Raw genomic sequence first — 72,089 nt, forward strand, 5'->3', positions numbered from 1 at the left:
ACACGCTTCTAGTATCCCGTCATGCTAATTATGATCAAGCCGTGGCCGAACTACAGGTTGACTCTGTAAATGTTATGAGTTGTTATTGTAAGAACTCCATTTTTATCAATCAAAATAAAACTCCTATGTTTCCACAATCCCCTGAAACGTATTCCTGTCCATCATTCCCTTGTTTCTTCATTCTATTGAGTGTAATAATTGCGCCTGTTTTCATATTCCATACCTTTCAAGTGTCAATTATGTGGGTGTTCATTTTAATTCCAGCATGCCTTGGGATAGTCATTTGGCTAACTCTACAGCAATCAGCAGCAATCAGCAGCAGCCAGCAGCAGCCAGAAGCAGCCAGCAGCAGCCAGGAGAAGCCACCTGCAGCCAGCAGCAGCCAGCAGCAGCCGCCGCTCTGCTCCACTGTTACCTCGTCCTTTAAGTTCACCTGGTAAAACGGCCTTTAAGCTCCCGCTTGTAATTTATGAGCTCTTGAAACATTCATTAGCAATATGCGAGCGGAGAGACTGCCTCCACCAGTGCAAGATGACCATCAGCACACTTCAGTGATTCCTCCATGCACTCACTTGCTGCGACCAGCAGCAGTAGGTTACTGTAATCTCAAGAGCAACTACTTCTTTACGATGCACACAACGTAATACCCGTCGGATGTATTATGTATAGCTGGTAGCGGCCGCCGAAACACGTGTATTGACGTCACCCTTTCCATAACACAGAATTTTAGATTAGGGGACGCAAGTGGTTTGCGTCCCCTAATCTAAATTTAAATATTCGCACAGTACAACGTCGACAGCCAGCAGAACTTGCGGCTCTTCAAGGTGCACTCAAGTACGTGCTCCAGCAGCCACCAAATGGTTGCACCATTTATTTACGATTCCAAAGCAGCCCTGCAAACTCTGCAGTTTGCCCTACGTCATGGGTTACACGAGCGGCTTGTGTACGAAATGAGGCACGCTCATAATCACGCGGTCGAGAAAGGCCACGACACTGTATTTCATTGGTTTCCAAGCCGTTGCGTAATTGTCGGCAACGACAGTGCAGATGAAGCTGCGCGTTCGGCTCACCAAAAACATCAGCGGATTTCGATGCAACTTTCAAGAACTGATGCTGCGCGACAACTTCACTCACTCGCACGCCACACCACGCGTCTAAAATAGAATTAACCGAGTTTCACCAACTCACGCTTGCACTCTCTTGAACCTAACTTGCGACTTCGCCTGCAACCTGGACTCTCACGTCGCGAAACAGCTTACTGTATCTCATGTGCTTGTGTGTCACATTTACAAATTCCTGTCCATTCCTGATGAGAATGGCCAGCAGTGCAGCGTGTAATTTGTGCAGGCGCGATTACACTATAGAGCACCTTCTGTGTCATTGCCCATCCTTTGACACTCAGCGACGTGCTTCACAAGCGAAACTAACCTGCCAGACAATAGAGCGCTCCCAGAAGAAACGATCCTTGGACCATGGCCCATGTGTTCTTGCATACAAAAGGCCACAGAACGTTTGTGACAGTAGAGATGTCTCTGCGACTTACTGTCAGTCACTAATTAATATTTTTCTTTTCTCTCCTTATCTGTTCTTCCCTTTTCCCCTTCCCCCAGTGTAGGGTAGCCGAACGGGCGCGTCCTTGGTTAACCTCCCTACCTTTCCTTCCTCGTTTCTCTCTCTCTCTAAGCTAAAACTCCCCAATGTCTGTAGCGCACGAAAGCCAGCCAAAATTACGAAGCGCCATGACGCCGGAGGTAACGCGGTCCAGGGGATACTGTCGCAGTTGCGTGAGTGCTGTGCCCTGTGGTCGTGGGGTTAGGTGAGGTTTAGTTTTTGTGCGCCCTGCACCGAAGGTGAAGCTGAGAAAGTGCCTTTACTGCGACGACGAACTGAAGATGAAGACGACGGACAGCGTAACGGAAAAGAGGGGCCAGTCACAGCAAACTCAGTTCCTAGACTTTGACTGCTGTCGCAGTGAATTGTGCGCAATAACTGAGAGCGTGTATTTCGCGTTCTTTCAGCGTTGAGTCAGTAGGGTGCCGGTGGTTACTGTCTAACCCTAGATCATATTTCGACGATCACAGGCTGTGTTCGCCGTTGTAGTAGCAGTAGTAGTAGTAGTAGTAGTAGTAGTAGTAGTAGTAGAAAGTTTAATTAAGCAACATTTTCTGCGTGGTTAAATCCCGCAGAGAATATTGTATCAATTATATTGTTGGGCTTTAAGTGCCATTTGTTATTCTCTGACGTTCCAGCGCACTTCAACGATTAACTGCCTGAAGCGGCGTTCGCAAGTAGCCAAAAAAAAAACCTGTACGCATGAAAAAAAAAAAAGTTTCGTCTGCCGTCTTCTTGTACTCTAAACCTGTAGCTAATACCAACTATAACGAATTGCCCAACACTCGGAAGGATGGTGCTTCGTGAATGTAGAAATTAAAACATCTTTAGCCGGGCTTCTTTAACGACTTCGTCGCAACATCGGCCCGTACAGAGACGTCCCGAGTTCGACGAGGCCCATTTTTTTTTTTTTTGCTGTCTCTCCTTCCTCGATAAATGTGGCGTTTCTCCTTACTTAAGAAGTACGGAGAAACCCGCAGTAAACGCTAGGCGTGTCGTAATTAGAACGTGTGCAGTACTGGTAATATTGGTACACGTGCGTCCACATTCAAAGCCGGAGCAAACTCTCGACTCCACGGAGACGACGACGACGACAAAAAAAAAAAAAAAAGCCCTCGTGCGAGCTATCAAGCTACAGATCAGTTGTAATCCGTAATTGTACACCTTGTAAACGTACTCTTCTGGGTAAGTTATTTCTTCATTCGCGAAACAATGTTTCGAAAGCGGTAGCGAGAATTCGCGCTGCGTTAGATGTGTGCAGCGGACAGTTGCGCTCGGACATTTTTTTTTTTTTTTTTCGCGCGGAGATAAGCTTACCGTGTTTGGTCCTGTAAACTTGAAGTGCGGGACCTTCTATAGGTGTGTCGCAAGCGATGCCGGTGAACTCCGAGGTGCGCGTCTATCGATGTGCACGCGGAGAAGGCGACGCATAAATGAAGAAGAGCTTGCCGCCGCTTTATGGACACCGTCGCCAACCCTACGTGTGGGCCACTTTACATATTGTGCGCCGAAAAGAAAATCCCCGCCGCGGCTCCCGGAACAGCTCCACGTGGCAGAACAGGGTAATGTATCTGCAATAAACGACTAACTTCGACTAACTGCGACGCTTTGTCGACCAACCGTATGGCTACACGCCTCTGTCGTACTGGGCAGAAATCGCGTTGCCCGAAGTGCTGGCATGGAATGCCTATCCACTGCACAGCTAGTCTAGGCGCCTGCAAAATGAATCTGCATGTCTAATAATTTTTTTACAAGTATTTGTAGAGCTCAGCGTGTTAAACGACAAAAAATAGAAAAAAAGAGAAAGTATACGGTGGATTTGTTTTGTGTTTTGTTGTGTTCAACTGAAGTCGGCAGTCGAGGGAAGCAGAGAACAGCAAAATAGGTTGCGTCAATTATTAGACATGCTGCAAAGCACTCAAAATATCGCTAATATATTATGCTACAGTGCATAAAAGAGGACAGTTACCTGGCAGTTTAGAATATTAGGAACCAATTTCACTTATTGTTTCATCACGTCCCGATGGACTTCATGAGCCACGGATTGATTGATTCATTCATTCATCAGAGTACAAAAATACTCAACAAGGGCTTGTATGCGCACAAATAGTTTACATACGTGGTGATTGGTTTCATTCTATTGTAATTTCGCGAAAAGACGAATAAAGTTCTGCGAGACGTTAAGGATTTCCTACAAGACATACGGAATTTAAACCAAGAGTCTGATCTGCGAAATATGGGGCTGTACCCGCCGCGGTTGCTTAGCGCCTATGGTGTTGCTCTCCTAAGCACGAGGTCGTGGGATCGAAGCCCTGCCGAGGCGGAGGCGTTTCGATGGGGTCGAAGTGCGAAACCGCCCGTGTCCCGTCCATTGGGGTCACGTTAAAGATTCCCTGGTGGTCAATATGAATCTGGAGTACACCACTACGGCGGGGCTCACAATCAAATCGGGGTTTTGGCGCGTTAATTCAACTGTGGGGTGTATTTTATAAAGCCTTATTTGCCTTCGATTTCATTTATTTCTCGTCATCCGTATCGCCGAGTGGCCCATCGCTGCAACAGCGGAAGCGCTGCTTCGTGCGAGCCAACGCCGAAAAAAATTGACAAAAAATAAAACGAGTTGCAAAACCACATCAACGTATTACAAGGCGTCTCGCTAGCTTACAGTGTTCCAATGATTAACGAGCGCCTAGGTTACGTTCCATTGAAACTTTCATTAACCTAGATGCTGCAGAGCTTCTCAAGCGTAATTTCGCGGAATAAGTGCAATCATGCTACCAGATCACATTTTTTCAATGCAGTCCGGCGAGAAACTTGTCATTGTCATCGGCTGCCACTTTAGGTCGTGTAAGCGGCGCTACCAGTCCATGTGACCCTCACGAACGGCGTACATGACAGAACTCACATGAATGAATGAATGAATGAATGAATGAATGAATGAATGAATGTTGCACGCAATTCTAACATGCCTACTCCAGCACAATCGGGCTGGACATTTTGCAAGAACCATGCAAATTAATCTAGCTTTGTTGTTATATAGACGTAATGTTTCGAACAGTGTGAATGGAGAAAAAGAATGCCCTAGCCGACCTACGCGATTTTACAGAACGATTATTCAAGGACCAGCATAACTGTCACAGTCTCCTGTCAAAGTCGCTGGCGTCACTGTATCGCACTGCGCTCGGCTAGTCAACACTTAAATATATAACTTAAATTCTGGGGCATTATATACGGGTAAAAACCACGACCTGATTATGAGACGCGCTGTTGTGAGAAGACTCCGGATTAATTTTGACCACAAGGGGTTATTTAAGGTGCACCAAATGCACGTTACGCGGGCGTTTTATTGCATTTCGCCCCCATGGAAACGTGGCCCGCCGCTGCCGGGATTCGACCCCGCGACCTTGTGCTTAGCAGCGCGACTCCAAAGCCATGAAGCAACGACGGCGGGTGAGCCAACGTTTCAGATATTGTACAGCAATTTTCTTCCCCACGGCCGACTCGGACAAGAATTCGGCTACACTTACGCAAAGTTTGAGCTCCTAGCGTTTATTAGTCTGCCTTATTGCCGACAGCTTTCAATGTTGCTTTCAACACTTTTCAAGGCGTTTTGGAGGCCGTCTGTATTGCTTTTTGTTATCGTCTGCCACTCGTAACTTACCTGTGCACCTGAAGATGTTTCGCTTTTTGTTCGTGGGTGCTGTACAATGACTCCCGCATTTCCGCAAAATTTTATTCATATTTGACGTGACATTTTTTTAATAGTGTTATTGTTTCAGTCCTTCGCGATTTGTGCGGTGCGACCCTACTACTAAACTAAACTACTAAACTACTAAACTACTAAACTACTTTCTCGTGCAACCAAAAATAAAGGGATCTGCCCACTTAAAAGAAACGATCACCTTACAGGGTGCAACCTCGCCATAGAAAAGTAATCTTCATAAATCGTCTCTGTGTTATCTCTCTCTTGCTGCTACGCGGCCTACGCGTTCCTGTCGGGAACGTAGTGTGAGCCTCAGCGTCACATAGGGTTCAGTAGAGGAAAATGGCGGCGCGCAGAACTGAATCATGCAGACGGAGACATGATTGCTGTTTCGTGCCATGAGTGCACCCAAAGTGGTATGTAATTTTCCAGCTTAGATATACCTCGTGACCACGCCGCGTTATTCCTAGTGCACATGTAACACTTACATAGTGATTTCCCCGGAGAAAAAAGAAAAGGAAAATAGGAATAAAAAGAAAAAAAGAAAAGAGCGAGGAGTGAAACGATAACAGGGTACTCTTAGCGTGAGTACAGCAAGGTTCACAAAAACTAACCAGTCTTTGTCGAATGGCCCTGGAAAAAAAGAAGAAAGACGAAGCTGCTAAGGCTCCAAGTGTAAAAGAATAAGTCGCACGAGATGAAAGTAAATAAATGTGGAGAAAAAGGAAAGTTGAATTTCTTCATAACGTAAACAAGGGTTTTCCTTTCGTGAATCGCCCTCGACCTTGCGGCCTTTCGCAGAACCAATTTGCGAAAACAACCTGACCGACAAACCCATTGAAAGCATTTCGGCCTTTTCCCCTCTTTTCCGCCGACTCTGTCTCCAAGGCTCAGCCATGTACAGTTGCAAACGTTTCGAGCGATTGGTCACGTTAGGCAAAACCGCCATTTGCATTTTTTTCGTTGAGCTCCCCGCTTGCAGCGGGCACGCGAGCAGGAGTCGGATGAAAAAAAGAAAAAGAAAAACAACATGACATCACACTGGACGCGTCAATTCTGCGGCGGTGATTCCAACTTGAAGTGCACAGCGCACTATGACGATCGAGCATATCAGGTTTTTTTCCTTTGCGTGCTAGTAGTGAGAGGGCACAGGGTTAAGGTGATGTAACGCAGCAATTCATTTCGCTCGTTTCGGTTGCTCTGCTGTCGAACACGATTTTCTCATAGACAGATCACGCGGTGCACAGCATCGGGGAGTCTCTCGGATACATTCGCGAAGCGTGCAAAGGCGGGGACTTGGAATAACCCGTCGCGGTGCGTCAGCGGCCGTGACGCTTGTCTCCTGCCGAGCGCAAGGCCGCAGGAGAGGAGCAGCATTCTGATAGAATGGAATGCAATAACACTCCCGTGCTTGGACTTACACGTGCACGTCAAACAATGTCCGTCTCGTAATTCTGACCGCTGTCGAGTACGCCATCTTGTCAGTCCTAATTGGGTGTGTGGGTTGATTAGAGCGCTCTGATAAACTAAATTAAAAATCCAACACGGCGGAATTTGACAGTGTCCCGAACGGGCGCCTGCTCTCGAAGAGCGAGGGTGCAGCTAGTGTGCTATAGCGATGGCGAGTTATCATGGCCGTCTTAAGACGCATTGTCTGAGGCTCAATAAACGCTCGCTCGGATATGCCCACACACAAAGACACACACAAACACACAGGCACGCCAGAAGCACATGAACCGGTATGACGACGTAGTGAACAGAGGCGTCAGATGATGCATGCCAATGGATTCGTGGCTTTCGAACGAAGTGTACTTTTCCTCGTGTTGTAGATAAAACGAGTCGGTCCCTTAGTGAATACTTAAAGGGACGCTAACGAGGAAAATGATATCTTCTGCATCAGTAAGTTACCTTTTTACGACACCAAAAACACCACTCTTACCAGGATAAGACGCTTGGTAAGTCAGAAAAAGCGCAAGAACGAAAGACGGGTGGTGACGCCTCCTTGAAGTTCCCCGCACCTGGTCGCTGTGACGTTATGGATTCTGATAGCATTTTATAGGGCCTACTTAAGTATGTAGCGCTACAGATTGACTACATTGTGTTCTAAAGGAACCAAATATTAAACATGGGAAGTTTCGGGACCCTTTTCTTAGCCAGTGCGGCCCAAATGCGGAAAAATACTTTGGAATCCCTGACGTCACACTGACGTACCGGCGTCGGGGTTCAATGCGACATTTTTTAAAAAATTGTGGGGTTTTACGTGCCAAAACCACTTTCTGATTATGAGGCACGCCGTAGTCGAGGGCTCCGGAAATTTCGACCACCTGGGGTTCTTTAACGTGCACCTAAATCTAAGTACACGGGTGTTGTCGCATTTCGCCGCCATCGAAATGCGGCCGCGGTGGCAGGGATTCGATCCTGCAACCTCATGCTCAGCAGCCTAACACCATAGCCACTGGGCAACCACGGCGGGTACGCGAAGTTCAAATACTGGTACTTCGACCTTCATTTTCTCATCTAATAATCAAACTATTATTTTGAAATGACTGCCTGCAGAGTTCTCAAACAATGCTTTATTAGTCTAAACTGAATCATTGTTTCGCTTTAGTGTCCCCTTAAATGAGCACATCTATCCGTTGAGAGCCCTTAGGGTACACAAACTAAATAAATAAATAAGTAAGTAAATAAATAAATAAATAAATAAATAAATAAATAAATAAATAAATAAACTGCAGACGCTTGTGTTATGAGGATCAGCTGATGTGTCTTATTGGAATGCGCGGTATTACTTTACTGATTCCAGAATATAGACTAGTCTGGCGGGAGTAGCGTATGGTAGACGCGCACCCCAACTTCTTGAAAAAACGAAGTCAGGTACTTCCGCTAAATAAGACGGGGCTCATTTAAACATGGCACCTTAGGTAGCTAAGGTTGCAGTCGCTTTCGCTACGGCGACGTTCGTCGTATTCTTTGCTTCCGGCTGTGGCGAGTTTCCCTTGCGTGTACGCGCCGTGCATTGAGGACACTAAACACAAGAAAGTCCATAATCATTTCGGTAGTGTAAACGCGTGCGATCAGGCCCACTGACAAGCACGTGTGCGGCGGTCGCGATTACGCGAGGGGACACGCGCAACAACGCGGTGTAAGCTTTTGTTTTCTTTCTTTCTTTCTTTCTTTCTTTCTTTCTTTCTTTCTTTCTTTCTTTCTTTCTTTCTTTCTTTCTTTCTTTCTTTCTTTCTTTCTTTCTTTCTTTCTCTCTTTCTTTCTCTCTTTCTTTCTTTGTACTTTCTTTTTCCCTCTTTCTCCTTTCTGTCGTTCTTTTTCTCTTCCTTTCTGTTGTTTATTCTTTCTTTCTCCTTTATTTTTTCCCCTTTCATAATTTCACCTATATATACGAGCAGGCGGATGACTTCGATTAAACACTCGAAACGAACTCGCCTGCGGCAGCTTTCGTAACTGGGGAACGGGATGTACATACATCGTAGGGACACACGCATAACGACTGATGGCAGACTGATGGACATTAGAATCCCTGTGGTAGATGGGTGTGTGCGTCTCGGTAACAAGACTGCCAGAATCGATGAGACGCTAACGGGAAGGAGGCCGCGTCGCACCGCCCGTTATCGGGGAGTGCGCGCTTAATCGAGGACACGGCAAACGACTTGGACACGCCTCCCAGAGGGCGTCAACCTCGCCGTACGTTACGAGAGGCAACCTCAGTATACGCGAGTGCTACTCGCGTGTAGGCTTACCCCGTTTGGCTGCTCGCATGTTCAGATGGTGTAATCGAGGTAGTCGGTACAGCGCAACAAATACGAGGGCGATAAAAGGGCAGGCAACCTTACACCCGCCATCACTTGTACGTGGGTTCGACCATATAAAGACAATGTAAAATGTGTGAAGAGCTCCGCTCGTGCGTCTGAAGCGGGTGCCAGCCATCTACTTTGGACGTGCCCTGAGACGAAGACAGATTCGAATGTGTACGCAGGGGTGCGAAGTTGAGAAGTGACCAACCTGAAGACTATGAGTGACGGCTCAGTGTCACTGTTTCAGTATCTGCAGGAAACGAGCCTCCCCCAGCCCACAGTTACGTGAAGCTTTAATTTTCAGTTCTCAATATTTCAATGCTTATTTTGCGACATACATACGCATGTTGGAGACCACCTTGGCGAGAAAGCTATGTGAAACAGATTCGAATGGCCGAGGAGCCTCTGGCAGGCGATAAAACACAAGGAATAACAAGATCTTGTGGGGACAATGTACAATGATATAAAACTTGATTGAACTATCGCAATAAAATTCATCCATGCAACAGCATTTCTTTACTATAATGTGACAATCAAATAGAATGTAGAAACATTTGATCATTTGGAAACTTGTTCATATAGAAGTTAGACAAAGTAAATACAGTGAATAGAAGAAATATTTTTCACAAGGCGTATGCGTAGAAGTTAAGTAAACACTTCTGACTTTTCCTTCTGACATTATGTCTTGTGGAAACACAACCGAGTAGTAATAATCAAAAACAAACAAAACGAAAGACAGCATGAGCGGTGCTCTCTTGTGGTCCTTGTGCTTCCTAGTTTGCACGCATTCATTACGGGGAATACATACCACCTTGCCAAACTTTCCATCTTTGCTTAGGCTTTCCATCATAGGTTTGGCACCTTACTTAGACACACTTAACAATTAGAGACGCAGCTTATAAGTGGGTAAAATGCAAATATATTTTGGTGAGTGTTTCCTTCAACGTTAAAGCTAATGACACCTTGGTGCGGGGGCTGCGCAAACTTGCACAGCCTATTCTTAATCCTGATCACATCCCTATGCAAGCACTGTGTAGTATGCATAAGCGACAACTGAACCTATGATCGCCAAAGAGAGAGAGAGAGAGAGAGAGAGAGTACGTGTTGTCACACGGTGCGTTCGTAGCACGCCGTTCTACTTGTAATGATACGCTGGCGAAAAGCCAAATGCAATGAGGCTGGCGAAGGTGCCCTCTCGAAGCGCAACCGCTTCCCGCAGTGGCGGCACGATAACGTGGGTCAATCGAATACACGCAATGGGACGAAACAAAGTCCAAGCAAAACCTTCTCGGGTGCGGCTCATGACCTTCGAGACCAGAATGCCCCGTACTATGCATATATAGAAGGTTTACATTAAGAGGAAGCTCTGCCTCAAAATATCCTACCTGAATGCATGCGAACGGAGAAATCTGTTTTCTCAGCTTTCTTTCGCTCTGTCTGTCCGCCTGTCTTTCTTCAGCTCGTTCTTCCTTTTTTTTGTTGACATGATTGAAGGACATGTCGGAGCCCAAATAAGGCGCCGGTTACCTGCCGGTTACCTGCCGGTTACCTGCCGGTTGCTGCACAGATAGTACATGCAGGTTGTAGTCACGTCATTACACACAAATAAAAATAGACCTGCTAGCATCACGAAGAAACTTTCAAAGCTATAATGCGAACAATGTCAGATAATACAGCGACGTCAGAAGGAAACTCTCAAGCAACAAGACGAATCACAAAAACAGCACAAATATATTATACAGTGACAGTGTAAATATATGCCCGAAATGTTTTTTTTACATACCTTCACTGTACCGAATTTGATGACGTTTGTTGCATTTAGAATGCAAAAAAAGCATAAAATATATTACCGCCTGCCAGGAGTAGCTTTCTGATTCTTGCAAATAATTTGTTTAAAAAAATCATATTCGGAAAAACTTCCACGTTTAGAAAAAAAAAAACGAAGTATGAAGTTTACAACTCGGCAATAACAAATGACATCACAATCATGTAAACTTGAGCCCATTGAGGTAACTAAAACAGACAAAATTGATGTATATTGCCCCGCTCTGAAATGCAACACAACTCTGTCTGTGTAGGGACTCGCGCACAAGTGCCGTAAGTGTTGTAACCACTTTGCGTAAGCTCTGTAGGATGCCTCAGCTAACTGAATCAAATGGAACGTTTCCAACACGTGCTGACGGTCGAGGTTCGCCTCGTCGCGGTAGAGCCCAAATGATTAAGCTACGGGCTGGCTGTGTGAGCTTGTGTGAACGTTGATACCGACAAGGACGTTAGCACAGTCTATCGCGTAGGTATTTCAATTGCAGCGAGACATTGTAGCACCCGATATTGGAGTGTGCCGCTTTCACTGGACAGCTCACATCGCTGGTGAGGGACTGTCACGTCCTTTGGCCTGCGGTGTACGACGCTCCACGAACGTCTGTACGGCAGTGGTTTCGCGTATCGACGCGACCAAGCTCATCACGCAGAAGTGACTGTAACTGTAGAAGTAACTGACTGAGGTTGAAGTTTGTAGCTTAATATTTTTCTTTCCGAATGACACGACCTGAGACACTATTTTTTCTATTTTTAACATTCTTTTAGTAGCGTGACCTGCAGTGACTGGCCCTATACTGTGCGTGGCCCGTTATGTGTGTCTTCGGCTTTATTCTCTGAGAGTTGTGATCTTACCCTCTGTTATTCCTATTTCTTTCCTGTCTTCCTAGCTTCCGTTTCTATGTTTCTGTCTGCTCCTTCTTTCTGAAGAATAGGCAGGTGTTGTGCCTCTTCCGGTGGCAGATGCCAGCCTGCTTCTCGTTTTCTCTTTTCTGGCAAGTGTAAACATTTTTTCAAAACCAGGAAGAAGAAATGCAACATATGTCATTGAACTTGGTCAGGTGGTCGCCCTTTTTCTTGTTGCGCTTTGCATTGCAGTGATTCACCAGTTAAACTGGCTTGTCGCGTTTGCGCGCCTACCGTGTAATATTTTCTAGTATCTGCCTGTGCGTGCTTTTAACGCGATAGCGTTAAGGAGCTCGTGTCGCAGAAAAGCCGGTGTCGTCGGCGTCGGGTGTCGGCGTCGGCGTTTGCGGCGTTGACCGTGAGCGATAAATCACGGCAGGCGCTTCATAAATAAAAAGCAACTTCCAAGATTGGCCCGGTGGGAATCGAACCAGGGTCTCCGGAGTGTGAGACAGAGACGCTACCACTCAGCCACGAGTTCGATGCTTCCAAGCGGTGCAAACGCGCCTCTAGTGAATGCGGTGTTGCCTTCGAAACGAGCCGTGGAAAGTTATACTGCGGTGTATATCGGTAATTATGAACATGTAACGTACAGAAGTCACAATTACACGAGTTGCGAAGTGCGTTTTTCCTATGTTTACTTTTCATTGCAATTGAATTTCTGTATTGAATGTCCCGATGCGTGCTCTTGCATTGACGTTTGCTGCGCTGTTGGATTTTCTTTCTTGCTTTCCGAAAAAAAAATATATTCTGGGTAACTACGTGCCATAACCACGATTTGATTGTAAGATATGGTCGTAGTGGGGGACTCCGAAATAATTTAGACCACCTGGGGTTTTTTAATGTGCACCGAATGCACGGTACACGGTATTGCATTATTGAATAACACTTGATTGACAATCATGTTACCATAGTTTCTTTCTTAGCCAGTAGACCTGTCAGGTATAAATAAATAAATAAATAAATAAATAAATAAATAAATAAATAAATAAATGAAAGGACATTTCTATGTTTCACATGTATTTTAACAGAAAAATCGAAGGGACACCAAAGACAAGTGTTTTTTAAGCAGTTTGAGTAAAGTACCTTTCCACAAGGCCAAAATTTCCCCCTATTGTCGCTTTAATACCGGTGTTGCCATTTTTACGATATTCACGTTATATTTAGCGACTTTCATGATTGCTGAGCGACCAATTTTTCTATGTAGTGTTGGACGACTTTCTTTTAGTGAAGTGACATAACAACTGGCGACATTTTCGAGACTTAGAAGTTAGGAGATGCGCTTCGCAAATAACTTTCTGGATGTGCACTTTATTATTCAAGACATACATATGTCGAGAAATTTTGGACATTGACCCTTCGTTATTCTGTGGAGCTTCACAGCAATGCAGTAGAGAATATGAATGGGCAAAATTTTAACGAAAACGTATTTCAACACATGGGCCGAAATTCAAGGAAGTTGAAGCTAACAGCGCCGGGAGGGTGCTCCCTTTTAACAACACAAGCATTTACGGCATTTGGTCGCCAACATTCCTCCTGCGTTGAAGTAGCGCTGTGGCCAGGGGTGAGCCGTGAAGTCACACTACAGGAGCAAATAGTTTTGCAACTGCCCGGAAGGGGGCCATTGACTGGGAGGCGCCAAATTTAAACCGCAAAGCCATTTGTTACTGCTGGCGTTGGATGGCGTTCATGGCAGAGCGAGTGTCGTTCGGTCTGTTTGCACCCGCAGGCATTTTGGAGGCAGCAGGGAGGAGGAGAATTGCGATCGTGCGTGTGCGCGTCTTTAGCGGGCGTGCGTGAGCGCTTGCGCGAGCGTGTTCCAGTGCGCGTGCGCGTGTCCGCGCACTTGAATATGCGTGCGCGTGAGTGAATGCATGTGTGCGTTTGTGAGCCGGCGCGAGCGTCTATGCCGGCATTTAAGCGTGCATCCGTGTGTGTGCGCCTGCGTTTGTACGCGCTTGTTAGTATCTGTGCGCGTGTGAACGCTCGTGTGTGTAAACGTGCGGGTTCGTGTTTGAGCGCGTACGTGTATCTGCATGCGTATCTGTGAGTTCGTCCAGTGTGTGTGTGTGCGTGGGAGCATCTACTTGTTTATACACCTGCTCTCGGAGACAAATCCTTTAGTTAAGAAACCCATATATAAATCCACGAGACAACAACGAACGACACTGCATTTATAGCACTATACCTTTGTGAAAGCAAAATTGAAGCGAAGGAAAAAAGCGCCTGACGATGGCACCGTCACCATCGGCACGACCCCGCTAGGAGCTGCCTAGAGGTTCACCTTCATTGTCTTCCTTCCTTCGGCGGTAGCGCCATATATGTGTGTATATATATACATCACGAAAACAAACAAGCACACAAAGTACGCGCGCACATGTTCACACGTAGGTATGCTCAAATACGAACACAGGCGTGCACATGCTCAGACATGCGTGCGCACACACGCGCACGCAAGCACGTGCGCATGCACACAAAAGAATGCGCACGCACACTTGAAAAGTGCACTCTGTCTCCTTCCATGCCGCCTCCTAGGAATCTGCGCGTTATCATGAATTGCTTCTTTCCTGATTTCGTTTTTTACCCCTCTTAGGTAGTTACTCATAGCTGGTTTCGTTTTCCATTGCCGCCACCCATGACATTGTCTCAGCCTCTCTGACTTTACGATTGACATTCTTTGTTGCCGTGTTACTCGCTATACCTGTCGCAAACTTGCTGGTGAGATTCCCAGTTCTATTCTTCCACTGTGAATCAATGTTTTTCTCGTACCACTATCTGAACACTCTCGCAACCCATTTACTTCCATATTCATCAGTCGTTCTTCAAAATCAATTGTATTCTGAGCTTCCCACCTTTATAAACTTGTCCAGTCCATAACGCCCTGCACTTCAATTGTAGTTCTTCCCGTGAGCGCGCAATCTTCAAGTAGATGGTCCTCCGCTGGGAGGCTAAAAAATGATTTGCTCCTGTCGTGTGACTTCGCCGCTCATCCTTGACCAAAACACTGTTATGACGCAGCACGGATGTTACGACTAAGTTCCTTATATGCAGATGTTCTTAGAAGGTCGTATACCTGTCAGGGCTGGTAACTGAAACTTTTCCTAGGCAAAATAGGCAAAATTTCCTAAAAATTCTGCCTATTCAGCTAAGCGGGTGCATGGTCGTGAAGTACGAGATAATGCTGAAGGGGCAATGTCCAAAATGACTGGGTGTGATATGAGCGGCCGAAATTGGCTCTATGAGACGTGGACTTTGTGACCATGATGAAGCCATGGTTGACTAACAAGATTCACAGTGCGCTCACGAAATGAATGTTTCTTTTTTATTCTTACGAAAGCGACTTGGATGGGCCTTAACGCTCCTGATTCTGCATTTTCACTAAATGCGTTTCACAATTTTCAAAATTGCGCCGTGATGTGAATTTTCGACGAGGTTTGCTTGAGCCCAGTTAACTATTAATTGGTTAAAATGAGCTTCAGTGTTTTCTGATAGAGCCAGAGCTCGTACTTAGCAAGATTTAATAACTTCTTTTAGGCCGCATAATCCCATATCCGAAAAAAAGAATGCTTCGAACTCCGTGACGTCACAATTACACGTATCGGCATTGCAATTTTTGCATGATAAAAAAAAGAAATATAACTTTGATTATTAACTTGTGCTTTAATTAACATATCACCGCTAAATAAATGAAAACAGATTATCAAGAACGGTTTATCGGTCGAAGCTGATTTTTAGTGATTCTATTTATTGTTCCTATAAAGGTCAGGGTGGCAGGTTCCCAAGGAGGTTTGTTGTTTGCTGTTGAAAAGCGCCGGCAAGGTTGATGGGATCAAGGACGAAAAAAGAACAGCAAGAAAACGATAAATCCGGTTGTTTGCTTTCTTCTAGCGTACGTGTATCGAAACCTGTCTCAGTATTTATTCAAAGCGACCGTTTCAGCAGCTAACTTCCCCTTATCGCACGTTTTGGCAGCCCCCGCCCACTAATGGGTATTCCCGAGTGCTCGCACTGGGCGAGAAACAGGTATCGGCGCACTAGCTGCTGTTATACGCAGACAGGCAGAAAAACGTCGCTATTTTTTAATCATCTGCTCTGCGTATAGGGACGCGTGTGACGTCTATGGTAATTGGCAGGGGGGTGGCCTTTCGGATGCTGGTCACGATTACGAAATAAAAATACAGACACACACCGCAACTCACCATTAGGCATGGGATCCAAACGGGGCCCCGGGTTTCTTATAGTGGCTAATATTAACCCCCTACATCGCTGCCGTAACTTACTCTTCGGGCTTCACAGACTTTCAAAACATACCGCACAACTCACCTCGCTATGACTGTAGTGCGATTAGTGTTGTAATAATTTCTTGTTCGCCAGCCTTCAAGCAGCACCTAAGCAGACGATGTGTGCAAATTTCTCGGCTTATGTCCGCATGACCGACAAGGTAGAGCTAGCGAGCCCACCTCTGTTCTGTATGATAATGTAATAAATACAGCATCAAACCTATACCTAAAATGCCAGCTCGTAGGTATCCCTAGAGTGCAGAGACCTCTAAATGCAATGGCGATTGATATTCAATGGCTTCTTACATTTTTCCTATCAGTGGAATATCGTTAAGTGGAACTTCCAGGGACTGGAGAAATGTTTTGATGAACAGGAATTCCGTTTGTTCAGAGAGATATATGCAGATGTGTATCACTATATGTCGTACACCCTGTTAACACTGTTAGACATGTTAAGAATAAAGCAGTGCATGTAGCCACAGGTTCGTCCCATGGTTTGAGCATGGTAGGGAACATGTGTATTGACTAGGCTTCGCTAGTTTTCTGATTTAAGAGCAGGCACCGCCGAGGTAATAAAGAAAAAAGAACGTCGTTCTTACTGCTCGATTTGTTGGCTGAATTAGCACGAAATCGTGCTGGTAGAGCAGTGCTGGAGTGTGCTGTAAGGTGTCTGACATTTTCCTAGTTCCTATTTCGGCCGCTATGGGCCGAGTGGCGGTGTCCGCCAAGCTGTACGAATAAATATATACATATTAAATATTCAGCATGTGCAGTCCGCACAGCTTGGCGGATTTTACTTGATAGATTTTGGCTTTTTGTGAAAAAATAAGAGTACATATGTATTTTAGAGCTTCCTTCTAATGTTCCGTTTACTGAGAGCTGCAAAAATTTAGGTTCCGAATAACGAGAGCTTTCTGTTTTTTCGCATTGTACAATTACAAAACCAACCGATGGAGAAAAGCCGAAATATTTAGTTTCTTGTTAAGCTTAGCGGGCGCTTCCATTTGAGCGATTCTCGTTTACCGAGAGTGTTATGTGTTTTTTCTTCTCTCTTCTTAAGCCAATGTTTTAATTGTTGGTCTCTCCCCCAAAATGGGTGTGTGTCATTTTGACACAAGGGTTATAGAATACTCAAATGACGTGTACTCATCTGTGCATGCACCTCTGCTCCTCGTTCTACCCTCGACAGTAGTCAAATGTCATCGTCACACTCGTGACATCCTAGCTTCGAAGTCTCACAGTGTGTATCCGCATCAATTATTGTTTGCATTTCGGCATAGCTCATGTATTGCGTAGTGCCCAAACATAAACTCTGCACGCGATTAAGGTTGTAGCCACTGCGGTGCATAAACAGTGCAAGTTGCTTGGATGGAAGAAAGGAAAACTTTATTGAGGTCCGTGGGAACGTGCACTAGCACGTAGCAGGCCGCCTCCACGTCGGGACAGAAAGACCTAGCCTCTCCACCACGTCGCGGGCCCGCTGGACTCCTCATAGTTGGGCTTCAAAATCGGGACTGCGTAGGATTGCCTCCCACTTGGAGGACGTAACGTCTTCATCGATCCGTAACGCGGGGCACCGCCAGAGCATGTGATCCAAGTTGGCAAAACCAGAGAAAAGCTTGCAAGTGTTTGACGTTTGGATTGCGCGATAGGTCCGGTGTAAGAGGACGGGGCTAGGTTATACCCAGACTTGCAATCGTCTGAGTGTCAATGCCTGAAGCCTGTTCAATATACTGTGCGGCAGCGGATACTTCCGCATCTCCAGGTAAAAGTACTTTGGGAATTCGTTGCACGAGGCAGGGGGACCCCTATTGTCCGGAACCTCAGCGCCGCGCCACCCGGTAGCTGCGTGGTCGACGACTCTTCGCGTAGCTCTGTGGGCCGATTCGTTGAGGTTGATCTGTCCCATGTGAGTGGGGAGCCGGACGATCGTGTGTTGTTTGATTTCCTTGTCCCGTAGGATGCGCAAGACCGGTTTCGAGATGGTGCCCTGGGCGAATGCTCGGACCACCGATCTCGAGTTGCTGTATGTCGTCTTTCTTGCGTCGTCCAGCAGGCAGCAGTGCCAACGCTACTGCGGCCTGTTCCGTAACCTCGGCCGCCGTCATCCGGACCGCAAAGAAGTTTGTGATTTTCCCTTCTTGACCAACGCTGATTGTAGCGAACGCCTCTCCGTCAGGGTACCGGGCTGCATCGACGAAACAAAAACTCCGGGCGCGTGCGCCGGCCTCTTCCAGGAGGGCTTTAGCTCTAGCCCTTCGTCTGCCCACATTGTACTCGGGGTGGACATCCCGAGGAATGGGAGCAACGGTGATGCTCTCTTTCTGTTGTCGAGGCACGCTGCATAAAGTGGTCTCAATCTCCCTTGGGGGAACTCCAAGCTCTCTCAGGATGTTTCTCCAGGCACTAGTGGTAGGCAGTCTGGTGAACTGCACCCTCTCCTGTGACTCCGCTTCTCTTCTAGCGTGTTGTGCATAGCGACGTGGAGCAGTCGCTCCGAGCTTGTGTGTATGGGAAGTCCGAGGGATCGCCTGATCGCCTTTCTGACCAATGCGTTCAGCTTGTCCCGTTCCGACCTCTGCCAGTTGTGCATGGCTGTGACGTAGGTAAAGTGACACATCACGAAAGCATGAACCAACCGGACGAGGTTGTCCTCGCTCACTTCTTGCTGCTCGTTGGTAACCCTTCTTATTAACCTGATGGCATTCATCATGATCATTTATTAACCCTTATGGACCCTTAACAGGACATTACATAAGAGGGGGGGGGAACAGTACTGAAATAACATATAGTGGAGCGAGTGCTATTCAACAGTGAACGAACTACGTTGCAAGTACAGAGCGCATAAAGAAGAGGGGTATGGTGAAGAACAGTGGAAAACACAAGGCAAAAAGGTAAAACACAAGTACGGGATGTAGCAAGTAATTAGGAATAAGCTAACAAACGAAGAGATACATTATAATAAGAGACTGACACCCAACCGGACATTGAAATTCAAGTCAATGTATACAAAGCATAATGTAAATCAATATCTTCTATTGGACAACGCTTGTAACGTAAAAATGGTGCGAGAAAACAAAAGATGTGTAGCTCAAGTTATTTGACAAAGATCTCAGTTAATGACTGCCTGAATGTTTCTGGATTTCTCTCAAGAGCAACTGCTTCGGGAAGGCAATTCCAGTCTTCAATGGCTGCGGGAAGAAACGATTTGCTGAACGCAAGAGTCGAACCGTGAAAGCGTTGGACGCTGTTGGAGTTGAACAGGCGGCGAATTGTACGTGTTCTTGGAGAGTTTCTGTATCGTCTCGTTGTTGGAGCCGTTCGATTCGATCGTCATACCCAGAGCCCGGAGAGAGTCCACCCTGGGGATGAGACAGCCCTCACTTGTCCGAAGAGTGATGCCGATGTCCTGTACAGGCCTCCGACCTTTTATTTTGGGGCCCCTGCGCTTGGGCCTATATAGTAGTACCTCTGATTTCCACGGCATGCATCGGAGACCGGTCGGTCTCAGGTAGTCTTCTGTGACCTCGATGGCTTCTTGAAGTGCAGCCTCTAAATGTCCGGTGCTGCAACCGGGGCACCATATGGTGACGTCGTCTGCATATATCGTGTGGTTAATGCCATCGACCTCGGAGAGTTTCCTGGATAGACCGATCATGGCAAGGTAAAAGAGGGTCGGGGATATGACTGTCCCCTGTTGCGCCCCTCTAGAACAGAGCCTAACCCACTTGTAGGATGGCTTTCTTGTCCGGCAGGAAAGATCTCTTGAAGTCATGAAAGTGTTTGCTCAAACCAAGGCTCGAGATCGTTCCCAAGACAAAGGAATGGAGGATGTTGTCGAAGGCCTTCTCCAAGTCAAGGTCAAGTGTGGCTCCCATGTCTCTCGTGTTGCGATCGATGGCCTGATCCTTGATCCGCCTCATGGCGTCTTGCGTCGAAAGGCCCGCTCTGAAGCCTGTCATGTTGTGGGGATAGACGTCCTTCTCTTCCAAGTACCGGGAGACCTTGTTGTGGATTGCGTGCTCGGCCACCTTGCCCTCACATGAAGGGAGTGAGATGGGCCTGAGATTAGGGGCCGAGACTGGGCGGCTTGCCGGGCTTGAGAATGAGGATGGTGGTGTCCCTCTTCCACATTCCCGGAACTTTGCCGCTGCTCCTCGTCTGGTTGACGAGCTCGGTCAGGTACTTTATTGATTTGTCTTCCAGGTTCCTGAGGGCATTTTTGGGGATCTTGTCCGGGCCGGGGGGCCGTTGAAGTCGTGTAGGGCCCGCCTGACTTCTTCAACCCCAACCTCCGCGTCCAGTTGCTTGGATGAAAAAAATCCAAGTTCCAAACTTGACGCGCTGCATGTGATGCAAATAAGCACAACAGTGCGTATATAATTTATTTCTCTAATGACTAAGCGCTTCTAGAAAACGCCGCGTCACATAGCTTCCAACATGTATGCTGGATATACACAATTTTTCAGGGAGAACCACATGACGCCAACATAGAACTAAACCAGCGAAATCGTAGAGAAAACTGGTTTCCTTTTAATTTACCTGTTTATCTATTTAAATTGAGGGTTAAGCTTAATTATTAGGCATAATAAATGAGCCTAATATTTGTAAAAAAAAGGAAAGGGAAGCAAAAGTGGAATACATGACAGCTTGACACCAGCAGAAGTCGAACCCATACCCATACCCTCCATACAATGCGAGTGCTGATCATACATTTGAGCTACTGCTTCAGCCGGCAATCAATCAATCAATCAATCAATCAATCAATCAATCAATCAATCAATCAATCAATCAATCAATCAATCAATCAATCAATCAATCAATCAATCAATCAATCAATCAATCAATCAATCAATCGTTACAACTAGCTTTTTACTTCAAACTCTGTTAGAATGCTTTCTTTCTGTTCAAGTAACGCCATTTTTTACAGTTATGTTTGCAAAGTCCAAACTGACTGTCTTTGATCGGCCTAAATTTTTCAACATAATTCGGTGGCTTTGAATGTGTTATTACCAGCGCCCTTCATGGTCACGGTGGTGGATCGGGAACATTCTCTTTCATTCGCAGGCATCACATAGTAAGTGCGTGATCTCATTCTAGTGGATGACTTGCCAATGAACTGTCGTGTGATGTCAAAGCCTCAAGGACGCTAAGGTCGAGGCCATCTGTTTACACAGCGAGAATAAGAACCGATGCTCTCACTTTTTAAGAACCATATGAGCCCAATATCGGCGAAACAACACATATGAGAAATTCAAGCGCTTACATTGAAACGAAATTTGGAGCTGAGAGTGAGAGGGAATATTTAGTTAAAATTATTCCTACATTTTTTAAAGAACGTCGTTTCCCTTATGCGTTGCGTCACTTTATTGCCGGTTGCCTTCATGTGGCTATTCTTCGTGGAGCAGCGGTGGCCGCCGATGCGATGTATCAATCGCTGCGATAAGATGAGCTCCCGCTTGATATAGCCTCGGTGACTATACAGGGTGTCCAACTATCATGCACCGAGGTGTAAAATAAGAAAAGAGGCTACATGGTTTATTCTACGCAAGTAAGACGAAGTGCCTATTGTTTAGTGTCTTGTCGAGAAACCACAACTAAATTTCAGCCCATTACATCCAGGTACTTAAATAAGTGTAATCATTTGACCTTTTTATTTGTTGTAATTGTCGAGAGGCCAATTAAGCGGTTGTAGAGATTCCTAAGACAACACATAGGGAAGTGTTTGCCTACTTGCCGCTTTCACTTTTTCTTCGGCAAATAGAGAAAGCCCGAGAAATACGCATTAAAAAATACCGCTTGACGCGCGCACGCAGAATATCAACGTCATCAAAGACTCTCAGTGCGAAAGCAAGCCGTTCACCTCAGGCTTGTCGTTCAGGGCAGCCCTCGACCTTGACACGCAGTAAACGCCGGGAGCTGTCCACACGCAGTGGAAAGTACACGTGAGTGGTAATCGGCGCCGCTCGACTCAATAACACGTTTGATGCACGTTTGATGGCACGGCTATTCTATGCTCACTGGTGCGTGGCCACATGTTTTCTTCTTTTATTTTTTCTATTCCGCGGACTGTTTCTATTTGTCGAAAAAAAGTAAACGTCCAATGCACACATTGCTAGAAGTACCCCCTTTTTACTTGTCTTATGATTCTCTACAGTCACTTATTGCGCGTGTAAACAATCAGAACAAAAATGAAAAAGTTAATTACTTGCTCTTCAATAAATAATAACACGTCATACACTAAAAAAATAATACCGACTGCTTCTTAGTGCGACTCGGTGCATGGTGGTTTGGACATCCTCTATATAGGGTCTTGCTCAGGGCACCGCAGAATTATTAACAAAAGGAATCGGCGAAGGCGAAAGCTCTCAATGTTCGGTCAGGTGAAGGCAACTGAAAGTTACAGCAGGCTATCTGGACCCCCTGAGCGTTTTCGAGAAGATTCCAGGCTCATAGAGACAGGTTGAGAACAGCAAACGTTCCATAACGATTACACGTTTTACGTACTCTTACGAAAGTTGACACCCTTTGGGGCTTGTCTTGTCCTACAACAATACTTGCCATCTGCCGCGCTTGCGTTTCATTTCTCGAAAACTCAGCGCTCGCTAATTTTCTCTCGAGAATGGCGTGTTACGCTGATAACGTGCAAGCCGTTCGTGACTTCGAAGCTTGTACCGGGCTCGCAGCATTAAAGAAAGGAAATGCAGGCGAGACAGAAGACGATTATTGTTGTGGGACAAGTGCTAAAGGGTGTATTTTTTAAGAGTGTGTGAGATCCGATTTGACACTCGTATACTTAGAACGTCCGTAGTGTGAAGGCGGATGTGCGAAATGTTTCTTGCGCGAGCACGCTCGCTGAGGACGAATTACGTCTGTGCTTTCTGCGTGTAATATCAGCTTACATTAAAACGCAAACAAATGTAGAATGACTAAAGTGCATTCTTGCACTTCCAGCTGCACACTAAAATTTTTCACTTACTCATGGGTGCACAAAAGCTGCTTGCATTTGTTTCATAGCTAACACCCCGAGCTTTGAAGGGGTGAGATTGAATCAAACTCTCGTGTCAGATATTTCGGCGTGCGCCAAATGGTCGCTGTTATCACACACGTTTCAACTACTGCTCGCTGTCGTTTAGAACAAAACTTTGGTGCAGCCTTAGAGATAAGGGAGCGAGAAAGAACAAATTATGCAGGAACTCCGCATTGCAATGTTTCTGCAGGGCAAGCTAGGGCTCCTTTCAATTTACAGCCCATACTTGATGAAAAACACTGAAGCTATTGTGGAGATTTTTTAAGCAGCACTCGAATAAGAGCTTGAAAGCATGGCCTGTAGATCTTAAAGACCTTTTCTATTTGCTGCCGCAACCTCAGATGCGAGTATGTGTCGAGGGATGTGTAGCAGCATCAGGTAATGGTCGCCAATCTTGTGACGTGCAAAATCAGCGATTGGCAATGAGCCACAATTAACAGGAGTATCTTTTCACTGAGCAGAAGGCCCTAGCTGACGTCCTTTCCTCGGCGGATCAACCTCTCCGCCCACATCGCGCCAGCCGCTCGTGATGTGAGCCATGCACCTGCTTCACTTTGTAGCAATGGCCTGTCCCTAGGCAGCCTCCGTTCTCCTCATCTTCCGGGCCGTCGACGATGCCTGCTACAAATGTACTGATATAGCTTTGGGGCATTAGCATCTCAATATGGAACAAGTTTGACTGTATCTAGATCTACCAATCTCTTCACCTTTTGCCTAGATTAAGCGCGCATCGAGAGGAACGAAGAAGTGTACATTCAAAAACAAGATGTTTGTATCGGATGCTACCGGACACCGCTCCTAAGTGACTTGCTTTTAGCCACTGAGCAAAGCAAGAACAAGGTGAAAGCGGCAGCCAAGGTTCCGACAAGTGGACTTGTCTTTTTCAAGGCGACATACGCTTTGCTCGGGTGCTGTGCACACGGCCGTTGACACGCACGGCCGTGTCACCGGCCTTCTGCACAGCATTCCTTTATTCTCAATTTTACACCCTCGCCGCTAACACAACTTAAGTCGTTGCCGCACCCACCCGCTTTACCCGTTGTCCCCTTTAGAAGAACCCTAACAATATATACTGTGCCGAGGAAAGCATATGTCACGTTGAGAAAGACAAGTACACTTGTGGAAACGTTGACTGCCGCTTTTACCTTGTTATTGTATTGCTCATCCTCTTAAGTTTCCTTTTCGAGCCTTCCCCATGTTTTTCCTGGATTGATTTTAGCTAAGCAAGACAAATGCTTAATCAACAACATCGACGGTTTTATAGTTTTAGGTAATTTTAGATAGGTTAACGATTTTATAGTCCTCCATGACAGTGCCCTCGGCAGCATTGATCAGGAAGCCGAGATTTTATAAAACTTCCTGAGCTAGCTGCTTCACCTCTCTCATTTTAACTCGTCAATTACCGGTTGGTCACGCGTTGTAATTTATTCATCTCCGACTAGACGTTAACGACAAACATGCACGCTTGGCTTATCATCCCGGAGCTAAAAATAACTTCTGGAGTACAATTCATCTCATTCGAAAAGCGTGGTATTGTTAACCTCTGTTTTGCAAATACCGTTCGGATGTCTTGTTGTTATGCTCCTGAGGAGACCAGCCTGCGTTAACAAGCAGCGCATCTGGTTTCGGCAGGACATCCAATGCAGGTGCTCGTCTGATTTCCAAGGAACTTTCTTAAGAAAATGCGAAACCCCGATGGCGTCCCTGGGAAACCGTTCAGGAAAAAGCAGAAGCTGGTGGTCGTTCTGTATATAGATAAGGTTTCGCATGGGCGGAAGAAAGCAGCCAGTCAGGTCGGCAAAATGAAAAGGGCTTTTTTCAGCACCTGAAATGCTAAGCCACCTGTGCGAGCTCACTGACCCTGTCGGTGAAAAGCCGAGAGGGTGCCAGACAAAGCACCAGAACCATGTTGTGCTCTGCGCAAAAGCAGTGGTGGGTGGTATACCGCAAACCTGTGGCTTAAAATAGATCGGCCAGACAGTCCGGTGTGTAAATGATCGCTTAAGAGAGTACACACAAAACATTACAAGGTACAGACATGGGCACCTGTCCACAGATTGCACTTGGCTCTACTTGCTCACCGTTATGCTCAAAGTGTCGCGTAATTTGTAAATACACATTATCTTTGTAACAATATTAACCTACCTATTCTAAATTAGTGGCTAAATTTCTTAACATTTCAGATATTGTGATATATCAGCTTGGGCTGCCTATTCATTGGCATATGTTCAATAGTCGGCATGGGCTATTGCATCATAACGCTCTATACCTACATGCACCAACATCGAAGTGAGCGCGGAGCCACGCACTTTTGAACATGCTTGACAATATGTAAGCACTGTCACGACGAAATATATTTTATGGTTTGAAACTGTGCACCTTCACGGGAACCTTGTTCACATGAGGTCGATCTAGAACGTTTGTAGTACGTTTTTATTTATCGTGAACAACTTTCACTGCTTCGCGATGTGCCGAACTACTAACGGCAATAAAAAATTAAGCAGTGGAGCAAATTAAACCGGTGATATATAGATAATTTATATTGCTTATGAAAATAAATCAAGCTAGCATCTTTCCAGTGAAGAAATATAGTAGCCGGTAATAAAAAAGTTCTAAAGCTAGAATTACTCGTCAGCGTAGATGCTAGTGTATCGCAAATTAAACATGTATTGTTAGTGAAGGCAGCCGACCTAATGCGAACTGCCCTTAGGAACGAAAGGCTTTGTGAATTGGGCCCTCAGTGTACACCCGGCCACAAAAGTTTACGGACCACAGGATCGCAGAAAACTTTCAATTTCCAAGCAGCCTGCAGCAGTATCCAGTAGAACTGTATACGAAAATGTTCTTAACATATTCTAGCCGATGCCCGAAATGCAAATACCAGGTTGCGTTGTGAGGTTGTGGAGATGTTCAGCTTTTTCTCAAATTTCATGGTCCGTAATATTTTGTGGTCGGGTGTACATGTATTATTTGCTGATGTCGTGCGTTTCCCCTAACAGAGCAAGAGTAGTTCTGGTTATTCTGGAATCGATCGTTGAAAAGAGACAGCAGATTTGCGTGATCTTACGGAATCGCAACAACAAAATTTCAACGAAGCTGTTTTCTATCGAGCAGCTTCCAGGATAATTTCGTTTCTCTGTAATTAAGTGGCGTGTGAGCCGTACTCAAGTAAATCCCGCAATCCCAGGACTTCAGGGAAAGTCGGACCTGCCGTCATAAACACCCAAGCAGCTTTCTTTAGTCCTCTCGTACGAGAAATACAGCGACTGCACTCACGTCTATACTGATGGCTCAACTACATCAACAAGGTCCGGTGGCGCTGTAGTTATACCAGCAAGGAGAATAACCCAACGGTTCCAGACCTCCCATGCCACTACTTCTACAGCTGCAGAGCTCGCGGCTCCCAGCGGTGTACTTCATATGATCAGCACAGAGTCCTGATCCAGCACAGAGAGCAATAAAAAGAATAATCGGGGGTTAGATAAATATTTGCAAGTATAGTAATTAGACGATAGAACGTTAAACTATTTTCCCACATCACCCTCAACATTGTTTTTATTTCAACCGAAAGTGAAAGAGGTTTGACATAAAGTTTTCTGAGCGCTTTGAGAAACACTCATGACAATGGTCTCATAACGCTTTCGAGAACTCGCTAAATAAAAGTTTTAGAAATGCTGTAATTTATCCACGCGCATTAAATTTCGCATGAACGTTTCTAATAATGTTTCCTTTATATTCGTTGAGATTGATTTTGGTAGCAACAATAGTTCACCCAGGAGGGCACGATAAGTTCTTCGCCATTGCTAAAGCACATAACGCTCCTGAGCGCTTGCACACGTGATATATACTGATACAGCTGTGATTATCCCGCACTCCTTAAACTTATTTTTAGAAATAACTCATGACCTGCCCTCTACTACGAAAATACGCGAGCAAAGTGTCTCTTCTTGTTCACGGACGACACCACGGTCACTTCGCATAACTCAAGAATGCAGGTAGAAATTGAAAGTTCAGCAAATATTTTCTCCACATTACTCGAGTTTCAACAAGATGTTTCTGGGGAACCAGACCATGCCCTTTCGCTTTAAAACAATTTTTTCTTCGTAGTACTGACTGCTGTATTACGCGCCGCTTTATTGGATCTACGATAGGCTTCTTTTGTTCTCATTCACACTTTTTGTTTTGTTCTCGTGATACCACCCGGGTCTCCGCCTGTATCCCCCCGCGCATTTTCCCCGCGCAATACCCGACTGCTCTTTGCAAATTATGTCAGGAAACTAGAGACGACGCTGTCACACATGTTGTGGGAGTGTCGGGTTACATCAGCTACAATGGCAGTAGCTCCGGAGGCTCTTGCGTCGAAGTGGGCCGCCGCTCTGCGCAGCTCCGACCTCAAGACTCAAGAGTGGGCTGTCCAGCAAGCCCGAGAGGCGGCGACGAGGCAAGGCCTCGAAGTCCCCTCATGGGAGACCTGAGCCCGGGTCGTGAAATTTGCCGGATTCAGAATAAAGTTGCTTCCATCCATCCATCCCCCCGCGCAGTGGGGTTGCGCCATTTCCGGAGAAAATCGCCATCGTCATCATCTTGCTCGCGAGCCCCCCGAGAAGAAAGCCGACGCCGAGCACACCAGTGCAGCGGCCATGTCTCAGGAGCTCGCTCGCGGTGGCCCGTCGTCCGGCGCCCCGGACCCGGGCCGGGACCCGACGCGCGATCGCCGCTACTCGTTCGGCTTCGCGCTGCTGCGCGGCAAAAGGGCCAGCACCGAGGACGAGGGCACGCAGGCCAAGACCACCGAGTCGCGGATCCAGGCGATGCGCGGCTACGGCTTGGGCCTCTTCCTGCCCGAGGAGGCCTGGCGCTCGGACAACATCGACCGGCTCAACCGCACCACGCTGCCCACGGACGTCACGCCGCCCTTCCGGGTAAACTGCGCGACGCGGGCGCGGCTCGAGTCCTGGATGTATGAGCGGCGTAAACGCCGCGAGGAACCTCCTTCCACGATTGGTCGCGCGTTGGGATCGCGACAGGGAATGCCCTCGTTGGTCGCCGGGCATATATGTCCAGTATGCTTGCCCACGACAGCGGCCGCCTAAGAAGCGCTGAATAATAATAATAATAATAATAATAATAATAATAATAATAATAATAATAATAATAATAATAATAATAATAATAATAACCCAGGGATCTTCGAACAGTCATCCTCGAAGCGCGGCTGAATCGGCCTCGAAATCCCGGGGCTCACCGTTCTGAAATTTGCCGGAAAAAGTTTTCGACCTTTTTTGAGTCGACGTTTCGCGGGAGCTCATTGGCTATGGCGTTGCCCTGCTGAACGCGAGGGGGTGGGTTCGCTTCCGGCTGTTGCGGCCGCATTCCGATGGGGGCAATACGAAAAAGCAAAACATGCGCGGGTGTAACGTGCATTCGAGTGTGCTCAGGTTGTGCACCGTTTCCTAGAATTTATCTTGCAACATATGGCGACTCTTGCTTGGTTATGAACGGTGGTCGAACGAGCGGTGTCTCAGACTGCAGCCAAGGTTCCAAGGACAGGAACTTGCCATTGTCGGGGGCCCTGAAGAACGCAACGTTCTGCTAGCTCAAAGCCTAAGCGATGACTCAGCCTGACACGTTCTCGTTTTACCACCGTTGATAAATTGAAGAATATATTTATGTTTGAGTGAACCAATTTTCTTGTTGGCATCCACATAGCTCTTGTGCCATAAGTAGGATTCAGTGTTTTGAGTTTTTTTTTCTTGTAATATTTGGCGCCTTGAGCTTACCCTTCATTTCCTTTCCAGTTTTGCGAACATCATCATCATCATCATCATCATCATCCTCAGCCTATTTTATTTCCACTGGAGCACGAATGCCACGCCCTGCAATCTCCAATTAACCCTATCCTGCGCCAACCGATTCCAACTAGCACCTGCGAATATCTTAATTTCATCACCCCAATCTTCTGCCTTCCTCGACTGCGCTTCCCTTGGCACCCATTCTGTAACCCTGATGGTCCACCGGTTATCGAGCCTACGCATTACAGGATATGTCCATCTCAATTTTTTCTCTTAATGTCAATTAGAATATCGGCCATCCCCGTTTGCTCCCTGATCCATACCGCTATCTTCCTGTCTGTTAATGCCACGCCTAACATTCTTCGTTCCATCGCTCTTTGCGCGGTCCTTAACTTGTTTTAGAGCTTCTTTGTTTCTGTCCCATATGTTAGCACCGGTAGAATGTATTGATTGTACACCTTTATTTTCAATGATAATGGTAAGCTTCCTGTCAGGATTTGACAATGTCTGCCGCATGCGCTCCGACTCATTTTTTTCTTTTGTGAGTTTCCTTTTCATGATCAGGGTCCCCTGTGAGTAATCGACCTAGGTAAGCGTACTCCTTCACAGACTTTAGAGGCTGACTGGCCATACTAAACTATTGTTCTCTTGCCCGGCTGTTGATCATTACCTTTGCCTCCTGCACATTAATCTTCAATGCCACTCTTACACTCTCTCTGTTAAGGTGCTCAATCACGTGTTGTAACTCGTCCCCAGTGTTGCTGGACAGGACAATGTTATCTGCAAATCGAAGGTTGCTGAGATATTCGCCGTTGACCCTCAGTCCGAAGCCTTCCCATTTTAATATCTTGAATACTTCTTCCAAGCATGCAGTGAAGAGCATTGGAAAGATTGCGTCTCCTCGTCTGACCCCTTTCTCTATAGGTATCTTCCTACTTGTGGATAATTAAGGTAGCTGTGGAATCTCTGTAGACATTTTCCAAGATATTTACGTAAGGGCCTTGTACTCCTTGGTTACGTAATGCCTGTATGACTACTGGTGTCTCTACTGAATCAAATGCATTTTCGTAATCTATGAAAGCCACATAGAGAGGCTGATTTTACTCTGTGGATTTCTTGATTACGGGATTGATGGAATGGATGGGATCCATTGTAGAGTATCCCTTTCTGAAATCAGCCTGTTTCCTTGGTTGACTGAAGTTCAGTGTTGCTCTTATTCTATTGGAGATTATCTCTGTGAATATTTCATATAATACTGGAAGTAAGCTAGTGGGCCTATAATTTTTCACTTTTTTAACGTCTTCCTTTTTGTGGATTAGTATAGTGTTGGCATTCTTCCAGTTTTCTGGGACCCTTGCAGTCGATAGACAGTTCGTATAAAGGACCGCCCGTTTTTCAAGCATTAGGTATCCTCCCTCTTTGATTAAATCGACTGTTATTCCATCTTTTGCTCCCACTTTTCCCCGTTTCATGTCTTGCAAGGCCCTTCTAACTTTACCGCTAGTTATAGAAAGAGCCTCTGTAACCTGTTGATTACTACTTCAAATGGAGGTATCGTGGCTTCTCTGGGTACTGTACAGGTCAGTATAGAATTCTTCCGCTACTTTTACTACATCTTAGAGATTGCTGATGGTATTACCCTGCTTATCTTTCAGTGCATACATCTTGGTTTGTCCCATGCCAAGTTTCTTTGTCATTGCTTTCAGGCTGCCTCCGTTTTTTGCTGCTTCCTCAGCCATTCTCCCTCTATTATTTCGAATATCAGTTTTGACAGTTCCGCGAATTCTATGTGATCTTTTGAGTTGGACACTTTCATTCTTTGTATTTTCTCCATTAGGTCATTTGTTACTTGGGAGAGCTTACCTACTGGTTGCCTTGGTGCCTTCCCTCCTACTTCAATTGCTGCTTCTGAAGCCAGCCCAGTTACGGTTGCATTGATTACCTCTATGCCATATTCATTCATCAATCTGTTGAAAGGCTGCATATATGTTTGCAAGTGCCTACCTGAATTGGCCTGCTTTTACCCTTACTGCATCTAGGTTGTCCTGTTTCTTTTTGACCAATTTTACTCCTTCTCTCTTCAAATTGAGGTGAATCCTAGCTCTCACTAACCTATGATCGCTGCACTTTACCCTACCTAACACTTCTACATCCTGCACTATGCTGGGATCGACAGAAAGTATGAAATCAATTCACTTTCATGTTTCACCATTAGGGCTTTTCCAGGTCCACTTTTTCCTTCTTCCTGAAGAAGGGGTTCTTTATTCGCAGCTTATCCTTTTCCGTGAATTCTACGAACATCTCTCCTCGAGTGTTCCTAGCATCGATGCCGTAGTTGCCATTGGCTTGTTCACCAGCATGCTTTTTCAGCACTTTCGCATTGAAGTCGCCCATTACTACCTGCAGTATACTGAGTTTGCACTTCTCTCATCGCTAATTCAACATCTTCATAAAACTGATATATTTCATCATCATCATGACTGAAAGTTCGAGCGTAGGCTCGTACTACCTTTAATATATACTTATAAAGTTTTTTACGACTGCTGCGACCCTGTAGAATTCGTCAATGTTGCCCGCTATGTCTGCATGAATTAGGAACGCTAATCCGTACTGCTTCTTTGCTGGAAGTCCTCTGTAGCAGAGGTGGCCATTTGTAAGCACTGTATAAGTCTTACCGGTTTTTCTAACCTCACTAAGGCCAATGATATTCCAAACAATGCCTGATAGTTTCGCAACGGGTTCTGCTAGGCTAGCTTCACTCGAGCGAGTTCGGGTGTTAAACGTTGCAAGGGTCAGTTTCCATTGGTGGCCTGTCCGGGTCCATAGATTGTTCACACATTCTGTTGCATTGCAGGTCTGACCGCCGCCTTAGTCAGGTGCGCCGCAGCTGCTGGCGACTGAGGGCCATTGGTTAAATGAATGAGTGATTTTGTTGCCACTGAAATTGACTTCACCCTCCTTTTAAGAACTGAATTTGCTTGTGATACATATAATCAATAAGTTTTCGAGAAACAGTCTACGAGAAGTGCACAGTTCAATATGGCCAGGCATATGTGACTAGGCAAGAATCGGAATACATTTGATAAGGGAATACAAATAGAATGAGACTTTATTCGCAACACTATACGGGTACACAGATGCAAGGAACAATAAAGACAATGACAAGGCAGGTGCGATCCCACTTAACCATCACTGAACTTGATAGTAGCAACAGCTTTATGTAAGCCAGTTGGTTCACCTTGCCGATATATTGAAGTAGCTAGATGGCACGAGGACAACAAAACACGCGCAACAGGACTAGCGCTTACGTACTGTCAACTACACTCCATTTGCAGAAAACAGCTATTTACACTGTAACGAAAAAATAAGCAAATAACGCATCAAACTGAAAGGCCGGCGCACACTATAAGTGCAGGTATCTGTCCAGAAAAAAACACACACATTTTTTTTGCATTTATAGGCAAAGTGAGGCGGCGCTGACGTACTTATCTTTTGATTTTCCTGTGCAGTGCGCCTCCACGGTTTTCCTATTGATGAGCATGGGAGTGCATACGAATTTGTTACAATGAGTGGCTAAGTGGTCACCGTGCCGGGTTTTCACTTGTTTTTGAACTGTCTTGCGCCCTGTCGTTAAAACACTGCCCAGTGTGCTCTGTGTATATCTTCGCTTGCTAGTTCATGCGCTACAATAGCTGCAGCGTGAAGGCTGGAAGGACGCGAGCGAGGGTTCCCCCTTACCCATCTGCTCTCTCTCACCCCTCGTTCTACCTGCTTAACGTTTTCATGTCAGTGACAGGCACAACAGAAGCGAATGAGAAGGAAAAAAAATTAACGAACAGACAAGGCTAGAATTCAGCGCTGCTAACTCTCTAAATATGCGACCGCGATGTTCTCCACGGACACGCGCGCGTGCGTCACATCCGGGGGCAACCTTGCACACTCTCATGTGTCAAAGTGCGATTTCTCTATCTCGGATCGCTTGCAAACTTGCACTTTCGCGCTAACTGTGACACGCTCCCGTACGTTCAACACACCTCAAGTTCTTGCTTCCATGCATAAAAAGTAGTGGATGTCTGTGTATAATGAAATGCATTAACTATGGTGGGATCGAACCTCTGTCTGCCAGCACAATAGCCCAATACTCTATTGTATGCCACCCGCCGTGGTTGCTCAGTGGCTATGGTGTTAGGCTGCTGAGCACGAGGTCGCGGGATCGAATCCCGGCCACGGCGGCCGCATTTCGATGGGGGCGAAATGCGAAAACACCCGTGTACTTAGATTTAGGTGCACGTTAAAGAACCCCAGGTGGTCGAAATTTCCGGAGTCCCCCACTACGGCGTGCCTCATAATCAGAAAGTGGTTTTGGCACGTAAAACCCCATAATATTATATATTATATGCCAAGATCGCAGCATGCTTGTCCCGTGCCGATGTCCCTCTTTCAAACGTACGGCGTGTGCGTGCCATAGGTTCTCGCGTTCTTCCCTCGTGAGAGCTAGCACTTTGAGACACTTGGTAAGATCGCATTGGCTTCGGGATCGGCCCATATTGATATTTCACAATAATAGCTACAGGCATCGTTTTGAGGCATTCCAAGTCTAGCGGTGCCGAAATCACCATGCTACGTATACGTTAACCTGCTCTGTGACGCCGATGACTTTGTGCAACACAGCGATCACTGCAGCGGTAAACCAGTATGATAAAGATACGGTTCGTGCTTCGGCATTGCCTTTTTGCCCTGTAGAACAGTAATATGTAAAGGGGATCGCGGAAAAGAATCTGACGGCTATATTTGAGAACACGAGCTCCGTAAAACGGATGAGTTCGTCGTAGACTACGGGTCGAACAAGGCTGAACAAGAAAGAAATAGATTCTCATCCTATTAAAAAACAATCACCCACATTGGCGAACGCCGCAGTAAGACCTCGCGTGGTTTGGCAGTATGCTTGGACCTCGCGCTATAAAGCACAAACACATCTACAATGCAGCATCTAACACTGCTTCGTATGCTCGCACAGTCCGCAGCCGGTCGCCCGACCGCTCGACCGCTTGGCAAGTGTGATTCACTGTACGTTAAGTTGTTATGGTAGCCAAAACTATTTTAATCTTAGGCGGATACCTCATCCAACAAACGAAGCGGGCGTGCAATGTAACTACAGATAGCAATTCGAACTTTTGTCATAGTGAATAGCGCAACTTCTTCTGCAGCAGAATGGTACCTACGCCGTTAGGAGTTTCTTATGCTTATTAACTGCTCATCTCCTGGAAATCACAGCTTAAGATTACAGTGAAAATGCTGCAGAACGTGTAAAACATTCGGGAAATAAACTTTAAGAGATACATAACGGATCCCGGAGGCTGATTGTACGCTAAAGCACGCGCACACACATTGCACGCTGGGTGCTCCGTCCACGTCAACGCCGGCAGAAACTCCGGCCATGCCGACTTAAATCCCTTCAGTACGTCTAACCGAACCGTTGCCGAATTAGAAGACAGTATTTCAAATTAAATAGACCGCGCGAGCGTGAAATCCAGTGGATGCTGCGGCTGTCTTTCCGAATAGTTCTATTAAAAAAAGTTCAATTACATGCCGTACAGTGGGAACGAACCTCAGGCCCCCAGCACAGCAGTCAGATGCTCTAACCATTAGGTCACAATCGGACGTTACAATTGGAGCGTGTCAATGCCAACTACCTCTGCGAGGTGATCGCCTCGTGTGTCACATTACGTAACGCACGGGTGCTTGAGGTTACCGGCGCATGCTTCAGTTTCCTATGCCTCAAGGACTCCGCAAGGCACTGGGCACATATACAGCATTTCATTAACACGCCATGGACTAGGGGCTCCACCCACTCGCTTTCTGCATTTTTTTCTTTTAAATAAACGTTTTGATATATATATATATATCACGCAAGCTCCACTTCACTTAATTCCAAAAATGTGCGCTGAATCTGCACAATTTTCTTTCCTTCAGTGTTTAGCGCAAAGAAGCTCGAGACAGGGACACACACAACGCAAGACCCGCACGGGCGTTATTGCCTTCTGTCTGTCCCTGCTTCAAGTATTTTTTGTGGCTTAACACTAGAAAATAGTTTATTAAATTTTGGGGTTTTACGTGCCAAAACCACTTTCTGACTATGAGGCACGCCGTAGTGGAGGACTCTGGAAATTTGGAACGCCTTCGGTTCTTCAACGTGCACTTAAATCTAAGTACGCGGGTGTTTTCGCATTTCGCCCCCATCGAAATGTGGCCGCCGTGGCCGGGATTCGATCTCGCGACCTCGGGCCCAGCAGCCCAACACCATAGCCACTGAGCAACCACGGCGGGTCTAGAAAAGATATCGTATCTACTAATGCCGAAGCGGGGGGGGGGGGTGCCCTCAGAAAGTTCCTGTAGTGTTGCGCAACCGCCTCGTTGACATTGTGGGCGCAGCGCTACGAGCGGACGCTGACGCTGCGCTACCTGGAGGAGGACGTGTCCACGCTGAGCAACGAGGAGTACCTCTCGTCCCAGACGCTCATCAAGCTGCGCCTGGTGCTCGGCTGGTTGGCGCTACTAGCCCCGCTGCCGCTGCTCATGCAACCGGCACCGGTGAGTTGCCTCGTGCTGGCTGTGATTTGAGCCCGCGCTGCAGCGCACAAGAAAAGACAAGACGTAGCAGGCAAGGAAATGCTGAGACAGACAGGTAGGCCCTCGCGGTTCACTCGTGTGACTGTGAGGCGATAGCATTACAGTATTGGTTTAGGCGATCATTTATCGACGTTCGTTTGACTTTCTCTACTTTATACGGGCCCGTGGGTTATGACATAGCGCTCTACTACTAATGTCTGCGAGTCCACAAGATTACCTATGGTCAGTTGAGACAGAGCAGCAGAACGAGTTACTTTTGTTGGCTGCTCTTAAAGGGGCCCTGAACCACTTTATTTATCGAAGTGGAGAACTGCATTTCAAGTGAAAATCGGCTATTTCAGAAATACTTTGCCTCAAAAAATGCTCCACCGCGTTCAGCAGAAGCGGAGTTATTAGCAATGAAACACGGCCTCCGCTGTGCTCCCCTTTCTTCGTCAATGCCTTGCAGTGCAAAGGCTACGGCGCAGTGGGACGTGTCACCGTGGCGAGCAGTTCAACTTTGGGATGTTAACGCAGACGCCAAGACTTTCGCCGTTGGTGCCTACGGCGTGGTGAACATAAGCGAAACGCGCTTGTCCTCAGCGAGCGGCAGTGCGCTTAGCCAATGGACGCGTGGCGGCACCCTGCGCCGCCCGCGGTATCTACGCCATGTAGCCGACCGCAGCTTGATGTCAGCTATCGGCCAATAGCAGCCGTTTAAGGGAATGACGAAATAAACCGTCCTATGACGACATAAAGCATTCAGAAGAGAGTGAGGACAAGGCGTCCTGTTGAAGAGAGAGCGTTTGAGAGAAAACTGATTATCCGATCCGCTTTCGATCTCCACGCACCGCTGCGCCAGCAAACCTTGGCTGAAATATTCACAGCAGCGTATGACACCATATATATATATATATATATATATATATATATATATATATATATGTATACGTTCATACTGTTGTGGGGCCGGGGTTTTGTTTTTGTTGCCTGGAGTTCGCACCAGGTTGACCATCGAAGAGGGTCCGGCAGGGAAGACGCGGTGATGTAAAAATTAAAAAAAACGTAACTGAAGTTTATTACATCGTTACGGATGAGCGGTGCGCTTCAAGGAAATTATAAAAAAGCCCCTACACGCAAGGGCAGAGATTTGTCCACATGTGGCAGCTGGCTGGTTTTCTTATACCTTAATGGCGTTAACAGCGCATGCAGGCGGGGACAGCGTGAGAAAGAGGAGGACACAGCGCTGTACTAGCTATACTAAACAAAATATAAGCAAAAGCTTATACTAAAGCTTATACCCTCCACCATCCGAGCAACCTCCTTCTTTCTTGCTCCCTGGTAGAAGGCCTTGTTAAGACACGTCGGCTCAACCCACACAAGGGGTCATGGGAAGGAAACCCCTCTTTGGCGTAGAGGGGTTGAACGTAGTACAGAGGGGAATAGGAATTGCACATTCTGCGCGTAATTCCGTCGCACACACCCTACGGACAAGCGTTGTCATATTGTCGAACGTGACGACTAGGCACGCCGTGTCCTAGGCGGTTGGCATCTGTTCCATTCATTGCCGCACAAAGTGAACCCCAGCAATAAACATATGCGAACCACAGCTATCGCTTTATTACAGCCAACTGCAAACAAAGCAACGTAGTAGAGAGTATTGCACAATCCAACGCATCAGACGCACACGCGTGCAACCATCGCAGCTCCGCTCCTCCTGTCACGTGTCTGTACACGTCACCGCTCCGTTGGTCCTCGATCCCCGAGTTTCGTGGCCTTGCCAATTGTTCCCTCATGTCCATGCAACCATACATCGCTAAAGACAAAATTTTGAGCTGTACAATTCAATAGCGTTAAAAGAACATTGAATAATATTGGTGAAGACATCGAACCAATATTGTTCAGTGGTAGGCTGGCAGCTCATCGAACCGGAGCCAGTTCGATGAGCTGGCTCCAGAGCGCGATTCCTGGTCCAGCTGGCTGTCCGAAATGAGATGTGGACACGCGTACTTATTTGCTTTTTTTTTCCGCTGACGGCATTTTACCGGCTAACAAATGTTAAAAGTAATCGTTGAGTGCAAGACGCGCCTTACGGCTTCGGAAGTTCCTCAAATGTTATCGCTGGATTTTTTTCTGTTGGTTATGCTTTCGCCGGGCCTTGTACAATCATACTGCGTGCACGAAACGAATAGCGGTGCACATTTCCAGTATTTTCTTCAAGGGTTTCGAGGCTCACGAAATTCATATAACGCAAAAAAAGTGGAAAAGTCGAAAGTGTCATGTTTGCATCTTCCTCTTACTCCTTTATATTTTTGCCATGACCTCATATCGTTGTAAGATGGAAATAGTTCTTAGCAAGATGCCAGCGCAGCCTCCGTTGGCGCAGGCTTTCCACTGCCTCTACGTGGTGGTCACGACAAGCTTGCTGTGGATCTTGCGACCCGTACCTCTCTGCGTGGCCGCCCTCTTTCCCGTCATCGCCCTGCCACTCATCGGGGTGCTCAGCACGGACAGTGTGTGCGCGTTCTACTTCAACGTGAGTCCTTGACGTCCTCTTCTGCCGCGAAGTCCGCGTGAACGCAGGATGCCTGTGTCCGCAAACACGCCTTGACTCCGTGAACTGCACTTCGTTAACGCTCACAGCGCTCGTAACCGACTCAACCTTCATACAAATCGATTGGGACAATCTCTACCTTATCTATAGGCTTTCTTGTACATCAAATTGGTGTCATGCGGGATTGTCCTCGGGGATATATGAAGCGTATATTGTCTTTATGGGCAAACCAGTATTTGACAAATCTATTTTCTGTGAAGTCTCTTGTGCTCTATAGACATCTGAAGGGGATCTTAGCACTATGTTTGTAGACATTAAAGAACAATAACTGTACACACGAAGCTTGCTACGCTTGTCTAGTTGGTTCACATGGCCTTAACACGGGCGTTAAAAACGCAAGACCTATGATCATGGTTTCTAGGCAACCATAGACTTCCCACAAAGGCTTCCCTAGACTTTCCATAGCCTGTAGAATTTTTGTTTTTCTGAAGGAAAGCAGCAGTCATGTTGCGAACACATCCTCGCTCTATGGCTTACATTAGAAAATACGTGATAACGATATCAGACTCAGGAAATATTTGCATTTTCTGTAAGGCTGTGCTTTTGCATAGGGCGTGCGCCGGAAGCAATTGCGGAGCCGGAAGTATGCCCTGGCAGTCATGCTTTAGGCGGCGCCTATTGGGTTATTATGTATCGAGTCAGTGCGCTGCTGCACCTGCAAAAAGCGTAAAGCGTCGCGCGCCTGCCGCGTCTTGCAGGAGAGCATCCTCCTGTGTCTAACGAGCTCCCTGATGGCAGCGCTCGCCCAGCGCCAGGGCCTCCAGCGCTGGCTCACCGTCGCCTGCCTGCGGTGTCTCGGCGGAAGCCTGCGCTGCCTGCTGTTCTCGCTGATGGCGACCACCGCGCTGAGCGCCATGCTCTTGAGCGCGCCGGCGGCCGCCTACGGAGCCATACCCGTGGCCGAGACGCTGGCCAAGGAGTTCCAGCGGAAGCCGCCGCAGCCTTCATCGGCGGTCGCTGCCACCGGTCACGCCAACGACGCCGGTGAGCCTCTGCATCATCATCATCATCATCATCATCATCATCATCATCATCATCATCATCATCAGCCTGGTTACGCCCACTGCAGGGCAAAGGCCTCTCCCATATTTCTCCAACAACCCCGGTCATGTACTAATTGTGGCCATGCCGTCCCTGCAAACTTCTTAATCTCATCCGCCCACCTAACTTTCTGCCGCCCCCTGCTACGCTTCCCTTCCCTTGGAATCCAGTCCGTAACCCTTAAGGACCATCGGTTATCTTCCCTCCTCATTACATGTCCTGCCCATGCCCATTTCTTTTTCTTGATTTCAACTAAGATGTCATTAACTCGCGTTTGTTCCCTCACCCAATCTGCTCTTTTCTTATCCCTCAAAGTTGCACCTATCATTCTTCTTTCCATAGCTCGTTGCGTCGTCCTCAATTTGAGTAGAACCCTTTTCGTAAGCCTCCAGGTTTCTGCCCCGTAGGTGAGTACTGGTAAGACACAGCTATTATACACTTCTCTCTTGAGGGACAATGGCAACCGGCTGTTCATGATCTGAGAATGCCGGCCAAACGCACCCCAGCCCATTTTTATTCTTCCGATGATTTCTCTGCATCTCGCTGGGCTGTAACCCACGCCCAGCGAGAATTAATCCGGAATACTCCAGTGCGGCGTGCCTCATTATCAAATCGTTGTTTTGGCATGTGAAACCCCAGAATTGAATTCAATTCATGCAGATGACAGTTTCTCGTTATCCATTAGGTTACGCCATAATTATGCGTCCAGCGTTGAATGGAACGTTACCTCTGAACAAAGGTAAATCTTGTTTCAGAGCCAAATCCCGGGTTTGGTGGACAGTCAGTGGATGACCTCTCCTTGGGGGAAGAGTGTGCTGACAGCATTCGGAAGGTGCTCCTGATTGCTGTGGTGCTTTCCGCCATCATTAGCGCCCCTGCTTGTCTGACTGGAGCCTCGGCAAACATGTTCCTGAAGGGCTTTCTTGAAATGTAAGTCCGCAATTTTTGACAAAGATCGCTTCTTATCATTGCCTCCTTCCTAGCGTGCTTGTGTGCTGCTCCACGCTGATATGTTTTCTCTCGAAATAATATATTGACGCACGGGTCATTCAGAGACGACATTAAGACACAATAGAAAGAGATGACTGTGTAATTCGGCAGTGATACGCAAAGAAAGCCATTCGTTTGAATTAACGAAGGCGGAAATGTACTAGGTTAATATCGCACGCGCGAAAACCGGATTAAAATCATAAAAAACAAAGGTAATTTTGGTCGTGAAATAACATGCCTTAATGCATATCATATTGACCGCAAATAAAGGCGGGGACAGCGGAAGAGAACACAAGACCAACCGTGTTAGCGCCCGTGTTGCTTTGTGTTCTCTTCCGCTGTGCCCGTCTTTATTTGCGGTCAATGTGATATGCAGTAAACACCAACTAGGCCAAACTGAAGTTCTTCTGGAACATGCCTTAAGCCTGTGCATGGTGAACAAGCAAGTGCGATTTAAAAATACATTTGATGTCAGGGGTAACTTTCAGCGTGGCTGTCACGCTATATTAACTATTTTTTTACCTTATGCACCAGTGAATGTCAACATCGTACACTAGCACTGGCAGTCCATCTATCCGAGACCGAAGATCATTCAAGTAAGATCGTTTGTATGGATGCACGAGTAAATTATTTACAGAATATGTCATTTATGAAATAGGACTGCGCAGAAATACTTCCCGCAAAACCAGAGTGAAGCAAACTATGCAAGCGTTTTTGCTACTATAGGTGTGCTCCAAGCAGCGCATTTCCCAAAACTTGTCCCACGAAACTGGCACTGTTCAAAAATTGAGCAATGAGAAGGTCGCAAGGCGCGGATGAGCTGTGATATTTTACGAAGTCGAACGCCTTTACGACTAAATGCACGATACCGCGCACTTATTCCGTTATAAAGGTCCCTTCGCTATAACGATCACACGCTCCACATCACCACCGAAACAGGTATTTTTTCAGTATTTCTTTTTCTAGTTATATAACAAGGAACATTGGGCAAAAAATGTCCATTGGGCAAAAAATGTCCATTGAACTTTCATTGATAAGAAGCGTAGGATACTTTTCATCAATATATTGTTTTTTTCTGCGCACTTCTCATCACGCAATTATTCACTTTTTTGGACTCAGCGTTGTCAAGACTAACACAGCGTGATAAGCATGACGTACCGACAGTTATGAAGATAATCAAGTAACAGCTGTTTCTCCCTGGCACTCATAATCAAGGTGATGATGCCTCGCGTTCAATAAAAGCTGGTCAACACTGAGGTGGAAGATAACGAGATTGACGAGGTGACCCAAATTGGTGTACTCTAAGTGAGCAGTTTTACAGCTCGCCCGCATTTACGCGAATGTATGTGTTGTGCGCTAAAGTATGCGTCGACACAGTGCCTACAAGTGCCACTTTTTACTCAAGTAACAGGATGAACAGGATACAGAGACTTCTTCGGTTACTAGCGATTAAGTAATAAGAGCCTTGAAAGACATGCCCCGGGAAAAAGCGGCAGGAGAAGAAGGAATTGCAGTCAGTTTAATCAAAGATGGAGGAGATATGCTTAAAAAAAAATCGAAACCACTTCAATCAACCAAGAGAGCAGGCTTGCTTCAGGAAGGGATGTTCTACGATGAATCCCGTCTATGTTATCGATCAATAAATGATAAACCTGTGGACTGCAATCAACCTCTCTATGTGGCTTTCATAAATCATGAGAAAGCATTTGATCCAATTGGGATACCAGCAGTCATGGAGACATTGTGTAATCCCGAGCACGGGAGGAATGTGGATATGTTGAGAAATATCTACAAAGATCCCACAGCTACCTTGCTTCTCCACAAGTAGAAAATTACCGATCAAAAACGGTGACAGGCAAGGAGATAAAATCTCTCCAGTGCTGTTCACTGCATGCTTAGAAATTTAGGAATGATTTAGGCTTAGGACTGAGGATCAAGGATAAATATCTCAACAACCTTCGATTTGCAGATGACATTGGAACTCCGGGGATGAATTGCAACAAATGGTTGAGGGCCTTAAGCAAGAACGTGTAACAGTAGGGTTGAGGATTAATGTGCAAAAAATAAAGGTAATGTTTAATAGCTTGTCCAGGAAGCAAGGATTCATGATCCCCACTCAGCCTCTAGAGTCCGCCAATTATTCACATGCTACTCTTATCATGAAAATGAAATTCACAGAATAAAAGTTGGGCTGGGGCGCATTACCAAATCCTGACTGGGAGTTCACACTTGTCGTTGAAAAGAAAAATCGACTATCGTTGCATTCTACCTGTGGTAACACATGGGACAGCAACTTGGAGGTTAACAAAGAAGCTCGAGAACAAGTTGGGGACCACGCAAAGAGCGATCGAATGAAAACTGTTAGGCGTAACGTTAAGACACAGGTAGAAAGCGGTCTGGATCACAGAGTAAATGGGGAAAGACGATAGTCTGGTTGACATCAAGAGAAAAAAAATGGAGCTGGGCAGGCCATGAGTAGGGCAGATATCCGGTGGAACATTAAAGTTACAGAATGGGTGCCGAGGGAAGGAAAACGCAGTCAAGGATGGGACAGAATTAGGTGGGATGGTGAAATGAGGAAATTTGCAGTCGCAAGTTAAAATGAGCTGCCGGAAGACAGGGATAATTATAGATCCCTGAGAAAGGTCTTCGTCCTGCAGTTGATATTAAAATAGGCTGCTACTGCTGATGGCCTAAGTAAAGCTTATAGTAACCTCTTGTGATGATTTGTGCAATTGCAATGTATGTGAACCATTTTTTTGTTGCGGGAGCGTTCTCATCGAAGCAGAATAATAAAAGGACTGGATGTTGACGATTAAGTCATTCTCTACGCATTACACCGACAGCTAAGAAGGCAACGATATGATCACTGCAGTATTATCTTTCCTTTGAGTGTTAGCTTGCTTTCTTATGTTTTGTGGTTAAACTCTGCGGCACCAGATGTTGCTATAAGCGTTGTCGCTGCCGTGGACCTCTCTCGTAACAAGGTATACTGCAAATGGTAATGCGTTACGGGCACGCTGAAACTCTTTTGATGAGTGGACAAACACCAATAAATCAATTCCGCAGTCTACGTTTCAAGTAACCCGTCACGCTAACAAGTCCAAATCACGAAATCGCTGGCGGCCACCTACAACCAACGGGCCTCGCAATATGCAGCAGCTAGGCGCGTATTGAACATAACTGACGACATGCCCATTTACGGCGAAGCTTATTACCGCTTACTGGCGGCTGAGTGCAGTCGTCAGACTTTGCGCTCACTATGTCACGTTGAAACTGGGGGTTGCGAGTTGACGCATACTTATGCTCGAGGCTTAACGTCGTGCATTATCCGGGTTTCATTGTGCTGGAAGAATACGGAGATCCGAGGAACCCGATTTTTCAGCTTTACAACCGTAAGCAGAAAACAGCGCTTGAAGGCAGAAAACGTGTTGGAGAATTAGTTATGTTTAACTGGAGTGTCTAAATCTCACGGTAAAGAAAAATTAAAGTGAACGAAAGGAAAAATTCGTTGCAAGTGGGAGCCAAACCCACATGTTCCACATTACGTGATGCCTATGCCAGTTAAGGGACCATGGCCACCTTCTGTCTTTTCTCGGGCATTATTGTATGTGTACTGTCGGGGCGCTATAACGTAAAACTATTCCAAACTTTTCTATTCCAATTCTGCTATCAGCCCTCCACGATTGGTCAAAAACTTTTTTCGGCCGCACCCACTTCACCTGTCTGTCACGCGACGTCACGAAAACCGCGATACCTCCCCATCTGATATGATGTGTACACACTGATTATGCATATTTGACAGAAAAAGGAAAACCAGCTATTTCTGATTCGACCCTTTTTTGCGATTCGCCCTCGGCTATTGGTAAAAAGTTTTCGGGCTGCACCCACTTCACCTGCCTGTCACGCGACGTCACAAAACCGCATAAACTCACCGCGTCAAAGTGACGTGTACGCGATAAAGATGCATTAATATGCCGAACAAAACTGAATTTTCTTCGGAATAGCCGCAGCCTGCCCCGATCCAAAAGGAATAAAAGATGGCTGCCGCCAATCGCTGAGACGCTGGCTTCTCGCACCTGACGGAGAGCATGGGTGTATTTGCGTATAATAAAACATCTTGTGTGACCGTGCAACGTTTTCAAGCACTATCGGCACGTTTACTAGCTCATTCTGCCAACTCGCCTTTGCTGAGGGTCAGTTTTAGCGCCATTATTAAGCTTCCGTTGCATGCCGCCGCGATTTTCATCCAGCCACCACAAACTAAGTAAGGGAAAGCCGACCAATCGCAGACGTCGGCACCACCCTCTTCATCCGGTTATCGAGTTTCAGTGCACAGGCTCTGCCCCAGTGAATCCCTCTCCGCTTGAGCGTTCTCCTCGCCTCTTGTCAACCAATTAGATACGACAAGCCGCTCAGTGTACGCAATGTTATTCGTTTTTCAAGCAAACAAAAGCGACCTCCTATGAACGAGGAGAACGTTTGATTGGCCTGTTCAGACAACCCTGCGGGTGACTGCCCGGTGCGTGCCTCGGTGGTTAAGCAAATTTGACGTCAGGAGTTTGGAATAGAAACGTATTGGAATAGTTTTACGTTATAGGGCCCTCGATCTCAGCTTGGGAGGGTTAGCCAGCGTCATTCGTGGCCATGGCAGTGGATACATACAAGCATTTGAGCAGCGGAGCTGAAATACAGTGTACGCTGTAGCTGAACCATTGGAGACGACATGCGATGCTGGAAGCGCGCGGAAGGACATGGTCCGAGTGCTTCGAGGCTCGTGTTCGATTTCTCTGGGATGTATTAGTTTATATACCTAGCAAATAAGGATCGTCAAAGTACCCATGGGCAACAACGTTTCATGTACAACGCCCATGAAGGGCGAGATTTGTATTTCCTCCCGTTTTAGGCCTGCAGCAGAGAATTGAGCACTGGGCTTTGAGAACAGCACCGCACACTCGAAATGCAGGAAACAGCACTTCCGTATGGCTGCCGTCGAGAACACGTCGCCTTTATGTGCGCGATGCACTCTTCTTGCTATGTACACATGCACGACTAAAAGTAAACCGAATCACAAAGTCCCCGAAAAAAATAAAGCAGAATTTCTTTGTTATTCAAGACTTACAGACTCAAATTGACGATAACACTGGACATTTCTCAATGCTAAGTTTGGCCTGTTGTCGACGCTTTGAAGTTGCGTTCATAGGGGAAAATGAAAATCGGCTTTATCTCTGTTCCACATACAGTTGCTCGAGGGAGTGTACCTGACCTCCAATGATATTCGACGCACGTGCATTACGATTTTTGCAGGCCGACAATAACCGTTGAAAAAGTAGTCGATTTTGTGAACTGTGCGATAGTTGCATTTATCGCCGCGCATGACATAAAAAGGCTCAAACTGCTGAATGTGGCGAATTCTCGCCGCAATTAGAGGCGCAATGTCGACTAACGCGTCTTACGTGTCAGAAATTATGTGTGTGTGGCGACCTTTACTGTGCAGACAAATGGCGGAATTCTTCAGAATCAGAACCTTCCCTTCCTCGTTCGGTAAATTTCTGTAGGATTCAACACACACACACATGTCTCAAACCGCTTTCCACGCTTATAGCAGCAGCGGTTGTCGGCTTTTTAAGCCCAAATTGGTGGCGTCATGTCAGCTAGCTTTATCTCAAATGCGCGACGCTGTGTGCTTGCGTCATAAAAAGCTTTCCTCACCTGCATGATAGAATCATTATGTTCCAAATTCGCAAAGGAAATGCATTTAACATTTCACTGTCGTTCTATGCAGCGACACAAACAGGCATATTCGTGACACGGACACGTGATTGTACCGCTGTCACCTCATTAGACCTGACGAGAGCTTAGGGACATACTCGCTTTTTTAATTCAGTTCTTTGTACTTAATGATATACTACTGGATTTAAAAAAAAGGATGTGTTTACTCTCCGTGTTAGATACAGGAAACAGCACTTTCATCTACGTCGACGAATTAGCCAACTCCTCAATGTTTAACATGGTAAAAACCGGTTTTCTTTTGTAAACACAAGGATAAAGATGCAGCATTGTGTGGTTGGTTGGAACGTTGAAGCTGAATCCTGGACTTTGACGTAATTTCGCAGCATTTGATTTACACATAACGCTTGCTTTTCGCCGTCTGTGATGACATAACGGCCTCAATCAAATTAGTGTCAATTTTCTCGAAAGCTGGTGGCAAGAACATCAATTAATTAGTTTCATACAGTTCCTTGTCTACCTGATATCATATTCAGGGTGAATATGTTGTGTAATCACGTCATACAGTTACTTTTGAGAAGAGTTAAGTATACCATGCAAGGGGTCTCAGGAGGATAGCCCGTTTGTTTTTCAGAGAAGGATACCCGGATATGGTTACGTTCTCCAACTGGATCACAGCCAACACCCTCTGCGTGACCGCCAACATCACGGGCCTATGGCTGTTCTTCGTTTTCTTATATATTCGAAAAATGTGAGTGAACTTTTCATTCGATTTCAGATCTCTTTTGCCTAATCGACAGTTATTGTGTTCTTCGAAGCGTACTATGCTGCGTGAGAACGAGAAAGAACTACACGTGTGAGATTGACCCAGCACGATGGGATGTCTGCTGCTCCTCTGTTTATCGTTTATTTGTTTTATTTATGGACAAACAAACAAACAAACAAGCAAACAAAAACAACGAAGAAAGTCGCAACAGACATCTAGTAAACCACGTAAGCGCTGCAAGAGATTGTACTCAAATCCATTGAAAGCAGCAACGGACATTTTCATAGCCTAAGGAATACTTTTTTTTAAAATGCAACACACCCTTGTGCTCATCCACAGGCTCGGTGTTGTCTCCAAAATACACGCTCTGACGCCTCCATTCTCAGACTCGATCTGTTAAGGGCAAAAACTTGCTCTTTACATGGAATTTTCTATGATATACTAGAGGGACCTCTGGCGCTACGGTCGTTGACCCACCATGGGAATGATGGGAAGTACATGGATTTGTCTAATCTTCGTGCTTGTGGTTTCCTACGTTCTTGTGGCTTTGTTTATGGCGCTTTATATGCCTTCATTAGGCAGCTTTAGTTTAAAGGACGCAAGCCGCTTGCGTCCCCTAATCTAAAACTCTCTACTGTCGTAAATTTCAGGGCAATCTATACTCCTCGAAGTGCAGAAGACGCTGCTCACACGCAAAATTGCTACTAATTGCAATGATTGAGCTTGCGGAGGCGGCCTAATTGAAACTCGCCAAGTGTCCTAAGGCACTGGCATGCCCGCGATAAATTCACAAGGGCGTTGCACATTGATTGTCGATGCAAGCGTCTGTGGCGTAACGGGAAGCCTGGTAAACTGGAGAAAGTGCATTGGTCTCTGGCATGGAGAGTGGCCTTCGACCCCGGTCACCTTTGACAGCCTTATGTGGCTGACGACACACGTTATATATCTAGGCGTCCCACTGGAATATTACAAAAATAGCGATGAGTATTGGCAAGAGCAAAGAAGAGATACACAGTAAAAAGCGAACAGGTGGAATGGTGGGCATCTGTCAATGCCTGCAGGAGCTGCAGTTCACAATAATTTTTTTGTCGCAGAACTCTGGTATGTAATGCAGCTATGGCATTGTTCAAGGTTAAATATACAGAAGCTGCACTGAGTCTTCGCAGTATTTGTGTGGGCTTCGAGTTAGGCACGATGCAGTCGCACGAATTTATTGAGACGAGTTAAAGAAGAAGGTTTGGGAATAACGCACCTCTTTACACGACAGGTCATGAACCGGTTCTTATTTTTCCGCTACTCCAGCGATTCTTTCTTGCGCACGGTGTGCCAAGCAAGGCTAAGGAGCACGTTACCTGGCTACGCAGTTGGCACAGAGAATATCCTGTTCGTGGTTTTTTTAAAGAAGTTATCTTAAGTGTCCGGTTCATGTCCGTTAGATCTTCAACTCAATATATTTTTTCAGTGAAACGTAAAAAAGTACAAAGATGTATGCGATGTAGTTCTCCCTGTTCCAATGTACAGGGCAATATACAGTGGAGGCCAAGGGCAAGACATGCTTAAGCAGGCGAAAAGAATGCAAGTAACACCAGAGACCAAGTCCTTTTTTGAGCTGCACAGGGGTACATTGCCTGTCAAAACCTTCTTAGAAGATCGCAGTTTTTTCTCACCCTGGGGGTCACATTGCTTGATCTGTAAGAAACCAGAAGCTAAAGATCACGTATCAGCAGCTGACGGCAGGACGCTGCCCTGGATTCGGCAGAGCCGACTTAGCGGAGCGTTATAGTACGACCGCGTGGCTTCGTCGATTTAGCAGCTTGTACGTGTCGATAACTTGACAACACGACGACGACGACGACGACGACGACGACGACGCAAACGCGCCTCTATTGTGCGTATGATTGCTATCGCAACAGTGAGAAAACAAAGCAAAACAAAGCAAAGTAAGGACCTGTGCTCGAATTTCAGTTGAAGAAGTAAGCAAATTTTTACTTTCGCCCTTAGGCGATGTTGAAGCTGAAGAACAGGAAAGGAGTATGAGAACGACGGACTTTACGAGAGGTGCCATCTTCGTCAGCATGACAGAAAAGGCGACGCATGTGCATGCGGAATCGGCAAGCCTAGTTTCGAGCTATTCACTGCTGTCGCAGCAAAAGTGCACTGAATTCGAAAATCCGAGGAAATGTTTTACCGAAGTGCAAATAGTAGTGTTACGGGGATGTTGGCAGAGATCCTACTAACTACAGGTGGTACAACCGTACGGTAAAGATGAAAAAAGGGTCGTCTGCGTCTTTGGACAACGTGACACAAAAGCGCGAATTTTGAAGAATGTAAAAGCAGTGACATTTTAAAAACAGAACCTAATATGTATTCAGTATTCGCTATGGAAGAGGAATGGTAAATTATTGTTTGGTGTCGCTTTAGATACTTAACCAACTTTATCATAGCTTCCAGATTTCGTTGGCTAGCGAAAGAAAAACAAACAAACAAGTAAAATAAAAAGTAACAGCTCATTAAAAAGTTTGCATGGCAAAATCTTTTTTCCGAGGAGCTCATAATAAATCAGAATGTCTCGGTTTCTCGACCTAGGTAAGCTTACTGACGAGTCAACAAATTAGTCAGCTTTACCGAAGAACGTTTACGCACTTTGCGTCTACAATGTTTCGTTTACTAATACAAAAATTAGGCGCTCAAAACGCGGCCCTGCTTCGTCTGTCAGTCTGTTCATCAGCGCCATAGTTCGTGTCGTCATTTCGTCACGAATGCATTGCTCACTTAGTATGCGACACACAATTCCCTATGCCACCAATTTTACTGCGACTGCAGCAAAGACTTCAAAGCGTCGTTTGCTCTGGCCGTCCATCTGCACTTTCTACATCTGTATCTCGTCGCGCGTCATTGTCGTCGCCCCTGTCCCATAGATCAGCGTCGCGTCGTCGCAGTCGCTGTTGTCATCGGGTTGCTATATCTGCATACTCTGTCTAAATTATGCACATAATTGAAAGGGTCTTGCATATAGTTGGGTATCTTAAGAGAATCGTTGAGTGTGTTAAGAACTGGCGGAGTAGCCGGTCAAGTAATCTGGGCCTGCAATCACAAAAAAAAGCACTTACGTTCAAACTCTTCGTAAGAAAAAAAAAAAATCAGCCAGTCCCGACATTGGCCACATCCTTACTAAAGGCGGTCGGCCGCTGCCAAAGAGCACTTGCACACAAAACACTTCCTTAATTCGGTCCGTGTTTTGTTTTACTTAAGTGCAAGTTGGTTTTCGCCCTGTCATAGAGGCGCACACGCCAGCTTTCGGCATTTTGCTTTACAGGAGGCGTATTTTATCTTTGGTAAGTCAGCCAATGTGTTAAAGGATTCACACAATAGATTTTGCTCACGAATAGGTGAATTGCGTGCCAGCACATACTGTATAGACGTGATTTCGAAAACACTTGTAATGTATCTGTGCGAAGCACGAGAGAGTCACTAGACGAATCGGGAACTCGTAGTACGCAGCCATAAATGTCAATACAAGCTCGGCACGTGTTGTGTCGTATGAAGTGGTCATTGTGTGGTGTGGTACGCTCTGTCGTGTCGTTTGCTGCCGGGTATTTGTAGTCCGCTCAAAAATGCCTCAACGGCCTGCAACCAATATTGTAGAATACTAGGATGGAGTACGGAGCACAATCGAAGACTGATAAATTGTCGCATCCTAGGAGAAAACGCTTTTCGTGCAATAATAATTTGAAGGAATATCGTTGTGAACTCCAGACAATTTAACGTAGCAGAATATCTAACAAATATCTGCAATTGTTTTTTCATTGTATAGTCGGTTACAATCTGAAAAAAAATGGCCAGGCTTAGCTTGGTTAAGCCAAGAATGCGTTGCATATTGCGCGAGTTGGGGCCCAGCTTTTCCTCCGGCTGTCGTGACGTCACGTCACGTAGTTGCGCTAAAGGTCAATGGTGGCTGCCCGGCCGCGCCCAAGGGCTGAACTGAGTGATTGAAATATGCAACGCATAAAATTCGATACAAGTTCCACCTACAACAACGCAAGGTAGCTGTTCTTCACCTCTGAAAGAGAGCAGAGCTGGCTGGAGTCCGCTCACTAGCTTAGTGACTTTGCCTTGGTAATTAGACTAATTAAAATATAAAAGCTCGGTGTTTCAATCTAAAATATATCCTTGGCTGCGCACTTGATATCAGTATCACCTGTAAGCTAAGGATTCTTACTAACGATACCTATTGTAAAAACCCGCATGCCCCATATGCACTGCATGTATAATCCTGTATGATCATATAAGATCGTTAATGATAACCTGTATGTGTCCATGTACACGCATATGATCACATATGATTCTATAGTAAAAAAATGGGTATTTCGCTACAAACACGCGGAAAACATGAATAAAAGTGGACAGGACACAGGCGTCGATCCTGTTCCCTTGTGTTGCACATGTGTTTTTAGTGCAATACCCTCTTTTTACAAGATGGGCATCCACCAACTAGCCCAACTAGCCGCCGTACTCATGCATGATTAAGGTGGGGGGAAATATGGGTCTTTTGCAATAGGGATTTCCAATAGCGCTAAATTCATAAAGGCAAATCAACGCAACAGACCAAATAAGACGTGCGTTCCCGTGGAAGTGAATTATTTTGTGGCAGGCAGAGGTGCGAAAATAGCGCAGGCAAGACGAGTACTTAAGGGACGCGGGCCGAATTCGCAAAGCTTTTCACTTGTAAGTGCTCTTTGCCACTAGCTCGACGCCTTCGATAATACTATATGTCCGGCATCAGGAGTTAATGGATCTTAGGAACAGTTCTAACGTAGGATGGTTTTGTGGACATGGGCGCAGAGGTGGGAAACTCACGCGTACTAGTGTCGTCTGCTTTGTTTCTGTGTTCGCGTGTCCGTTTCAGACATTTAAGGGCACTACACAGTGTGATTCAACACTATGGCCCGTTCTTCTGCTCCCTGAATATGCTGCTTCGATTGGACGTATTTGATTAGGCAGCGGTTTTGCCTAAACTTGCGAAGGCGAACACTAGTGTATAGTAGTAGATGGTTACGTGCGCAAATGGTGGTTGCCGCACGAGTGTTTCGCATCTCGTTTCAGAGAAAGAGTGGAACCAGGCTTCCAAGAGTCAATGCGGACCGCCGTTCAGGCCGTCGTTTCTACGGGAACCGAACGCGTGAAGTACGATCGTGCGCTTTTACCCTCGTATCGTTTTTTCTTTCTCTGCGCATGCTCCAGTTGACTTTTCTTACGTACCGTCTGCATGCGAATAACAATCGGATGTCTCGGGGACTAAAGTGAAGGTTTAGCCAATATCTAAGCATAACATTCTTACACGCGCCCTAGTTTCTCAGTGGCTGTGACGTATCCTGCTGCTAAGAACGAGGTCATGCGTGCGATCCTCAATAGAGGTGGCCATATTTCTATCAAGGCTAAATGCAAATAGAAAGACAGAAAAGAAGAAGAAAACAATGGCGTATCATGCTTTGGATGCATTTCAAGCAACCACATGTGGTCAAAATTATTCCGCCGAATAACAGACGAAGAAGAGCTGGATGCGAGATTCATGCATTCCATTTTTTTTTGTGGTGCATGGACGCAATTCCTGTCAAACCTTATCGCTTTTATTCTAAGTGCAGCACTATACCTTAGCTGCCTTTTGTCAAAGATGGAAGCATGTGAAATAACACGTACTCAACGAAAAAGAAAACCTTTTTTTGGTCAAGGCATATTGGACGTGTTTCTCATCTTTCAGTGCGTAATAGATATTTCATGTGTGCTAACACTGAAAACATACCTTGAATATTAATCAATGACACCATCAAGTGATATTGAGGGCATGTTTTCACCGTTATTAGGGATGTAATGTTTATTACGTCCTAAGAGAAGCGGAACACGTGCGATATAAATTGAATAACACAGGGACCCCTCTTCTTTTGACTGATTTCGAGTTTGCGGGTGCGCCTCAATGCACGAAAGCATTTATAACAGACAGGGATTTAGTGCAAACGATATCTGTGTCAAAATGTTTTTGCGACGGCGAATTTTATTATGTAGAGTTTCTGCTAAAATGGCTAACCTTGAGAATCTCTTTAGCAACATTTTATTTGATATTTTTGTCGGACGACGACAATTCCATAGTTCCCTTTTATCCCCATGATTTCAGGCCAAGAGAAGGAGTCGTGATTGTGATATACGCAGTGGTCCTCTTGATGGTGTACTTTGAGTGGTCAGACTTCGGGCTTGGCTTGACAAAGTTTCTTGGCCTGACCAAGTAAGTCTCCGTTTGGATCGTAATTCCATCCTAAGAACGTTGCTGTTGTCATAACTCATAACAACATATTAACGTGTATTGATATGTCACGAGAGGTGTATGATTGATGTCACCTTAACTCATAAGATACATTTCGAACACTTGCTGCTCAGTAGGCAGCCGGACGTTCACAGCTTTTCGACGACTGCATTTTATAGTTCGCTAAGCAGAACGTTGATCGAGCAGCGTCCATATTGCTTCATTGTAAAGTGAGATCACACTACGACGCTACGGCTATAAAAGGCCTACTGCGACATTTTGTATGCCTTGCATTCCTTTATGGATTAGATGGCTTGATGTTTTAAATTCGTGTGTCAAGCGTGTTTGGTTACAATTGCAGATGTGTGCAGCCTTCTCTATATAAAAAAAAAACAACGTAACTGGAATTTAAGATGCATTAAAATAGTTAAAAAGAATTCAGCTATTATTCATCAATTCCTCAAATTTAGTGTCAGTTATTTAACAAAATCTTACCGCACTTCTATCTGCAATCCTGCCTTATTTCGAGGTTATACGATTAACCGTTCAAGCAAAACACTTCTCGCTGCCGTGTAAACCAAGGGCTCTTTCATTGCCCACTGCCCCAATTGCGTTCATCGTTCACGTAACTTGCAAATTTACTGACAAACCAATGAGAAACGTCTAGTTTTATCTGCGTAATCAACGTCACTGCACTCCGTCATGCCGCGATGAGACCGTGCCGATGAATCGAGTGATGATGTTGCCTCTCGCTTACACTTCGACTTTTCTTCGCTTCCCCAGATGGATCGACGAAACGACGCCCTTCGTTGTTGCGCTTATCCTCGTGCTCATTATTTTACCGTCCGTGGCGTCCAGCGGCTACGAACGAATTGCGTTTTGGTCGGACGTGGAAATGTCCATACCGTGGAGCACGCTGCTCGTCATGGGTTCGGGATTCGCTCTCACCAAGGCAATGCAGGTACAGCAATTTCTCTTTAGGACTGTCAGCATGTCATCGCCATCTGATTATTACTAGGATATGTAAGGTGATTACAAGTCTCGGTCAACCGAAAATTGCTGAAAATGCAAGTTTCGGCACACATTCCAGGTTCGACGTGAACACAGTGGCGTGCGGTGGAGACAGGCCGAAGCCTTGCCGCCTGTTTCCTTCTTGTGTTCTGGTGCTTGCGGCAAAGTATTAAAAATTAACCGCAACTTGCCCTTGAGCGTATCTTGCTGAAGGCGTCGCCAGTTGTTTTCCAGATTGTTACCCGAGTGGTAGCCGCAAAAAATTTAGAAGAAGATAGTGGCTTTCCTTAACCCAGGTAGTATAATGGCTTAGAAAACAGTTTCAGGGCGTTTGTAGGGGCAGATTGCTGTGTCATAAGCCGAAAAATAACAATAAATTGAAAGCTTGCCGAGTTAGCGATCAGAACTCAAGGCTGATATTCCCCACTCGCAAACTTAAAGCAGAGGCGGTGCCGTATGCTAACTGAAAGAATGCACACTGTTTTTGAAAAGAAGAAAAAAAAGAAAGAAAGCCTGGCATTTATGGAAATACCCAAGCAAATCAGTTTCGTCCAACTTGAGTATTGTGCAATGAATACATTTTCTTTTCTTCTCCCGGCTTCTGTGCTTGCAGAAGACGTCGCTGGTGTCCTTCCTGTCGTCCAGCGTCCCAACAAGGCCGCAGCTGTCGCTCACTTTCCTGCAGGTGGTGCTGTGCATCGTGGTCTCCCTGGGTGCCGAGTTGCGTGGTGGTGTCGCACTGTGCTGCATCATCTCGCCCTTTGTGCTCAAGCTGTGCGAATCCTTTCACGTGAGTCAAGCTCAATTCAAATTTCTTGGCACGTCCGCTTAGGCTCTCGCTCAGGATCGCAAGCTACTGGATGACGCAACGAGCAGTCGTAAAGGACGTTGTGTAACAATTGGCGCTTTTTTTTCTGAAAGAATTGAATGAACGAATAAATTTTACTAGAAGCATACATGGTTCGTTGCCTGTTGCAAGGGGCAAGGAATCAGATAAAATGCAAGGTTATCGCGGCCTGTAGCGTAGCGTTACGCGATCAAAAAATAGCTCGGGTACTTGTAGCACTTGTACTGGCGGGTGCACTTGTACGCGTTTTATCTGTAGCTTGCTAAACGATAGTCTTTTATCTCTAGCCTACTGAATAACAATAACAATTAAGCAACGAAAGATATGAATGATTTCCCATTTGCGAGGAAGATAGAAGCGAAAACAATTTTTTCCATGTCTTGAAATTTTCAATTCGAGAGGTGCCTCTCGAAGTGAACCTTCAGTGCACAAACCACGTTGGTAATTATTAAATGTTCACTAAGTAACTAGAGTTATTCATTTGCGAAATTGAAGCCGATTGGCAGTGAAGTCATGTCGGCTTAGCAGAAATCCTAAGACTAAGAGAACTTTCGTAAAATATGTGGTTAAAATTTGCCACGAAATATATCGGCATTCAGTTGAATAATTTCCCAAATTCCTCCAACTCATTTTAACTTGAACGCCAATACGCATTCAGCGGATTTTGGGAGTAAATATCTTGTAACTGGTGCTAGGCTTGTAATTACGGTAAGCACACCTAACTTAACTACTCCTTGGGGAAAATTTTACATTTTCAATACGTTTCCTAAAGCCAATCATACGAAGGTTAATTAGCGAATCTTTTGTTTGCGGGAAATTTCGTTTTGTCCTTAATGTAATGTCTGCCTCTGCAAATATAATCATCCTGAATATGCAGAAAAGCAGTATCTCAAAAGCGATTCAACGAAATCCGAACTAACGAACGAATGAACGAACGAACGGACGGACGGACGGACGGACGGACGGACGGACGGGCGGGCAGGCAAGCGGGCGGGTGGGCGGGCGGGCGGGCGGACGGACGTGACAGGCAGGCAGGCAGGCAGGCAGGGTAGGGCGGGGTGGAGCAGGGCGGGACATCTGAATTTTTCGAAGACAGGCACACATCCAGACCATGTGCCACATCATTTGTGGCCTTTGTTCTCCCATTTCACGAGCGCAGTGGCATCCCCTGAGGCTTCTTATACCCGTCACGTTGTGCTGCTCCATGGGGCTCTTTTTCTCCGTATCCTCGCCGGCCAACAACCTGCTCATGGCCAAGGAGCGCATCAATCTCAGCAACTTGGTAAGGCGCCTCCTGTTTCGAGTGGCGAGTTATTCACTTGATTCTAAATGCACTAACGTATGATACAGAAACTTGCACGTTACCAAGGAACTTTGAGAAGAGCTTAAAGACGGCACAAAGGGCCATGGAACGAAAAGCGGTAGGCGTAATTTTATAGCAGCCCTGAAACACTTTTTGAACATAGTCAGAAAGTGTTGCCAATCAGTCGTACAGGCTGCTCTGAGCACTTGAGCCAAATATTACCGCACTGCATACAACAGGGAATTTACAATCTCGTGTCATTAAAACAGTGAAAATTTGCGTCCTCTCGCTTCCGTAGTGCCGTCGTGCAGCGTTATATTTGAATAATTTGAAGGATTTTTGCGGCAGGAGAATTGTGAGACGACGTCCCTTAATAGTGATACCATTCTATGATTAATCGAAAAAGTGTTTCAGGGCCCCTTTAAGAAACAAAAAGAAAGGAGTGTGGATTGGAGAGGAAACGGGGGTAGTCGATGTTCTAGTTGACATTAAGAGGAAGAAATGCAATTGGGCAAGCCAGGTAATGCGTAGGGCAAAAAAATCGGTCGTGTATTAAAGTTGCGGAATGGGTGCTAAGAGAAGGGAAGTGCAGTCAAGGACGGCGGAGAACTAAACGGTGTGATAACATCAGGAAATTTGCAGATATATCATGGCGTGAGCTGGCGCAAGACAGAGGCAATTGCAGATTGTTGGCGATGCCTTCGTCCTACAGTGAACATAAAATATGCCGCTGCTGCTATTGCTGCTGCTACTGCTGCTGCTACTACTACTGCTGCTGATTATTCGCCACCGCATTCACAATAACGTCTCAACTCGGTAGCCTCCTTAATTCAACCAAAGTAGATTGCAGCGTCGAATTTCTGATGAATCAGTTGAGTGGTCTCATTAACCCTACAGGACGATTCTTGCGATTTGGAGTTCTTGCAGTGAAACTTGGTCGTTCCAGTGCTTTTCATTAGGACAGTGATTGTGCCCGATAAGGAAACTTAAGCTGTATGGTTTGCGTAGGATTCTCATGGAGGTCTCATGGTAGACACACGACTTTAGTAGTGGAAAGAAGCTTTCTCTACCCCGTGGCATCTGAGATGGCAACGGCGTGTCATACTACGATCTCGGAGGCCGTGCTCTATCCACTGACAGGAGTCGAGATAGTGCATATTGTTGAGACGCGACTGAGGACAGCATTATTATCGTTTCGGCCATAATTCACATTCTCAATTTTTTGTAAAAGTTCAAGTTACACGAAAATGAAAAGGAAGAAAAACATGTTATTGTGCAGTTTACATAACGCAGGAAGATGGGAGTGTTGACACAAGGTTGACGACTGGGCGTGTTGGTATAGCATATTGGAGGTTGGAATGCGCAACAGTTTGACGATACGAAGTGATACGACGATGACGAAGCGTTGACACAGCTGAGTATGAAGTCAAATTAGCTAGTGTCCAGTTGATTCAAGGTACGTGGAGCCACACAAAGAGGACAAAAAATAAAATGATGGGCTTTTACATGTCAAAACCACGATCTTATTATGAGGCACGCCGTAGTGGGGGACTCCTGATTAATTTTGAACGTGCACATAAATCTAAGTACACAGGTGTTTTTGCATTTCACCCCCATCTAAATGCAACCGCCATGACCGCGATTTGATCCCGCGACTTCGTGCTTAGCAAACACAAAAAGGAGTGCTTATTTTGTGTGGTCTTATCTCAGGTAGGAAGATATCTAATACATCCGGTGATACACAAATCGGCGCTCCTGTCTTCCTTGCTGGTTTATACAAGATTACTAGCTCGTTTGGTTGAGTATTTCGAACGTTTGATTCACAAACACTGATTAGCTTTAAGGTATTGTATATCTGATGTTCTGCATTTCTATAATTATGTATTAGGTGCATGTTACACAAATGAAATATCTACTTTTGGTGTGGGGCTGTGTAAAAATAGAACTTTTTGTAAAGCTTTATGATCTATGTGAGGACACAGTTGTAACATACGCGACCAGCAGCCAATATATTTTAGCGTGTTGCTTCAAATGGAGGATATTTCACAGAACTTGATTCAGAGGTTGTTTCACAAAGGCCATATGTCTACACTTAACAAATATCTTAACAGGTTCACGAATAAGATGACTTCCAACTAAGGCTGCTACTTCACCTCGCTCGCCTATTGCTTACATAAGGGAAAAAGACTTGAAGGCGCCCGCTTTGCAGACGCATGGCGTCGTCTCGTGCAGGTGGTAGAATTAGCATACACGCGGTCACTCACCTTGATGAACTCCGTGCCTGCATTGCGTACTGCTGCTGAACATGAGTTCGTGGGCTTGAATCCCCGGTAGGCCGCACCCATATTTTGGTAGGGTCAGAATGCGTAAACTAGTGCAACGACTTGTACGCATATCTGAAATCGACCAAGAACCTTCCGCTAGTGTGTTTCCATAGCTAGTACGTCTGTTGCTTTGGGCCGCTAAACCCCACGACTTGATTCGATTTATTCAAGTGGTCCTGGCTGACTACGGTGCAAACGTGCTCCTACTCTAGTCTTCCACTTCAATATAACTTCTGCGGTACAACGGTTTGATTTGATTGATTGATTCCTCGTACGCTCAAGAGCAGATGTACGTGGCCTGACAGAGAACTCTGCAGCGGTATTCGTATTAGAAATCGCTTGTCCACCAATAATGATGGAAACACGCAAGTGAACACGTCGTTTTAACAAACTGTCATCAGAACATAAGTCACACTGTCACATGTAAAGAAGGTGATCAAGATTTTACAGTAATACACATTTCGATGGTATACTTTTACATTCACAAGAGTAAAACTGAGAAAAAAAGATGCAGGCAAGGTTAGGCTAGGGTAAACACCTAGCCCACAAGCGACAACTATGTCGTGGTCTACGGCATATGAATTTGTCAGTATTGACGTACCATGTAATATGACGTATACGGCACAATGACACTCTGTGCTTGCGTTTTTCGACTTCGAACACACTGTTCCGGGGTGCCTGATTGCTTATGTATCCTCCTCGTCCTTTTTTTTTTTCAGGCAGTGTCCGGCCTGTTCGCCCACCTCATTTTCGTGAGCACGGCCGTAACCATGACGAACACCATAGTCCCAACAGCGTTCAATATAACCACTCAGCCGTTGAGAAGGCATCCGTGAGGCACTCGGAATCGCGCATTGTGCGTTTTCACATAAAACCGAACTTCTCCGCTTGTTGTGGGACAATTAAGCAACAAGGGTGGCTTGATGCTCGCTTTTGTTTTCATCAGACGCGCATGCGCGAAGCTGACCCCAAACATTGCTGAACATAGTACGAATGAGACGTATCATATCGATTATAGGCACACAAGTTTAATCTAGGCTGCATCACCTAGCATGCTAGCGGCCTGTTGCAGAACACACAGTCACAATAAGCTCTTGAGATCCTCAGGCATCGATGTGAGCTCGTGTGCGTTATGTTGCATTTGTGCAAAAGAATATGTGTAACGGGCTCTGCATGATATGAGCGTAGACAATCGTGCTAGCACGAAAGCACGTGTTCCCGACGTAGATTAACGGCTTGTGCAGTCGTTACCTAGCCGAACTGCTCTGCAGTCTGCGTGTAGATATCTTTGGAATCATTGTATTAGTGTTAGTGTTTGTGAATGAGGCACAGCGCTTGTTCTTTAGGCGACTCCGTCAATTTTGCTAGGTCAATGGTTCTCAATAAAGTTCATTTTGCGTGTTTTCTTTGTCGCTCTAATCATCTGTGTTGAACAGTGCAAGTGATATTCGTAATGTAATGTTGTATATATATATATATATATATATACATATATATATATATATATATATATATATATATATATATATATATATATATATATATATATATATATATATATATATATATATATATATATATATATATATATATATATATATATATATATATATATATATATATATATATATATATATGACTGCTTACGTGTTGGGAATGCGAAAGCATTATAGTCACTTTGGTGAACCGTCCTCTTTTTTCCCGCGCGCTCCTTGTCCGCGCAAGCTTTCGCCTGCATTCCAACTGCGCCGCTGTAAAGCCAAATCAAAACGCGCTCGCTTGCCCGCGAGGAGTGCATGACTCGAAGGACCGCTCAGAGACGTTCAACTGGACATTAACGCTTTTTATTTTTGTACACTCATATCACGCATTCGTGACGCACCGCCAACTCCTCCCCATTGACTGCGCCGTCACGTGCCCAACTACGCATGCGTGCTAGGCCACAACTTGACCATCGCGCGGTGGTGACGAGGACGACGCCGTATTTTCGTGTAAGGGAAACATTATAAAAAAATATTTCGTTTTAAAACACAGGTGACTAGCCAGGAACTGTCACGCGGAAATCATACGCACTGGCAGAAGAAAGGGTGCAGTGCCCAAATAGGCAGCGTACTAAATATGGGCGATGTAGAGGATGCCAGACATGAAACCGGTTTTGAAGCAGAAGACTGAAATCAGAAAAAAAAATGGTCTGCGATTGTGAGGTTTGCACAGCAGTATTAGGTGAAGCCAAATGTCGTTCCACTCCTTTCCGCATCTCGCCGTTTTCCGTTTGTGTCGATGTAGACGATTCTTCTAAAGGACGTGTTATTATAAACAAAAGCACTCGCGCTATGGTGCTATACAGTCATACCGAATGCAAAGAGGCACACCAACGGGTGTTTACAACGGGTGTGCGTTCACCGTGTGTAAATATGTACTAATGTATTACTGAGAAAACGAGCGGAGTTTCATGCGAATCCCTCCCCCCGCCCCTTACTCCCCAAAGAAGACAGAAAAGAAAATTTGTTTTATTAGTTCATATCAAGGTTTATGCCTAGAAGCATTTAAGGCAAGCAGAACATTCCCTATTCCGACATTCACACAGTGTCACAACAACCTTTACGAAATCGCATACGTAACGGCGCAAGATTGCGATCAAGGCCGAATTGTAAGAGACTCTATAATTTACGCCGAAGCCGGTTTCTTTGCCTATCACTGTGGAACTTAGTGCGCATTACCGATATCTTCACAATTTATTCTGAACCCTTTTTTTATAGTACACTGGTATTCCTCAAAAGCTATCTCCCGACAAGCACGCTTGATGGGATCCCTTACACACACACAAAAAAAGCAAAGAAAAGCAGAGAAGGCTACGGCTGCTTACATTTGCAAAACAACCGATGACGGCAATGCTAAATTAAGGCCAATATTCTGCGCATACACGAGACAGTGCTTCTTCGCTGTTTGGGTCGATGCACGCCGAGCAGTCGTATATATATTTGATAACGGTCTAGTGAAAATATACGGAGATACATGATATGTATTCTATGCTGTCAACGCTAGGTCATTTTTCTTTAAATCTAAGAACTCTGTCGATCTGGGTTGAAGAGCTACTGCAGTTTTGAATAAATTACAGATATTGTCAGTTGATAATGGTTTGACTGTCAATTTCCCGAAGGCTAAAGCTGCAATACTGCCCACTGAAAACAGCAAATTACTTTCGAGGTAAATTTATTCATTAGAAACTCTAAATGTAAACTTGCTAATTCTGTAAAATTATTAAGTGCATCTTTTGATCATGCCACGCAAATGCCCGTATCTTTTGTTAAGGGTGTGATTTCACAAATCACCGGAATCTCGTACTTCTCAAGATAACTTGAGGTGATTTATACTTGGTATACCTTGTGTCGCAGTAAACGTTAGCCAAGCTGTTTAATGGAAGAAAAGAATAATTTAAAAACACGTTGCAAGATACGATTTTAAAACCTACGGTGTTTCGGTCGTCGTGGTTCTTAAGTTCAAACACCGTAGGCCTTAGGATTGTATCCTGCACCGTGTTTGTTAACGACTTTTTTTTGTTGTTGAAAAGCTTGGCTAACGTTAACGGGGACACCCTATGGAATTCACTTTCTTAAGCCATTAAAGTTAATGTTGTTTTGTCTGGAGTACGACTTTCGAAACTAATGCGATTATAAAAAGATTGCACATTCGGCAAAAGAGGCCCTTCTACGTTTTTTGTAAGAAACCGTGCGAGTTTCCTTCAACATCTTTATTTCAGGAACTTAAAACACCAGCCACCGCGGTGAACTAGTGGCTATGGCGTCGCGCTGCTAAGTATGAGGTCGCGGAGTCGAATCCAACACAAAGCGGCCGCAATTCGTTAACACCGAAATGCAAAAATGTCCGTGTATCGAGAACATATTAGGGATCCCCAGGGTGTTGAAATTCTTCTTCAGTCTCCCCTACGGCTTGTCTCCGAATCAGATTGTGTCCTTGACATCTAAAACCCCAAAATCTAAATTTTTTAAAAGAAAGATACCAAAGATGACGACCCCCTTAAGGTATTGTTTAGTACATGCGTATCAAAATAAGCAAAAACGGAGACTAAAGTACGTCAGCTGTATGGCTCACTTGAAGCAACATTAAGCTCCCTGCATTACAAGACCTCCAAGAGCATTGGCACATACAACATTCACGCATTAACTAGGCAACGCAATTGCTGCTCTCTAGGTTACCGAGGTATATAAATGGTTTTATTGTTAATGAAGTTGATATTCTGGCTCCATTTCCTCCTGATATTCTTGCTTGTTTTCTCGTATGTAACTGCTAGGCTATAATTGTGCAGTGGATTTGGATGTTGTAGTTTTGTCTTTTTCCTCTCTTTCCTTTTTCTTTTTTGATGGATCGTGCTTATTTTCACCTTTGATATATTTTGTATGTTGCAGTGCTTGAATTGCAAGCTAGTAGAATACTTGTGCTTCCGCTCTGGTGCTCTGTTTTCTTTACGGGTATTAGGGCTGGTCAAGCTTCCATGAGCAGCTTTGTTCTTCTTTGTTTTGTTTACACTTTTCCCTCTGCACTACTGCATTTTTATTTGTGAAAATAAGTCACAGCATACCATATCATAGAAAGTGAAATACGTGGTCACCGCACTACAGCGCGCTGAAAACCTTTGACCCCTCTGAGGCTAAAACGCGCGCCACTGTGACCTAGGCGGTCATGACCACGTGGCAGTTCTTGCTAAACCGTCCACAGATGGCGCCACCCGACCGCGCACCGTGGAGTCCTATAATCGGCTTTGCTTCAGCAGCAGAAAACGTCATCGATTACTTTTATTCATCACCATATTGAATCTACTCAACTCAGACGAGGGACTATAACGACGCTCTCTGCACAATTTGTAAGAAGAAAGGTACGCTAGACCACGTAATATGGGAGTGTACTGGCTCGTCGGGGGCCAAGGAAAAGATTGGCAGTAGAGGAGCCTTGTAGGCCTTGCTCCAGAGCAAGGCTGAAGACGACCAGCGTCGAGCAACCCACCTGGCCTTTGAGGCCGTGAAGACTCGCCGTCCTCAACCCGCGGTAACTGCTTCGTCCCCCCCCCCCTTCCCTACCTGCGTGTAGGGTAAGAGGCGGGCACCGCAGCTCGGTGGAGTGAGTGAGTGAGTGAGTGAGTGAAATAACTTTATTTTGTCCACTAGAGACGTAAGCAAACGCCACGCCACCTGGCTAGGCCCACTCGGGGACCATCAGGTGGAACCTGACGGCCCTGTCGCGAGCCCTCTGGACTGCCAGGGTTTGAGAGGTCTGATCCTGGGCCCTAATCAGCTTCTTCATTTCCTCTTGAGTGAAAGGAGGACCGGCAGAGGCGCAGCCCCACAGGACATGCTCGAAGTCCGCATAGTCACCACACAGAGGGCAATCCGGGCTTGGGAACCGGTCGGGGTACATTGTGTGTAGCGCTGTGGGGCTCGGGTAAGTGCTTGTTTGCAGTAGTCTGAGAGTGACTGCCTGGGCCCTGCACAGCGAGGAGTGCGGCGCAGGTAGGACTCTTCTTGACAGATAATTGTATTTGCATATTTCGTTGTACGAGCAGAGAGGCTCGGGTCGCCCAGGAGAGGACGCGTTGCCCAGCGCACGGTCAGTCAAACCTCGTGCAGCTGAGTGCGCCTCCTCGTTGGGGTTGATCAAGGCACCCTCAATGGTCCCAATGTGCGCAGGGAACCAGGCCAAAGAGTGATGTTTCATGTCTTTGGCACTTTGGATGATACGTAGGGCCTGGGGAGCCACCATTCCCATCTGAAAGGCCCTGACAGCGGCCTTAGAATCCGAATAAATCGTGTCATGTACACTGTCCGTCAATGCAAGAGCAATAGCAACTTGCTCTGCAACGCTGGAATTAGAAGTGCGGACGGTAGCGCAGCTAAGGATTTTAGCATCACAGTCGATGACCACTGAGGAGAAGGCCTCTTCTTGAACGTAGGAAGCAGCGTCTACGAAGCATGTTCGGTCCTTGTTCAAGCGGGCACTGGCGAGCAGAGCTTTACCCCTGGCTCGCCTTCGTCCTTCGTTGTAGGTGGGATGCATATTTCGTGGCATCCGGTGTATGTAAATTTTGGACCTTACGTCGCTGGGCAGCTTCACAGCGTCGAGACTGACGACCATGGGGTTACGTCCCAGCTTGCCAAGTATGGCTCGGCCCGTTGGGGTACCGGAGAGTCTGACAAACTGGGAAAATTCTTGGGCTTCAACGATTTCTTCGAACGTGTTGTGAATTCCCAAATTGAGAAGGTCTTTTGTGTGCGTTCGCATGGGAAGGCCGACGGCAAGCTTGAAGACTCTTCTGATTAAGGCGTTGATCTTGTTGCGCTCCGATACGAGCCAATTGTGCATAGCCCCTGAATAAGCAAGGTGGCAGAGCACGAAGGCGTGGATAATCCGGATCAGATTGTCTTCCTTGATTCCGCAGTACCTATTGGCGATTCTTCGGATCAGGCCGAGGGCGCTTTCGGTCTTGGAACAAATGCGTTTGAGGGCGGCTCCATTGGCCCCGTTCGACTCGATAAACATTCCTAGGACCCTGATAGTGTCTACCCGCGGTACTGGGGAGCCCTTACCGGTGAATAATGTAATGTGGCTCTCTGCTGCTGGCTTCCAGGATCGGTGTGAACCGCCTCTGGGCCTCTTCTTGTAGAGCAAGAGCTCGGATTTAGCGGGCGAGCACCTTAGCCCGGTGGGGATTAGATACCGCTCCGTCACATCGATGGCCTCTTGCAAAGCACCCTCGACCTGCCCTTCACATCCACTGGAGCACCAGATGGTGATGTGATCCGCGTAGATCGTGTGGTTAATGTTGGGGATTTTGTTCAAGGCCCTCGACAGGTTGATCAGGGAGATGTTGAACAGCGTCGGGGAGATCACCGCCCCCTGAGGTGTTCCCTTTGGACCAAGCTGGATTTCGTGGGTCAAAAACTCGTCAATCTTCAGTCTAGTGGACCTTGAGGAAAGGAAAGATCGCACGAAATTGTACGCCCGTTTGCCGACGTTACACTCTGTCAGGCTCTTGAGAATAAAGGCGTGCGATATGTTGTCAAAAGCCTTTTCCAGATCCAAGCCGAGAATTGCCTTAGTGTCGGCGGAGGTAGAGTCAATGATTTGGTGCTTGATCAGTCTCATGGCGTCCTGAGTCGAAAGCCCCGACCGAAAGCCAATCATGTTGTGTGTATAGCATTCGTTAGACTCGAGATGGTCAGTGAGGCGGTTAAGCATGGCGTGCTCGGCCATCTTTCCAACACACGACGTCAGGGAGATGGGCCTTAGATTGTCGATGCTCGGCGCTTTACCTGGCTTCGGTATGAGTACTGTGTAGGCTGTTTTCCAGCTCTTGGGAATGAGGCCGCTGCACCAGATATCATTCATCTTGCGCGTAAGAAACTCGATTGAGGCGTCGTCGAGATGCTTGAGCATTTTGTTGGTGATCCCGTCGGGCCCAGGGGCAGATCTGCCGTTGAGGGATGCGAGAACTCGCTTGACCTCAGCCACAGTGAAATCCTCGTCCATAGATGGTACGTCACGCCCTTCGTACTCGGGAAACTGGGGGGGCACCGGATCGTCCGTGGCCGCCAGGTACTTGTCTATGAGGTGCTCCATGACTGCCTCATCGGGAGTCGAGTCGGTGGCCAAATGGACAGCTTTCGCCAAAGCTCTCTTCTGGTTGGGCTTGGTGTTGCCATCGTGCAGTAGGTGCTTAAGGAGACCCCAGCTTTTACCGTTCTTGAGCTGGCCCTCCACCGAGTCGCACAGCTCGTCCCATTGCTGCTTGCATAGCACCTTGCAATGAGCCTCTATCATCTTGTTTATATCGGAGATTTTCTTGCGTAGTCTTCTGTTATGGCGCTGAGTCTTCCATCTCGCGAGCAGTGCCTGCTTGGCTTCCAAAAGATGCGCCAGCCTACTGTCCATCCTGTCCACCTCCAGATCGGTTGTCACCTCCTTGGTGGCTCTAGCCGCATCCTTCTTTATCTCGTCGCACCAAGAGTATAGGTCCATATCATCGTTAAGGACGCGCTCGGAGCGGTTGGCTCGGAACAAGTCCCAGTCAGTGAACCTAAAGGTCCTCGTTTTGTTGCGGGCAGTCTTGATCACAGCTTCGATGATGCAATGATCGCTACCGAGGTCCATGGCTGTGTTCGTCCACTTGACGTTTTCCAGGTTCTTGACAAAGGTAAGATCCGGAGTCGTATCTCGGCATACCGAGTTCCCTCTCCTGGTTGGAAAGTCTTTATCGGTTATCAGCGTAAGATCTTCCTCCGCTGCCGCATCCCATATGTCTCTACCCTTCTTCGTATTGGTACAATAGCCCCACGCCTGATGCTGGGCATTAAAATCCCCCATGACAATTAGAGGCTGACAGCCAGCCAAATGCACGGCCTTCTTGAGAATACCACTAGGCCTGGCTCTGTGAACGCTGGGTCTGCAGTAAACATTCAGTATGAAGATACTGTTTCTTCTTAAGCGCTGCGTAGGGGGGTCGACAAGGAGTTCGGCCATGACGTACTCGATCCCATTGTCCGCGGGACCAAGGTCTCGCTGAAGGCACGTGAATTTTTTACTGACCAGGATAGCGACCCCCCTTCCTCCTTCAGTGGAAGCCACCGTAAGGAAACCGGGGAGCTTGATAGGTGATGATGTGATCGTTTCTTGCAAGGCGATTACTTGGGGTTTGTCCTTTACGCTTTTTAGGTATTGTCGCAGGGTCGCCCGTTTGCTGGCGAACCCTGCGCAATTCCACTGCCACATTGTTATGACGTTAGTTACGTTATCCATGTTTGGGCTTGTGAATGAATTGCGAAAGTGCCGCATTCACAATGGCACCCTCCGTCGGTGAGGCAATGACGCTGGGCAACGTTGGGACCTGAGCTGTAGATGTGCTTGGCAAAGATCCGTGGCTGGTTCCCTCCAGCCTAAGTATTCTAGTGCTGAGGGCGACCAGGCCCAGCTGAGGGTGCGCGATCATTTCTTGTACGTGTGAGAGACCTGTCTGTATGTTGGAGATGGCGTTCTTGAGGTCAGACAGGAGTTCTACCATCTCGTCTCCCCTTGAGTCATCCAGGGCACGCCGCTTCACTGCAACCGTCTTGGGAGGGGCCTCCACTGTGTCCATGGCCGAAGAGCGTGCGGCAGGCTGAGAAGCTGGCTGTGTGAGCGCCAATCTTCGTATTTCCGCCATCTCGGCGGCTAGCCGACTGATTTCTTGCTTGAACAGAGCGTTTTCCTTTCTAAGACTATCATTGGCACGCCTAAGCTCTTCGAGCTCATTCGTGAGACGCAGGTCGTGCGAGTCTTGAGAGTTGGACGCCTGCGTTTGGTTGCCACGGGCCCTATCGGCCCACGTTAGAGAGGACTTGCCTTTACCGCCGTTGGGAGTCTTCGAACGTGAGCTGTTGGAGGAGTCGCTCCCAGTACGGGACTTGGAGCAGCTTCTGGAGCTGGAGCGCGCTGGAGAAGGCGATGTAAGTCGCGATCTCGAGGTAGAGCGACTTCTGGAGCCCCGTCGGCTTGTAGAGCGGCTTCTCGAGCGCAAGCGTCTTCCGCCCCTACGGTTGGTGCTGGATGGTGCAGTTGGTGCTGTTGGTGCTGGCGTGGGGAGCTGCTCTTGCTGCCTGGCACGCTCGAAGCGTCGTCGGCGAACAATGTATGGCGTCTTGAATCTGCGCGCACACTCTTTACCGGCTGTAAGGTGCGGACCACCGCAGATCTTGCATTTTGGGGTGCATTGATGCTGCTCATTGGGATTTGGCAGGCCGCATCCCCGACAGATGACGTCGCTCGGTGTTGGACATACATCGGCGCGATGCCCGAGTCTTCCGCAGGCGTGGCATACGTCCACTTGCTTTCGATATAGGGAACATTTCATCAGGAGCGTTCCGTACCTGACAAAATTCGGTACCCGCTGCCCGTCAAAGGCGATGATGATGGTCCCAGTCTGAGCAATTCTCTTGGCTGCTAGTGCAAGAGGGTTGTTCGGGTTAACAATCTTGCCATCCACCGTCGCTGGGTCGTCTTGCAACGGTATGCCACGTATGACCCCCTTGCACGTGGAGTGCGGGGCTGTCTCGTACGCGCAGATTTCGTGAATCTTGCCCGTGATTCGGATTTGCTTGATGCGGGCATATCGATCGGCATTCTCCCGTCTGGGAGTGCTGGCCACCATGATGTTTTGCTGTAAGTTCGGGCACAGAGTGTCTTGTGTGAGCTCGTGCTGGCTGATGCCGGAGGCTGCAAGTATTGCGTCAGCCACCGTGGCCGCTCCAATTTTTGAAATATTCAGCCCACCTCTTGGTCTAATAACGATCTTCGTGTCTTCTTTGGGAAGAACAGGCATTCGGCTCGCCCTAATGATCTTGGTCTTCAGCGCTGTGCCGCTAGACTTGTAGCTATGGGGAGCCAAAGGCGTCGCCATGGCGTTCGGGTTAGCTTCCCGCGATTTGGCGCCAGCTCTTCTAGCACCTGCGGTTTGCCATCCCTGCTCTTGAGTGACTTCCTCCGGAAGAATACTTTCTCCCTGTACTTGGTATTCCATGATGGTAGCGGACGAGTGGCACTGAGCCACCCCGGAGGCCAAGGCGTGGTCTCCGAAGTGCTCGTCAGACGCCGCCGACGGATGCACAGGAATGTCCGTAAAATGGTGAAAAGTCACTCACTGTGGCAAAAAGGGTATCCACGTGGTCCTTACAACTTCACGGAAAAGATGTGCACAAATAAACATTGGCTCGCGACGATTAAATACAAGAAAAGCTGGGAAAATGCGGGAACTGAAGAACGCTTCTTGACTCGCCGCCTTCTTCTTCTTCTTCGGTGGAGTAATAAAGTTTTCAATCAATCAATCAATCAATCAATCAATCAATCAATCAATCAATCAATCAATCAATCAATCAATCAATCAATCAATCAATCAATCAATCAAAAGCTTGAGCGGAGCGCATCGAATAAATGAGCGAAGGGAAAGCCGGCCCGGGTTCGGTCACCATACTTGTCGCGGATTTTTGCAGCAGTGCGGGACACGGATTTGCAATTCTTCCATGCTTGTGACATTCTGTGCGTCACTGCGGCTCTACTCGCTACGCGAATGTGCCGCTTACAATGTCAAACTTTCTTCAGGCGCAAGCCTTATATGCCCCATGAAGCGAAAAATCCGCCGTCCGTCCGGCGTTAACATCCGATGGCACCAAAAGCCAAGTGATGACCAAGGGATGTAGTCACGTTTCCGGCCCTCAACCTGCTCGGGCTCGCACTGCGAAATCCCGCGGTGAACAGCCACGCCGTGGCCCACACCCCAAAAACCAACCTTGCCCACTGCAAATGTGTATGAAGGTGGATTAAAGTGGATTAAGGTGGCTCGAAGGGAATTTGGGTGGATTAAGGCAAATTTTAGTGCATTAAGGTGCATTACGGTGGATTAAGGTTGGTATAAATTAGAGCAAGGTGGATTATGGTGGATTGAGGTAAAGTTTTAACATACAGTGATAACTTGAAGAAGTCCTTGTGCTTTCGCGCTCAACTCACGTAAGGAGAGTTAAATGACAAAATTTTTTGGAACCACAATGCAAGATACGTATAATGCTTAACGACCGACCACTGTGGCTCTGTGGCTATGGCCTCCGAACAAAAGGTCGCAGGTTCGATCCCTGGCAGTAGCGGCCGCACTTCAACGGGGGGCGAATGCGAAAACGCTCGTGTACGTGCTTTGTATGCATGTTGAAGAAATCGTGTGGTAGAAATTTATTTGTTTACGCATTTACCTCAAGTTCTAGAATTTGGGGCATTGCGTTAGGTGAGAGGACGTGGGGGGTGGTTCAGCAATAACAAAAGCTAGTAGAAGGTACATAGCACAAAAAAAGCAAAGGTACACAAAGGTATAAAACGTAGTATTATTAACATTATAAACAACATCTTGGAGAAACAAGGGTATTCAAAGAACACACCAATAAAGCACAAAAATATGAAAGGAAAAGAAAGCAGAAGAACTTTAAACAATAAACTAGCAAACGGAAGTTACATTAACGAGACTACGTTGTCGAGTCCCATCTCTAAATTTTTACATGCACCGATCTGGTCTGGAAATATCCCCATTGTGCCATTTTTGCAATGCATTAGAGTCGATTGAGCACTACCTACTGGAATGCCGGCGTTTCTCCTCCATGAGGAAAATGACATTAGAAATTACAGTGCGACAGCTCGGCCTGCCATTGAACACTCCGGTACTACTGTCTTTCGGAGCGTCTGTGCTTGGGCACTCACACAGGAATGTGTGCTTCGCCTTAGAAAAATTTATTATTGAATCAAACCGATTCCATTGATGACCGTATTATTCTATTCATTCCTCCTCTATTGCCTCATTGATATATTATAGACAATTATTACATTTTTTTGTTCCTCTACGTAGCATGACAATTTACTGAACCGTTTCGATTTTCCCTCGCCTAAATTCATGTAATAAAATTTTAGATTTTTACCTCCATTTTCTGAACACATAAGCAAAGTCTGCCCGACTCTTAGCCAATCCCCGCGAGTGGGTAAGCGCCAAACTCATCAAGGACATCATCATCATCATCATCATCATCATCATCATCATCATCATCATCATCATCATCATCATCATCAATAGCGACAATACTTTCAGTTTAAATGTTCAACGTTGCCGGAGGCAAAAAAAAGGAAAAAAAAACTCGTCATCCCGGCCCCGAGAAAGTGGATGTCCAGCGAAGCTGTTGAAAAACACCGGTACATCTGCTAAGGGGGGTACGCAGTGTTTTATTGCAATGGTGGTAATTGTAATTCAGAGTAATGATGTTAACGGTAATATTGACAGCAAGCCGCCGGCCATAGCGGTGCTGCAACAAACGTTAAAATCAGTTTCTAGGCTGGTTCATTCATATACGGAAGGTCTGGGGTCGCCACACCGCACGTCCCAAGCTGGCGTCCTCACGGCAACTTGCGCAACAGTAATCTTTACCGTACGCTGTGAGCGCTACGTGCTTCGCATTGTCATCGGGAGCGCCTTATCAATTATGTGGTTTGCAGGATTGTTTTGAGCTTGGTCTTTATTGAAATGTATTCTGTATGTTGTTCGCGTAATTCGAAAGAATGTATGCACTGTTTACTTCACCTTTCTTTGTGCTTGCAGCGTCTGCCTTACGGGGGTTATGAGGCATGGCATTTTTTGGTTGCTTACGGGGGTATGAAAGCTTATGGGGTATGAGCCATTGATGATAGTTGTCTGTCGATGGACTTGAGGGGAAAGCCTTTGTCAATACTCTTGATGAACTTCTATTTCCATAAACAAGGATATTTTGAACTATTTGGTGAACTAGCAAGAGCCAGTGCACAAAGGAGTTTTATCGCCTCCAAAATAAAACGTGAAATCGGGGTGATTGATGACCATAGGATATTTACTGCAGCTCTAAAATGTTTCAAAGCAAAAGGAAGAATGAAAGAAAAGTGATAAAGAGGCAGTTTTACAGCTTTGTGACTCTTCAATTGGAAGAGGTAATTAGCTCGCAATACTAATTATGTATTCATGCGCAGTACAAAAATTTAATTTGAGTACTTTCAAGCGACGGCAAACAACA

At 46.3% G+C, this 72,089-nt stretch overlaps 2 protein-coding genes across 2 annotated transcripts; one reads left to right on the top strand and one right to left on the bottom strand.

Moving 5' to 3' along the window:
- Positions 1 to 19,843: 19,843 nt before the first annotated feature.
- On the bottom strand, positions 19,844 to 25,062 carry LOC139057738 (uncharacterized). Its single transcript, XM_070536488.1, has 2 exons — positions 25,015 to 25,062; positions 19,844 to 20,161 (listed from the first exon to the last, which is right to left on the bottom strand). The coding sequence occupies exons 1-2, from the start codon at positions 25,060 to 25,062 to the stop codon at positions 19,844 to 19,846; spliced, it is 366 nt and encodes a 121-aa protein (XP_070392589.1).
- Positions 25,063 to 27,760: 2,698 nt separating this feature from the next.
- Positions 27,761 to 59,835, top strand: LOC135904913 (Na(+)/dicarboxylate cotransporter 3-like). Its single transcript, XM_065435919.2, has 12 exons — positions 27,761 to 28,076; positions 35,379 to 35,537; positions 37,942 to 38,091; positions 38,868 to 39,153; positions 39,966 to 40,140; positions 46,565 to 46,681; positions 51,800 to 51,880; positions 52,866 to 52,973; positions 53,775 to 53,952; positions 54,616 to 54,792; positions 56,009 to 56,131; positions 59,196 to 59,835. Exons 1-12 carry the CDS (start codon positions 27,795 to 27,797, stop codon positions 59,310 to 59,312), a joined length of 1,953 nt encoding a protein of 650 aa, XP_065291991.1. The 5' UTR covers positions 27,761 to 27,794; the 3' UTR covers positions 59,313 to 59,835.
- Positions 59,836 to 72,089: the final 12,254 nt, after the last annotated feature.

Source organism: Dermacentor albipictus, chromosome 3 (assembly GCF_038994185.2).
Source record: "Dermacentor albipictus isolate Rhodes 1998 colony chromosome 3, USDA_Dalb.pri_finalv2, whole genome shotgun sequence".
Taxonomy (NCBI): Eukaryota; Metazoa; Arthropoda; class Arachnida; order Ixodida; family Ixodidae; genus Dermacentor; species Dermacentor albipictus.

What these genes read in the sequence shown, in the direction of transcription:
- LOC139057738 (XM_070536488.1), bottom strand. Translation starts at nt 25,062, where the DNA reads ATGGTTCTGGTGCTTTGTCTGGCACCCTCTCGGCTTTTCACCGACAGG. An exon ending in CTCGGCTTTTCACCGACAGG is followed by an intron (nt 20,162 to 25,014) that starts GTCAGTGAGCTC and finishes CCTTCATGTGAG; the next exon opens with GGCAAGGTGGCCGAGCACGC.
- LOC135904913 (XM_065435919.2), top strand. Translation starts at nt 27,795, where the DNA reads ATGTCTCAGGAGCTCGCTCGCGGTGGCCCGTCGTCCGGCGCCCCGGAC. An exon ending in CGGTCACGCCAACGACGCCG is followed by an intron (nt 39,154 to 39,965) that starts GTGAGCCTCTGC and finishes ATCTTGTTTCAG; the next exon opens with AGCCAAATCCCGGGTTTGGT. An exon ending in GCATCAATCTCAGCAACTTG is followed by an intron (nt 56,132 to 59,195) that starts GTAAGGCGCCTC and finishes TTTTTTTTTCAG; the next exon opens with GCAGTGTCCGGCCTGTTCGC.